The sequence below is a fragment of the Urocampus carinirostris genome, chromosome 6 (assembly GCF_059441175.1).
Source record: "Urocampus carinirostris isolate Australia breed hairy pipefish chromosome 6, RoL_Ucar_1.0, whole genome shotgun sequence".
Taxonomy (NCBI): Eukaryota; Metazoa; Chordata; class Actinopteri; order Syngnathiformes; family Syngnathidae; genus Urocampus; species Urocampus carinirostris.
In genome coordinates this window covers 19,263,491-19,314,309 of record NC_142354.1, presented here as the reverse complement: position 1 = coordinate 19,314,309, position 50,819 = coordinate 19,263,491, and the positions used below count along the sequence as shown (strand labels likewise).

Sequence of the window (50,819 nt, the reverse complement as noted above, 5' to 3'; positions counted from 1 at the left end):
AGAGTCTGCTTTTAGAGCCAGTTCGTTCACAAACAGCAAATCGCTAGAGGCTGTCAATAAAGGCCTAAGTGTGAAAGGCACGGCTCGACACTGAGTTTTACCAAAGTCTACCTGGGACGAGGCACCAAATACATGGACGTTTCCGAATCAATTTTTGCAAGATAGTGTTTCAAAATAAAAACAAAATAAAACATTGAACTGGCCAGGAAATGATTCTTTAAACATTTTTCACGGACGTTTGCATTAAAATTCTATTGAGAAAAACTCACGTGGCTCCAAGAAAGCTTGAGAACTCTGGTGTCGGGATTTTTCTAGCATTCATTTTGAAAATCGTTCCAAATATAACGATTTATTCTTTACTACAATCAGTAAACAAATTTGCCTCTAGGTGTTGCTCGTGCTCAACCATAAACTTTTTTTTTCTGAAGGATGCTAGAAATATGTACACTGATAAAAAAATATTAAATTACGTTATTACTTTGAGTACTTTGAGTTCTGATATGAACTACTAATCCCAAGAAAATGTATTCAATGAACCTGGCACATTGAAATAGGACACACAATTTATTACCACAGAGAATCGATGGGAAAAAAGGTGGAGGCAGAGAGTTTAGGAGTTTTTGACCGCTAAAAATTTTGAAGTTACGAGCAACAAAAAGAAAGTTTCGACTATAATGCTAGTCGATTTGGGTGGATTCCCTTTTACAGGAAAAAAACGCTCATTCCCAAAAATCAGCAAACATTGAGTTAAACCTGAATCCGTCACCTTTCTCGTTGCGGAGAGATTTGGTTTTGTGCTCAGGATGGTCGCACAGTATGGCCGACGTGCTGAACTTAAGGTCACAGTGCAGGCCTGCACGGTCGTGCCAAGCGGCCAAAGTGCGATGAGTCAGACAGGTAAGGAAAAAAGAGCAGCTATTGCTCAGACAATTCTTTTTACATGGACCTGTGACGCTTGACCAGATCATGCCTCTTTGGGCGTGGTCTCAGATATCTCATCTCACCAGTATCAGATGACGGTGTTTGAAATTGCCAAACATGTTGGAAAGCCCCAAAAAAGTGGCAAATTTGCGTAATGTTCTCTACTTGAGAATGTCCCTCCAATCGACATAATTACAGATGGTGAGAACATTATTTTATCAATAGATTGCTTTGGATGTTTTAAATACGTTCAAAACTTCATCAGATTAGCGAATTGGTACGTCCGGGAACTGTCCAAAAGGGGACGCAGTTGCTTCATCCATTCCAACGTTCTGAGTTATTTGAATTGGGTAACTGTGACTGTTTAGTTTTTGTCTGTGGAAAAGGAAGAAAACAATTACATTGGGGAAAAAGTGGAAGGTGGTAGTCATTTTTGTGCTAGGCTTCTTTGCTCTACACTGGTGAAGGTTTTAATTTAAAGGCAATGAATATTTATCGCTTGGAAAAAAAACAAGTAAGGCTGAGTACACCCAAGAGAGTCACACCCTCTAGCACTTTGACTAGAGGTGTTTAAACGTAATATATTCATTGGCTCCACTTCATTAACACTTCTTCTTTTTGATCGACACTAGTCCTGATATGTTCAATTATGTCTTTATGATTAAATAACTATTGGAACGTTTTATAGGGTTGGAACTTCCAAAATGTGTTTTGTGGGGATTATTATAAGGCAGGGGTGTTAAGCATGAGGCCCGCTGGCCAGGTCAGGCCGGCCAAGGGGTTGAAACCAGCTTGACAGATAACACCGAGGAGAAAAATGAGCTGCAGTTTGAAATATGTCCACTGGATGTCGCCAAAGTTAGGTGGCACTCACAAAGCATCTGGGGCTATACTTCTTTCTATCTCTTGCTCACTTTCCTCTCTTTTTTGTTTGTTTGTTTCTTTTTCCCCCTCTTTTCTCTTTTACTTCCTCTCTAACTCCCTCTCTGTCTTTATTTTTCTTTTGTTTGCTCTTTTTCTTTCCCTCTTTTACCTTTCTCTTATTTTTCCACTCTCTCACTCCCTCTTCCTTGTTCTTTCTTTCGCTGTCTATTTCTTTCTCTCTTCAATTTTTTTCTCTCTTTGTCTCTCTTTCTTCCCGCCCCATATGCTCTGTCCGTGTCCTTCACTATCTCCTTTACTTTCTATCTTCTTTGTTTTTCTCTTCTTCTTTCTATTTCTCTTTCATCATTTTGCTCTCTCTCTCTCTCTCTCTCTCTCTCTCTCTCTCTCTCTCTCTCTCTCTCTCTCTTGTGTTCTCTTTTTTCTCTCTAGTATTCTTGCTCTCTTTCTCTGTCTTTCAATTTTCCCTTCTCTCTTTCTTCCTCTTTAATCCACTAGTCTGGCACATGTGAGTTCACACCCCTGTTATAAGGCCTCTGCAGGGCTCACTGATGGCCTCCTCATTTGAATCAGGGGATGAAGGATGGGAACTTCTGAAACAGGCTACATTTGAACACCCCTGGTCTATTTTTTTTATCCATTAAATACATTTTGTTTTTGTTCATTGACTAGTTTCTATACACAGTTAAAATTGATTAGTTTGGAAGGTTCCATAGTTGGCCAGCAGAGAGCAGTATTTACACCTTTTTGGAAAAGCATTTCTATTCGGTGCATACCTTTAAAAGAGAACTTGTTATTCCATATCCAGGGTTGTAACTCAAAACACTTCAATTCAAAATCATATTTTTCAAATTCAAACCCATAAACACAAAAATATTGGTAGGACAACGCTTTGCTATCAATTACAATCAAATACACCGGGGGGCGGTGCTAAGTGGTGAGAAAATCATTTCATGCTTGCTCAGATTCGTTTTTATTGTGCTTGTTTTTAATAATTATTGTCGTTCTGTTTTGACTACGGGACACCTGTCGCTGTTCTTAAATATTATTTGATATTTAGATGTTTTTTTCCTGTTATCCTTGCTAGTTCTAAATTTATTGTTGACTTCTATCTTTATTTTGAGTGTCAGCGACTGTAACATTCGTCATTTTAATAGAGGTTTTACAGTACTGGAAGTTAGGGCCAGGCCGAGCCTTGATGGGGCCATAAGCAAAATTAGATTTGGGGCCCCGTGTTACGTAAAATTGGACTTTGTGAACTTACTATACTATTTATACTATCTTATAACTATTTCCATGTTCTAATCCAAGGATGGGCAACTTTTTGGAATCGGGGATCATTGGGTCCAAAATTTTGGGCCAAGGGGCCAAACTTGGGATTTTTTTAAAATCTGGGAACAAACATACACACATAAATTTATATAGTAAAGTCCTTTGAACTAGATTGGTCTCATTAAATTGGGTTTGTGTCACGAGGCGTGGTGGAGTGGAAGGGGTGACCGGACCAGAACGGAGGCAGGAGGCAGGAAGGGAGAACTCAATTGCGTGACGATCCATAAGTTTTATTTAACAAAATAAAAGTCGCCCAATACTCCGGGACAAAACAGAACAGTACAGAGTTCCTCCGGCACGAACTCAACAGGACAGGGCATAACAGACGGAAAATGTTTAAAACTAAAACAGGACAAGGCATAACAGACCGGGGAATGTGTAATGAGCCAGCGCCCGCCAAACCCACAACCCAGCCTTAAGTAGCAGCAATCAGCTGATCTGCTGCAGCTTGAGTTCGGGGGCGCGGCAGACTCGTCGCCACGGCGACCGTGACAGTTTGAAGTTATCACAATTAAAGTAAAGTCATATATAAGGTTCTTTTTCTAAGCAATTCATTTGATATTCAGTTTTCAAGCATTACAGTACTTTTTTAAAGTATTTTTTAGGATTTCTGTCTTTGGGTTTTTGTTGAAGTTCAGTTGTTTTTGTAGTATTACTCTAGTTTATTGGTTTTTACTATTTCTGCAGTAGTTATGGCTATTTTTCTACGGTAGTAAATTTTTTTTGTGTTTTTGTAGTATTCCTTGTTGTACTGCAATAGATTTTTTGTTGTATGTCTGTAGTATTTTTGTAGCATTACATTACTTTTATGATTAAATCTCCAATTATTATTTGTTGTTATTTTTGTACGATTTCTGTTGTATTTTGTAGTATTTCCGTAGTAAAGTTTTTGCTGTACATCTGCGATACTTCTGTTGTAAAGTTTTACTGTAGCTTTATTTTTGTAGTATTTTTGCCATATTTCCAAAGTAGAATTTTTGTAGTATCACTCTAGTTGTTTTAGTATCAGTATTTATGTAGTAATACTTCTGTGGTAGTATTTCTGTAGTAATATTTTCCTGATAGTGTTTTCTATTATAGTATTAGGAAGTGGTAAGTATTTTTGTAGTATTTCTATACTATTTTTCCTTTTCTGAATGAAAGCAAAATAATATATGAGGTCCTGGTTCTTAAGCACAATATTTAATATTTAGTTTTCAAGGTTACAGTAGTTGTACTTTTTCAAAAGTACATATACATATTTTTCAAATCTTGCATATTCAAGTTTTTCATGCAACAGAAACACACACACAATGCATAGACAAGGAAGATTTATTCCATTTTCTGCTCTCCAGCATCGTGTTCAATAACCCATGATGCATTGCATCCATACGTTTGTAGCTCAAAACAGCTTTACAAAAAAAGGATATACAATATATACGTATATATATATTTAGTCATAATATACAAGTGCTTCTTTTAATGCTTTTTGGACGTGGTAGGATGGGTTCCAACGAACGATGACGATTTGACACGAGATGAAGCCCTTCACACACGGTTTGCATATTTTCCACGAGTTGTAGGAATACATTGCTTTTATGGTTTTTTAATGTACAAATGGGTCAAAGTATTTTTTAAGAAGCCCACCCACAAAACAATAATAGGCCAAATTCGATGAGTTTTCTCAAAAGCTCACCCGTCCATTGCTTTTCTCACTCAAAGCATTTTTACTTTATGAGTATGGCTTTAGGACCACAGTCCAAGTGTTTTTCCCTTTTATCCTTTTTTATGATTTTATTTGTTATGTACTCCTTTCCAACCAGGATGTGTACTTTTTGTATGGTTACACAACTTAAAAATGGATAAGACTCGGACAAAAGTAAGGGGAAACACATGAAAGGGGATGTCAAGCCGAAGCATTTCCGCTTTTGATTAATAATTGAATCGTTTCACAAGCAAACGATTATCATCTTCTCCGTGATATGATAAACTCGGATGCCCTTGTAGAAGAATATTAAGGTTCCTTTTTCAGTAAGCTTCAGAAGGATTTTTTCTGCAGATATTGAACTTCTTTGGTGTAAGTCGGTTGTTCTAATGGCGCATAAAAAGGAATTGCAATCTATCTCTGTGATGTTTAAAGGGACACTGTAATGTTTGGCTGCGAGCTGTCGTTGTATCGTGTAGTGCAGGGGTGTCAAACGGGCGGCCCGCAGGCCACATCAGGCCCGCGAAGGGATTAAATCCGGCCCACGAGATAACGCTGAGTGAAGCGCAAAAGAAAAACGGGCTGCAGGTTGAAATGTGTCCACTTTATGTTGCCAAAGACAGGTGCCTCTCACAAAGACGCTGTACTAGTTTTTCTTTCTCTGTCCCTCTCTGTCTCTCTCTCTCTCTTACTCCTTTTTACTCTCACTCCTTATCTCTCTCTCTTTCACTCCTATTTTTTTCATTCTTTGTTCCTCTTTGTCTCTTTCTCTCTCTGTGTCTTTTTACCTTCTTTTACTCTCTCTTCCTTTTTACCTATTCTCTCTCTCTTGCTTTCCCCTTCTCTCTTTCTAACCTCTCTTTTCTCTCCTCTTTTTTTATTTCTCTCTGGATTTCTTTCTTTTTCTCCCTCTCTTTCACTATTTCTCTCTATCTATCTCTCTCTCTGTCCCTCTATCTCTTTCTCCCTTTCTTTGTCCCACCCTCTCTCTTTTTCTCTCCTTCTTTGTCTTACTAATTTCTCTCTTTTATTTTTCTTTGTCCTCAATCTACTAGTCCGGCGCCCGAGAGAATGTTTGTCCTATCGTGTGGCCCCAGAATTAAAATGAGTTTGACGCCCCGGATGCGGTGCCTGAACTGGTTGCCAGCCAGGTGCACACAGAGACGGACAACTCACTCGCGCATTTACACCTAGGGACAATTTGGACTGGCCAATTAACCTGACATGCATGTTTTTTTTTTTGTTTTTTTTGCCCAGAGAAAACTCACGCAGGCACGGGGAGAACATGCAAACTCCACACCGGGCGGCTGTGATAGACTTGAACCCTGGACTTCCGCAATGTGAGGCTGCGCGCTAACCACCCAGCCGCTGTGCTGTCTTAATCATCTAGTAATGCTGAATAATTTACCAGCTAATCCAAATTACTGGACCTTAACTATTGATGCCAGCATTGTGGAAACAGCAGCTAGCTGCTAACACAAGCATCTTAGAATTAATATCTGCTATCAAACAAGCCCTTTTGTATCATGTTTTTCGCGATTTAGATTAAATCCTGCCCAGAGAGTAGATCAATTTTCTAAAAGATTTTTTAGGATAAATCATTAATTAAAAATTGGCCAAAAATGTGCTACCAGTAGGAGGCGCTAAATAATAGACACAATGTCCCTTTAAACACAGGGTTATTCTTAAATTACTCTACAAAACGCATATTGATGTGTTAACATTAGTCAAGGACCATTTAACATCATATCCTTTGGTTGACTTCCACTTTTAAAGCCCCAGTGTGTAATATTTTACCACTAGATGGCACTGTATTGTCTAATGCGAACGAAAACCGGGGACACAGAGCACAGCAAAGCAGAAAGTTGCCAAAAAAACAGGTCAGCGACCTTAAAGTAAGGATTGCACTATCTAAAAGAAATGCAAATTTCTCGACCTGTGATTCTTTATAAAAATCTGAATCGGTATGACAAAATGTTTTTTGTACCACTAGGAGACCCTAAATATTACGCACTGTACCTTTAATTAAGAAGTATTTAATATGATGACTCATTTTTCATCATTTACTTAGAGCGTTAACCCAAAGTACAGTAAAGAAGATAAGTCTTTCAGGGTCAGAGTTGTAGATGATACACAGGTGTTCAAATACTTCTTTGCAGCTGTGTGACACAAATAAATTGTAACTAAATCATGCATTGTGATTTCTGTATTTTTTCTTTTTAGTTTAGCTCCCTCACAGTAGACATGCACCTCTTCAAATTCTACAAAATAATTTACTGGCCTTAAAGCTGGTTCTTAAAGCTGCAAAGTCGACCAGCGCCATAAATTCATTTTCTTCTATTTTCAACTTATTGTTAGCGTAAGATTCTCAGAGAAGCATATGACAAAAAATGAGCTGCTATGAGTCAAACAATGACCTGCAGCTTTTAATATGCCCACTGGATGTCGCCAAAGCATGCAATAAAACACTTATGAAGTAGCCCTATTGCATTGATTTTCTTCAATCGGAATAATCAAATTTAGTGCTTCAAAAAGGGAGATATTACTTTGCTGTGACTCGTAAACCCCTAGTGGGTAATATTTGACCACTAAATGGTACTGTATTGTCTAATGCGAACGAAAAACAGAGTAGCAGCAAGATGCCAGGCAAACACGGAGGCAACTTCTGGGTAGGGATTCCACCATGTAAAAGAAATACAAATTTCTTGACCTATGATTTTTTTTTTAATTAACAATGGTATACCAGTTCATGTACTTTTGCCTAGTATTCAAATCAATGTGTACTTTTTTTTCTGAATGAAAGTTTTTTTGTTACCGCTAGGAGGCACTCAATATTACCAACTGTCGCTTTATTTCAAGTTTTTATTAGTACAGACGCTCCCCTACTTACAACCATTAGATTTTGTGTCGTCTGCACCTTTTTTTCAAGTACAGGACATTACTGTAGGGCTTCTTTCCGCCGCTATCGGCGTGTGAAATCCACCCCGGAGAAGAAATCCACTTCCTCTTCCAAGTTCGTGTGTAAACATTCTATACTGTATCTTCAGCACGCTAAGAAGACGTTTTTATTGTTAAATATCTTGTGCATCTATTTAATATGATTGGCGTAAAGTATAACGAAGATGCGAGCCATTTCATTTGAAATGGAAGTGGAATAAGAAAGCTTGATGCGGTTGAGAAAATGGTTGGATCGCTTTTTTTTTGGGGCCACTTTCTACCACGAAGGAGGAAGTCGTCTAACTCTTGAAGCTCATCTTACAAGAGTAAGGTAAACTCAACTTTATTTATCTTTATAGAGCATATGATTTTATGAAATGTTTATTTTTTAGTACAAAACAATACAGGTTACTTTTACAAGCCTTAAACATATATAAACCTTGAACATACAAAATATGGCACTGAAGCAACTTACGAACAAATTCAACTTAGGAACGATCGGAACGTATCTCGTTCGTAAGTAGGGCAGCGTCTGTAAATGAATATACTTGTTTGTATATTATGGTTGTTTTAAAAGCAATTGGATAAAATGCAGAAAAAAAATGGATCGGCCAATGTTATCCGTTTCCCTCATGGATTGCCGAGGTATCAGATTTAAGCCTCGTCTCAAAAGGTTTGCTGACCCCTGGCGTAGTGCGTCCCGATACTTTTGCCCACAAAGTATTTCAAACACGAATTGACCCAAAAATGATGGAATGTGTTGAGTGTAAAACAAAACGTCCACTGTAGTGTGTTTTTGTACTTTTGTCAACATTACTTTTGGTGTCACTCACTTCACATTATATAGCTGCAAAAATTACAGAAGTACATCATTGGAAATACAACAGAGTAGTAATAATAATAATAATAACAATAATAATAAGAACCATGGTTATCATCATCATCGGTGTGTAATATTTGATCATCATTCATGTAAACATATTGAATTTGACCAGGTCATGCAAACGGTAGACCGACTTCCACTAGAGGATCCACAGAACAGAGCAGGCCGAGATCCCACACTGAGATCCCGGGTAGAAAGGATCGAGCGGAGGTTTTTGGTAATTTAGAGGATGAAACATCGGAAAGGTTGTCCCTTTCCCACCTGCATTGTTTCGGCTCAGTAGCGCTGCAAGATGATCTTGGAAGGGAATCTCAGTGTGCGTCTATAAACTGAACAAAACCCCCCCAAAATAATAATAGAAAAGAAGTTTTTATGTGCCTCGACACCTTATGTGCAGAGCGGTTATTGCCGACCCAGTCTGGGCACAAGCAACAAGAAGATTTTCACGGTAAACTTTCATGCATCCATTATCTGCACCGCTTATCGTTAGTAGGGTCGCGGGGGTGCTGGAGCCCATCTCAGCTGTTATCGGGCAGTGGGCAGGGCAGGACACCTTGAACTGGTTGCTAGCTAGTCGCAGGGCACACAGGGACAGACAACTCACTCGCTCATTCACACCTAGGGACAATTTGAACCGGCCATTTAACCTGCATGCATGTTTCTGGGATGTTGGAGGAAAACGGAGCGCCAAGAGGAAACTCACACAAGCACGAGGAGAACATGCAAACTCCACACATGAAGGAACGCGCTAACCACTCAGCCGCCGTGCCGCCCCAGTTTAACTTTTGTAGGTCACAACCTTGTAGCATACTCACCAACGCTATCGTTCCATGCATTAAACCCTGAAAAAATCGACTGTTTTTTTGTTGCTTTTGTTTTCAAATTTAAGCAAGAAAAATCTTGGAGACTAGTAATTTAGTCTACGCCTGCTATATTTTTCTGCTTATATAAACCTATCCAACAATCGCATTAAGTTTAAGTATTGGTAAAAGTTTGCTACTTCTGGGTTTTACAAAGTACATGTTTATTTTTCAACCCTTCTCTTGTGTTAGGATGGCCACCATCCGTTTTGGATTTTAAACGCAAACAATAACCACTTGTTTATTACATAAAGGCTTCTTCTTCCGGAATGTCTTATTTAATGGCAGTAGCTCAGGAGGTAGAGCACTCGTCTCGGGAACGAGAGGTCGCATGTTCGATTCCCGACTCCTCCGTGTTATATGTCGAAAACGGGCAAGACGCTGAACCCCTAATACTGCGGATATGCAGGTAGTTGCTTTGCATGGCTGACGATGCTGTCGGTGTGTGAGTGTGTGTTAATGGGTAAGTGTAAAGTGCTTTGGAAAGTCTTCTTGACTTGAAAAGCACTCGATGAATGCAGACGAGAACAAAATCTAGTGATACATTTATATTGTTAGGGCTGGTTTTAACTCTGGTATAAAAACTGGACTACAAAACACTTACTAGAGCTAAAACTGGAATAATAAGTGGACATATAGACGGTCTCCTACTTACGACCATTCGAATTACGAAAAATAAGAACATTTTTTTCGGGATGTCCAAAAATATCCGCACATTGCATTAAGGTTAGATTTTGTATTGTGTGCACCTTTTTCCGAGTATAGGACATTACTGTAGTGCTTCTTCCCGCCCCTACGGTGGCGCTGTGAGAGGTCACCCAGCATCCACCCTGAGGAAGAAATCCGCTTCCTCTTCCTAGTTAGTGTGTAAACATACGTGTACTGTATCTCTAGCACGCTAAGAACTTTGACATTTTTGTTGTTTAATATGTCATGCATCCATTCAATGTAGTTGGTGTAAGGTGGAAAGAAGAGGCGAGCCGTTTCTTTTGAAATGAAAGTGAAATAAGAAAGTTTGATGTGGTTGAGAAAATAGTTGGATTGGTTTATTTTCGGCAACTTTCTACCACGGAGGAGCAAGTACCTTAACTCGTAAAGCCCATCTTCCAAAAGTAAGTTAAACTTAACTTGATTTATCTTTATAGAGCATATTATTTTATTAAACGTTTATTTTTCAGTACAAAACAATAAAGGTTAGGTATACAAGTCTTAAACATACTTATATAAACCTTAAACATACAGAATACAGCAATGAAGCAACTTACGAACAATTCAACTTACGAACTATCATCCGGATCTTGTTCGTAAGTAGGGGCAGCGTCTGTATCTGCAAAAAAGACACTAACAGTGTCATTTTTTTGCAGCACATGCATCTTAACACATACTTGCATACAAGTGCAAGGTCCTGCACACAGACTTTTACTCTAATTCTGTTATTTGCTTTAGATCGGGTAATCAATCTTGGATGTTGGCTTTGCAAATTTATATTTTCAGTTTTGACTTATTGTGCTTTTCATTTTATATACGATTTCAAGCCTTGTTCTTGAAGTAAATATCTGTGGGTCGAAATAGGAATTTTTTTCAAATGAAAAAAAAAACGATAAGCAGATGTGTTGTAATATCCCCAATTAATAGTTGCAATTGTGATCAGCAATATATTGCGACTGATCGATTATTATTAGTGCAACCCTAGCCCTTACTGTAGTTTTAATTATATATGCTTTATAGTCCAAAGCGCCTTACATATGAAAAAAAAAAATCACAAAAAACACATTTTTGCCAGTGCGCCTTATAAACCCATGCACCTTACAGTACGGTAAATACGCTAGTTAAACTAATTAGATGTGATAACTAATATGTAAACAAATGTACTCTGCATTCCTGACCAGACTGGGTGGGCATCAACCCTCCATGCACTCCCGAAGGGTTTCTATTATCATTTAGGGAGAAATCAAAATACAAACGTGAGGTTGTGTTTAGATGCGGCTGGCCGGCCTGCAGCAGTAAGTGCAGCTTCTCAGGCTGTCTCGGTCCGTGCTGCCTTCGGCGCTGCCCCGCCGCTCGTCGCTGTAGTGAGACACTGAAAATAGACAAACGAACGCCTGTCAAATTATACGTTTTACCCGGATTTTACACGCTTTTGATCAGTTCAAATTTTGTAAGGGGAAAAGGTTTACACTATGTTACAAAAGTACATTGTATTTGCTAATTGGGTTAGCAGGTTAAGGGATGATTAGAAAACCCTTGTGCAATAAAAGTTAGATAGATAGATAGATAGATACTTTGTTCATCCCCGAAGGGAAATTCACATTTCCAGCAGCATCCCTGAGCTGAGAACAATCGAGAACAATCGAAAATAACACGGGAGCTGCTGGAGTGGCTGCCATTCGTGACGGCGCCGGAAGAAAAGATTCAATTTGAATCATGTACAAACAAACAAACAATTGAATCATGTACAAACAAACAAACAAACAAAATATTCATGTTTCAATAAGTGGAGTGTTAATAAAATGGGGGGAAAATAATTTCTGATACTGATATAACCAGGTAAAACTAATTTTAAGTTACCAGAGAAGCTATAAAACTGACCTTCTTTTGAGTTAGTTAAGTATCTGGAGAATTTCATTTGTGATTGTGAATAATCCATCGAAATGGCCAGCAAAAGAGAAGTTTTATGTAAAACTCAACATTCTGTTCTTGTTTTAAGAAAGGAAGTCTATTCAATGTGAGAAATTACGAAGAGAATGAAGATCTCCCACAAGGGTGTGTATTACTCCCAGAAGAGAACAGCACAACAGGCCTGCACAACCAAGCAAGAGGACAAGTAAATTATAGAGTGGTGTAGTTTCAGAAATTAATGGCTTAGAGGTCCTCAACTTGAAGCTTCATTAACTACAGGGTTCGGACACATTTTAAATGGCCAAATTCAAGCACTTTCAAGACTAATTTTTACATTTTTCTAGGACCTTCAAAGAAAAAAATCCAGCTACAATCAAATACTAGCATAAATAAATAATAACTAGCACACACTTTATGCCATTTTGCACTGTTTCCATCTATGATCTTTTAGTGTCAATCGGGTGCTATAAACTGACATGAATTCTGCAATTCTGCTTCAACAACGCACATGCAGCTCCAATGTGTCACACTTGTTTACAAACACAGAAAAGGCTCAATAGGGGTTGGGTAATAATGGAGTTCACTGCGGAAGAAGAAAATAAAGTATTGCGTGTATAAAAAAAGAAAAATGAGTCAAATTTGGACACATTTTAATGATATTGATTGCTCTGAAGCAGTGCACATCCAATCTTTCAATCCTAGAGACTGGTGATCCTTTGCTTTCTGTTTTCCTTTTTTAATTTACATTTTTTTGCGTATTTTTAAGAAAATCTGTGTCTAAATTGGTCAAAATAGAATTGTAAAGTGTTATTTTTTTTAGATTTGATCATTTATTTATCACTGAAGATTTAATATTTTTAGTTTGTATTTTATTGTTTTGTATTTTTAGGGATTTTGTGTTGCCGTTCGACTTTAAATCTGCTCAGTGTGTGAAAATATACTATTTTACTTTTTTGTAGATCTCTGAATATTTCAATTTATATTTCATGTGTATTTCCGGGATCCCCTGCCAAATACATAAAATTACTAATTGCTGGATTATTTGGTGCATTCTGTTCGCTTATTTTCTTATTAATTTATTATTATTATAATAACTTACTGCTAGGGTGAGGGAGTAGCTCAGGAGGTAGAGGGCTCGCTCGTCTTGGAACCGAGGCAAGAGTCCTTGGGGCAAGACACTAAGTCTCTAATGCCCCTGGTAGGCATGGCTGCCTCTGGCCATTAATGTGTGAGTGTGTGTGTGAATGAGTAAGAGTGAAGCACATTGTAAAGTGCTTTGGGTGTCGTGATTGCCTAAGTGGAGTCACCTGGGCAATCGTTTGGCACGCTGGAGCGCGCTTCCTGATTGGCTGACGTTCTCCACTTAAGCTGTCTGCGTCCAGAGATGGACGTTCGAGTGTACTCTTCGTATCCCTGAGTGTTTCTCCAGACTACAAGGTACCCACGACTCCTCTTGCCTGATTCATGCCTGCCTCTCGTTTTTTGATCTATTTCCGTTCCACGTTTTGCGACCTACTCTCCCGCCCCTGCCATCGACTAACCCGCTAAGCTGCACCTTCCGTCTCCCGTCACGGAGCTGCCATTCTGCCCGAAGAGGCTGACGACAAACAAGCGCCGACGTCCCAAGCCAGCTCCAACAACTCTTTCAAATAAAAACTCTGAAACTAACGCTATTGGATCCGAGAGTCTGTTCTGGTCCCTGACATTGGGAGGTCTTCAGTGACTTGAAAAGCACTATATACTGTAAATGCAGACCATTTAGCATTCATTATTATTGATAATATATCAGTGAAAAAAATTCTGAGAAGCCATCCTTTATCTGCACCACTTATCCTCAGTAGGATCGCGGGGGTGCTAGAGCCCATCCTAGCTATCTTCGGGCAATGGACAGGGGGACACGATGAATCTGTCCACATGACAACTCCATAATGAAGAAACCCTGAGAAGGGACCGCACATGAGGTAATCCTCCTTCCAGGACGACCAGGCTGCAATGGATTTTGCAATACACAGTGTAGGTCATTCCTAAGCTATAGAACAGTAATGTTCAACCACTGTGCCGCGACACACTAGAGATCGTCAGGTGCGTCGTGAGAAATTATCCAATGTCACTTTTTAAAATTTGAAATTTTATAAAACATTTATGAATCATTTTCAGCAAATATTATGTCATTGTCAAGTGTCTGTGCTGTAAAAACTGGGGGTATTATAAATTATATTGTAATTAAACATACGGTTCAGTGTCATTTTATAACACTTTTGGTTAGTGGTGTGCCGCAAAATTTTTCCAATGTAAAAAACATGCCCTGACTCAAAGAAGGTTAAAAAACACTGCTATAGAATATAAGTGTGTTTTAAGCCTAGACATTGTAACAGTTCCACTAAGAGATTTCATGTTGACATTAAAAAAATACTTTTCTGATTCAACAAACATGTTATAAACACTGTGAAAAATACTAATTGTTGCAAATCTGAAATTCTGAGGTTACACTTTAATATTTGACTGTCTCAAACAGTTTCCCATGCTTATCAAGCAAAAAAAAAACGTTTTTCCGTCTTAGGCGGTGGCCATCTTGCCACTTGTTGATTGGAAATGGTTCAAGGTTCAAATGACAACCAATCACAACTCTGCTTCAGAGCGGGTTAGTTGTGATTGGCTGCTGTTCAAGCCAACTGTCTACAATGAGTTGATTAAAATTTGAAAATTAAAAAATAATTACAAGAATATTTAATGTTGACTTTGAGGTTATGCCTTCTTTGACAGATAACATTGAAAAAAAATGTGTTTGTAAGGTTTGTAATCGCTTAAAGGGGATTTGCAATCATTAGGGGAGCAATCGGCTGACAGGTATGCAAAGGCCAGTAAGCAAATGTGCATGTTCCTACATAAAAGCTGTAGGTGGCAGTATAACGCTTCAAAATTTGACTTGCTTAAAGAAACTGGTAGCAGTGACTTACATTGCTCCTAAATAAATTACATTATTTATTCCATCAGGTTGGACTAAAATACTCCCAAGAGTTGATTTCCTTTAATTTATAGATGATCTACTGCATTCTCCATGAATGTGAAGCCTTTGTGTTGCCCTGTTAAACTAACCTGACATTTATAACCGATAAAACTAGTTGATGTCGCTTCAACATGAATCATGATTTGACTTTTTTGTCCAAATTGTATTAAATTTTATTATAAGTCACCTTGGAATGCACGAGAACAAATTTAAATCCTCTGTTTGTTTGGAGCAAACCAAAGTGATGATGGCGAGCCAGTTTAGGGAATTTACTTCATTCGTGAACATATATTGTATTTATTTGTTTAATTTGGGGGGGGGGCATAAACTTATACAAGTAAACATTGATGGGGAACAGGACGAGGATATGTAAATTGGGTACTTATATGATGAGTTTTATCATTACATAAAAGTGGCAGTATTATACTGCAAAAAATACAATAAAGGATCTTCTGTTGACTGATATATTTTATTATGTGAAGTGTTCTATTTATTTTTTTGTATATTAAAATATGTATATACATGTTTTACTGTGGTTTTTTTGCATGGTGGGGTTAAAGGATTTAAAGAATAGTAAAATGTGAACACGGATAATAAATAGGCATTAAAATAAGAAAAATAAAGTTTTTTGTATGAAATTAGAACAATAATTCTTTTTTTTATACCATCATCCGTTTTTAAATATTTTATTTATTTCTTAATTCTTTTTTTCCAGGTTTTTTTTCATGTAAAGGAAACATTCCCAAACACCTTAAAATAATATTTGATTTGAGAAAAAAAATATCTATTTTTTTGGTAAATACAGGTGGGTTTTTGTTTTTTTGATACTTTTTAACCTTTATTTGTTGTTTGTAATGTTCCTTTTACGCCACATTTTTGTATTCCCATAACGGCCACATGATAGCGACAAACATCATATACTGTAAATTAAAAAAGTGGATAGTATCCTGAAATCATTTTAAAATCTATTTCGAATCAATAGTGCGATGTAGCAGCAGGATTGTTTTTGAAATTATAATTTGACAGTACAGAAGTTAATTGTGAAAAATAAAACTTTTGTAAAAAACAGTACTCCTTTTAGTGCTTACACCTGTAAATATGGTTGGTTCTTTGGTTTTGATACTATATATGTGCGGCCCTTTGAGACTAAACATGACTTGACTATATCTGAAAATAAAGAAATCCTAAGACAAAGAGAGAAGGCTTTGGCAACATCAAGTGGCCATATTTCAACCTGCAGCTCGTTTTTCTTTTGCGCTTCCCTCAGAGTTGTCTTGCAGACCGGATTCCATCCCTTAGCGGGCCTGATATGGCCCCCGGACCGCCTGTTTGATAGCACTGATTTACCAGTTTACGTGTGTTTTAGCTCTCAATTGGTTACCGATTTAATAACATCGCTATTGTTTGAAAACATAAAACAGGCCCACACAGTTTTGGATTGTCGACAGCAGTTGTGTCAAACATACAGCATGCGGGCCAGATACCCGTTGGCTGATTTAATCTGGCCTTCCATAAATTTCTGAGCTTTTCTAAAAGAAGAAGCCAGTCTCTTGGTCATTTATATCAAAAGTTATGTTGTTTTTTTTCAATATATTCAAACCAAATGCTCTCTCCGGCCACAAGAAGGCACTGTTAAGTTTGTCAAGCCTGGTGAGTTGGTTCAGGTGTAAACCAGGTAGCACATTCCATGCCACCCCTGAAAATATTATGAGTAAATGTGTTGTGTTTAGAAATGATTTCTTGTCAGCTCTGATTCTGATATGTCTGGTAGTCATAAAATATGGGCATTGTTATAAAGTATAACACTGAAAAAAAACAAAGCTAAACATTTTGATATGACATTCTTTTACTGATCCCGCTTGAAAACAGAATTTCTGGATCCGGCCCCAGTACCAAACTGAGTTTGACATCCCTGGTCTAAAGTCAGACCAACTCAGAAGCCAACCAGGCTCACAGTACAGACCATTTTTTACTACGTAGCCCCTTCGGAATTGATGAATCCAGTGAGGACAATTGAGCAGGGTAAACATAATAAAGTCCGTAATTATAAAATAGATTAGCATGTTAATGACCCCTTGATCCGTCACATCCCATCAGCTTTGAATTATTGACTTGTTTCGGGTTGAGAGCGGAACCATTGTGAGCTGACATCTCGTCGCTGTGCGTTCATTAATTTTGCGTTTTACTGCAGCAAGCAATGTCTCCTCCGTCACATTTAATGGCGCGTTCCGTAATTACATAGAAGCAAGTCGCGCTTTTTTTCTTATTTAGTGCCACTTGAGAATCAATTTGTCTTGTTGGTTTTACGACACGAGTAAGGGATGCGAACTGTGTTGGGAGCAGAGGCTTGTAGAGTAGCCAAACCTTTTACTCAACTACTGTTACCTCAGAATAATATTACTCAAGTAGAAGTAAAAGTTGTCATCCGAATACTTACTTAAAAGTAAAAAAGTACATGGTGAAAAAGTACTGAGTAACTGTAGCAACGTCGTATTTATCTCCAAACGGAAAGGCAGCTTCAGCGACAGACTGCTGTCACAGTCTTGTTCCATGGACAGACTGAGATTATTTCTTTCTCATGCCATGAGGCTCTTTAACACCACCCGGGGGAGTAAAAGCCCACATTAAACCATACCCCCACATTGCATGTTACCCTATTTTTATTACAGTGTGTATTTTATGTAGCACTATTTAAATACTCTATATCAGCACGTTACATTAGGTATTTATATATTATATATATTGTTTTATTTGCAAAACAAGGATACTGCTGGAAGTGTGAATTTCCCTACGGGGATGAATAAAGTATCTATCTATCTATCTATCTATTTATCTATCTATCTATCTATCTATCTATCTATCTATCTATCTATCTATCTATCTACCTTTATTGATTTATTTTTAAAACAAATGTTTAAAGTCCATCCCATACACAAAAAAAATTAAAAAATTCATTTAAAAGTAGATTAAAATAATCAACGTAAATTTAAGTGCTTTATAAACCATTAGCAGTGTTTGAAATTACGTCTGCACGGACGCCCACGGCGTACATCTTTTACATCGGACGTAAAATTTACAGAGTCTCCACTCGGGTGGCCGCCAACTTTTTCAAGAAAAAAAAAAGGAAAGATTTTTTTTTTGTTTTTGTTTTTTTTTTTTCAAATCAAAAGTTTGCTTTATTCCGCTTTCAAAAAATTTCGGAATTTCGGTTTGTTTAGCAATTTGATACTCGGCAGCCGTTTAGAAACCCGCGGTGAATAACTTCGTGCTTCCGAACTTTCCCGAGCGTTATAAGGTCGCGCATTTGCATTACCTTTTCCAAAGTAGACGCACAGAGAACACAAGAAAAATTGATTAGTGGTTAGGAATCAAGCCAAAACTTCAGCCCCAGAAGAAAGATTCAAAAGAAGCTAACAAAATTGATGACGTACATTAAAAGCATCGTGACTTGTAGCAGACGCAAACATTGCATGAATGAAGATGTGAGGCCAGGGGTGCTCCTCCTCTTCTTTGTTTTTATAGTCGGTATTGCTAAGCGACATTTTCCATCTGTAACCACGTAATGAGGCTGCTACGTTTGATTGGTTAAACATGGCAGAGCCTACCGGAGGTCTTCATCAAAATAAATGGGCCTTAGCGGAGACAAACAGACGCCTACTTACGTGGAGGGGATTTATCACGTAACGACTTCAATGTTGCCAAATGTAAGAGAGTAAAACCGCTGTTTGTCCTTCACAAATTTACTCAAGTAAAAGTAAAAGTATAGGGACATAAAAATACTCCTAGAAGTACAAAATTTCCCAAAACTTACTCAAGTAAATGTAACGGGGTAAATGTACTCCATTACGCGTAACAAAGAAATTGAATGCAATTACTTTTCCCGGTTACGAGTACTATCCTGCATTATAATTATCATTTGTAACGCAACGCCCCAAAAATATTGCGTCCCTTTTCACTATGCAATCATAAAAATAATAGTGTCCTGTGTTCAAACAGCCCTGCCTTCGTTCACGAAGTAACATACAATGCTCAATTTTCCAGCAACACAACACGGTAAATCCTTCTCTGCTGGCCTAAAAAGTATCTGAATTATGTCCATCCATCCATTATCTGCACCACTAATCCTCAGTAGGGTCGCAGGGGTGCTGGAGCCCATTCCAGCTCTTTTCAGGGGACACCCTGAACTGGTTTCCAGCCAGTCGCAGGGCACACAGAGACAGACAATTTACTTGCTCATTTTCACCTAGGGACAATTTGGACCGGCCAATTAACCTGAAATGCATGTTTTTGGAATGTGGGAGGGAACCAGAGTGCCCGGAGGAAACCGGAGTGCCCGGAGGAAACCCACGCAAGCACGGGGAGAACATGCAGACTCCACTAAGGAAGGTTCAATCTTATGACCTCAGAACTGTGCCGCCCACGCGCTAACCGCTCCAGTACATTTTTAAAAATTCCAAATTGTCCGTAAACTTCCTTTCATTATTTCTCCCTGGTTGCGCTGCTCCTAGATGAGTGCTTTCATATTTAACCATTTAGCAATCACATTTCAACCATTAGTTGTTGCTAGGCTCAGAAATCTACCCGGAGGCCTCCACAAATAATCTTGAAGGCCGTGTCCTGTAACATTAGTCTTAAAGAAAGCTGTTTATTTAGCCAATCAGATTCTGAGTCGGCTTCTGAATACCAGCTAGAGAAACGTCGCTGATTTCACAAACTATGATTGGCAGGGGGGGCGGTAGTCCACCAAAGCGATCACGCAAACAGCTAAAATTGAAAATAAGAGCTGCACAACATTACAATCGACATTGTGTTGATTTAATAGCGAAAAGTCGGAACACTCCGAAGCGAGCGAGCATTACACAAGTGGCAGAAGGTTTAGCTCGGTTTATGGCAAAGTCGTCCGCCACTTTTAGCTTAGAGGTGAGATCTTACCCCGAGCCCGAAATTTGTATCGTTGGGGTCGGGCCAAGCTCTCTCGCTGCCCTTTTTATTTATTATTTACCCGTGATTGTTTTTCTTGTCTCTGTTTTATACAGTCTTGTTATACTTTGATTTTGTTACAAAAGACATGCTTTGCATGTTGCACTGCATGGGACCCTACGTTTTTGAAAACAAAATTAATATGGAGTGTCTCAGCTGTGCTATTTTGCAAAATCTCAGGATTGCACGATCCGAAAAAATGCAAAGGGTTCATCGCTTCCACTGGTTGGTGTACACCTATCTCTAAGCAGTTTGAGGGGGGCAGCTTCAATGTGAGTAAATACAGTAATATGTAATTAGATAGTTACTTTCAGAGTAACAAGCCATTACCTTTTAAATGAAGTAACTAATAACTGTAACTACTGTTTTTCATTAACGGTTTCTGAATATTCAATATTCAAACTCACAACTCTCGTTTTCGCCATTCCCCAACTCGTCGTCCTCTTCTTCCTCGGGCAGCAGGAGTCCGTGGCAGGGGCTGGTGGGGGTGATCTGGCTCGGCCCCTCCACGCTGGTGCCGAGCTGCAGCCTTCGCATGTGCCGCACTACCGCCGTGGCGTTGAACGCTTGCTAGAGAAGAAAATAATTTAAAGTGCACTTTGTTGACTTTTTCCATCAAAAAAATCACCAACCTTCCACTTGCTTTTAGCAAAGTTCTTCTTGATTTGTGCGCTAACAGACTCATGGATGTTCTTGTCGAGAGCCGTGTCTCCACAGATCCTGAAGAAGCAGACCATCACATTACTATTTTCTTCGTTCTTTATAGCAGACACACTCTAAGGCAGGGGTTTGGAACGCCAGGTATCTCTTTTCATCTGTTAATCTAAAATAAGGGCTGTGGTAATCTCTGTATCGTTCCAATGTTGGTGTACGCGAAGCCAAAGCGACAAAGTTGACTCTACTTTCGGCTCAGACTATATTTCAAGGCAAATTTCAACTACAGTTTACAGTCAAGGTTTTATATCAACAGACCCCATTTTTGTTGTACTGTTCTATGGAATCCTGTATCTGGATGCTCATTAAACAAGGTATGTTCATTGTTGAGACACTTAAAGATGAAAACCCACAGAACTAACTCTACACACCTGAAAAAGCCAGCCAGGTACCTAGAGTAATTTGATTGGGTGAGTGATAGAGATTGGTGGATCGCTGCACACATAGCGCATAGCTTAATAAATCCATATCCTTCTCATTTATAGTAGTTTGTGACACTTTTACAAGAAAACTTTGCTGATATCTTGTTTTGAAACCATAATTTATGACAAGTGACGGTCAAAAGCCTCAACTGTCTTAAGTAACTGCGAGAGAGAGATTCATTTTAGGTGGTATATTTGTTGAAATGGGACAGTTTGTGCTTTCAGTCTTTCTTTTTAAAGAAAAATGTACAGAATTCAAAAAGGCTTGAAAAGGTAATATCTAAAAACATGTATAGGATGCTTTTGTTTTGGATGCTGTTAGTTGTTAGTTTATGTTGATTAGGGGCAAATGTCACAGGTTATTTAACTTCTTTCTGTCCTCTTTTTCGGAAACTGAACTGAGAGTCAACTATTGATACCGATAATGTGATATGTAATGTAGTAATTGGTACCGATAATGCTAGTAAATGAAATTCCTATTCCTCTGCAAAAATTGGTGGATCATTTTAAACAATTTTATTGAAAAGTCAATATGACATTTTTCTTTATATTCAATTTAATTCATGGCAATGAATTATTACAGGAATTTCTGATTCCTGTCTGTTTAATGTCCACAACAAAAAAAGATAACGCCAGTTTTTGACACCCTTGCAAGTACTGATATTTTGAAAGGGCTGCAGTCTGCATTGATAGAATTATATAACTTAAAATATAGTTGAATAATTGTATTTTCATAGGCAGCTGAGTAGTTAGCGTGTCCGGGTCACAGTTCTGAGGTCAATGGACCAGCTTTCCTGTGCGGAGTTTGCATGTTCTTTCCGTGCTTGTTTGAGTTTCCTCCGGGAGCTCCGGTTTCCCCCCACATTTCCAAAAACATGCATGTCGGGTCGATTGGCCTGTCCAAAATGTCCCTAGGTATGAGTGTGCGTATGAATGGTTGTCTGCCCCTGTGTGCCCTGCGTCTGGCTGGCTACCAGTTCAGGGTTTCCCCTGCCCACTGCCCGAGGACAGCTGAGATGGGCTCCCGCAGTATTTGTCTTCCTACCATGGATGCTGGAGGGCATGTTCGCATGTGTATCTTTTGGAAGGATCTTTCTCCATCATGTGGCAAATGAAGTCTTTGGCTAAACAAAAATAAGTTGTGTTTATGATCTCACTTCATGTGCTACAAATAATAACACCGGCTAATACCTGAATCGGAAATGTCGTCCCAGTACGGGGAGTCAAATTCGTACTCCGCTTTCAGGATTTGCTCAAACAACTTTGCGTCGTTCTCGTCGTAGAATGGAGGATACCCACAAAGTCTAAAGGGGTGTTAAAAAAAATCATATACACCGTCATCAAGGGATCACATTTCATTCTTTACAGAGTTAATACTACTACTTTTGATAACTTTCTAAAAAGTATACACTTCATTCTGCTCCATTACACTGATTCCAATCATACACATGTTTATTCAGGGTTCTTACAGCTTAAGGCAGGTTAAATTCAAGACTTTTTAAGACTTTTTAATACCTTTTGAAATCAAATTCAAGAGCAGATTGACGAAAAAAGACAATGTATACAAATAAAACAAAAGCAATTCATAAGAAGGATGTTTACAGTACCTAATGGATCCTTAGTCAAAACTGGCAGATTCCAAAGAACTCTTCAGCAACATTCATGAAGCATTTTTATGATAATTTAAGAAAAAATACTTTTTGGTCCACTGTAAACTATTTTTAAAATGTAATACTGCGATATTCAAGAACAATTTTGAGTGTAGCATCATAAACACACATACTTGGAAAAATAATCTTGACTCTTGGATGAGGACAATTGATAAACATTACTATGTTTCCATTTTAAAGACCTTTGAAAATGGGATTTAAGACATTTTAATGCCAATTAAGGCCTTATTTTTAGACTAATGAATTCAATGCTTTTTAAAATTTTCAAAGATCAGCGGAAACCCTATTGTGAGCCCACGTTTTAATTGGAAAAAATTCTAGTTACCGAGACTGTTATAGTCTATATGTTAGCATGTTCTCAAATGTTAATTCTCATACAAGAAAAAACAGGAAAACGTTTCATATTTGGACATGTTTTCAGTTTATTTGTTATTGACAGATATTCCTCCGTCTTTTAGCATAACATATTTGCTAGCATCTTAGCATGCAGTCATTCTGTAATACAAAAATTACTTAATGGAGTTGATAACACGTGTATTATTAGCCATGTTTTTATGTGCACAATGATGTCTATTTCCACTATGATGTCTATGTTTGCACCAATGCATATGCTGACTATTTTTTTTTTTGCACTATGATGACTTTGCACCAAATGCAATATTGCACAACCCTTACGATACCAACGGTATCACGACAACACTGTTTGTAACATCCCACATGCCGACATTTATTGTGTAAATACCATGTAAATTATACTTATAGCCTTATCCCCCTTGTTTTATAACCTTATCTTCTCTGTTCCTTTATCTTCTTGGCTCATACCTCACTGTGAATGTGTAAAACTGGAGTGTCATGCCCAATTTCGTTGTCACAATATGTTAACCCATTTTGTAACGATGACAATAAAGGTATATTCTATCCTATTCTATTCTATGTTTTATTTGGTATTATAGTAAGTAAGTATGCGATAAGATTTGCAATTTAAATATCTTTTTTTCAATCAAAGCCTCAGCATGTCTTTAGTTCAGGTTGCTATTTTGCTTTTTTTAAGCTTAGCATAATGGTAGAAAGCTAACATTTAACCACATTTCATTACATTTAGTACCCCCACTTGGAACCAGTATGTTGTCAGAACAGGTAGGCATTTTGCCATTTGCTAGCTCACCATAAATTTTGTGGGTAGCAATTCTACAATTCTCCGCCGAATTAGTAGCCCAACGTGCACCATTACGTTGCCTATTCACCTTGCTGTTTTACAACTAATAGCTCGGTAATATTTAATCCTTTTTTTTTTCAGAACAAATAGCATACCTCTCTACCTCAGCAAATTTCTCCCCATGTTATGTTTGTGATTCCCCCCTTATTATGCAACAATAAACCGTACAAATACAACACAAAACCTATTTACTCACAACAAGACAGACTACGTAGTATAACGCGACAATACTGTATTAGCAATATATAATTTCACGATTACCGAATGGAATCACCCGCGCCCATTCATTTGGCTCCTTGTCCCTATTTAAATCCTGTCCTGTCACTCTCCTGGGGTCAGTCCGTCTGTGAACCTCAAGGAAAGTCTTTTTCGACCCTGACTCCTTCCTGTCCCGTTTTTGCTCCTGTTTTTCCACCTGTCCGTTCCTGATCTGCCCCGTCTGTCTCCGGCTACGACCTTTTGATCCTGACCACGTCTGCTCTCCCGTCCTGGCTTACGACCCGTTTTTGTTCCCGACCATGTCTGCTCTCCTGTCCCGGCTATCGACCTGTTTTTCCATCCCTGACACTGCCATCGTCCGCTATGGAAGATCCACTTCCGTAGTCGGATCAAAATCTGATTGCGAGAGCGACTTGCTTCCCGTGTCCAGCGAGCATCGGATCGCGGGCGCTGCCATTCCTCTTCCTATATTTTAATAAAATTGTGAGAATACGTTGCGCGATTGGGTCCACCCTGTGTAATGGTCTTGACAATAATGATGTTGTTGTTTGCTACAAGAGACCGAGACAACCCGGATTAGAGCCGAAATGAGAGATAGAGCGAACAAAACGAAACAAAAACAAAAAATACACAGTTCAAACACTGTTATACGTCGTACACAATTTAAAATGATCAAAATGATGTATAAAACAGGGGGAAGTGAAACAAGCTGACAGGTATGAAATAGTGCCCAAATTTGCTTTAATATGCTATTTATTCAGGTTGCAAATTGCCACGCTAGCTAACCATAGAGTTAACATGTTACCACTCAACTAACTTTTATGTTGTACCCAAATACATGTTGATACGTGAAATGGTGCTTATGTATAGTAATTTGCGCCAAAATGTGCACCCCCTAAATATAGTCTTTGTAACATATTTTTCATAGATAAGGCACCCCGGCACATTAAACCGAGACTACAGCGCTACCGTGATTCATCGTGTATAACTGTTGGGCTCTTTATAAACGTATCGCGTATCATAGTTAAATGATTAATCAGGAATAGAACCCGGATTGCAGTGGTGAGGGCGCCGACATTTTACCATTAGACCACCAGAGGTATAGATTACATTCGAAAAGGCTTTAGATCTTATCTCATGAACTGATTCTAATTCTTATAGGTGAAACCGTTTTTCTACCTTTTCACCAGTGTGTCAATAACCTCTCGGTTTATTGTGTATACCTATGTAAAAGAGCTTGTGTAGTTTGTAGATGACTTTCTGTTTTCTGTTTCTGTCTTTCTATAAATGCCGTTTGCATTTCCAATCTCATCCACTGTATTTTCTGCTATTTAAGGCACACCGGTTTATAAGGTTCACTTCTAAATTTCTGGTAAATTGGGGGATAGTCCAGAAAATACGGTACTCACGTTGCTCTCTCACCTAACGACAGCATTTAACATTAATCATAAAAATAATTTATACTGAAATAAGAAGTCTTGTGACAGACAACTGCACATAGTAGTGTGAATTATATGATATTCCACATTACCTAGACAGCTTAGCACATGCTATCTCTGTATTAGAACAATGTTCTACTTACAGAATATACGAAATGACTCCTATGGACCAGCAATCGACTGCCTTGCTGTACGGCTTCTGGGCAAGCACCTCGGGAGCTGTGCGACACACACAAACACACAGGAACAGTGAAGGTAGCATTTGAGTCATCTTGACCTTGGCGCGTTGCCCGGTCACGTTAAACAGAATGGAGAGTACTTATAGATTGCTTGCACTTGTCTCAGAAAGTAGACAAGAGCCTCTTATGAGGCAATGTGTACAAGTGGATGTCAGCTGAGCTAGCAGGTGCTCAGCACACAAAATCGAGGAGTGGCTCACCCGGGAAATAAATGCCTCACCCACATATCCGGGAGTCCCGCAAGCTGTGGACATAACGCTCCCCGCTCCCTCAATTTTGGACAGGCCAAAGTCACTGATCATGATCTTGGAGTCTTCATCCATGCTGTAATACAGCAAATTCTCTGGCTGCAAATACAGGTATTTTTAGGGCAAATACTCAGAGTGCAAGCCATATGTCTGAGTTCTCCCCCTACCTTCAGGTCTCTGTGCACAATCCCCATGTCGTGAAGATATTTGACCGCGTCCAAGATCTGGTGTATGAGTTGGCTGGCGTCTCTCTCTGTGTAGAAGCCCTTTTCCACGATCCTGTCAAACAGTTCGCCACCTGACACTCTGCGTGATTAAAAGGGAAGTTGATTTTAATCCCAACTGAGTGATGCAGCGGGCAAAGAAATAACAAGACAACATCTTGTACTGAACGTGAATGGCCTTGAGGAATTATACTTTGCTAGGGCATGAATTGGATTAAACATGCAGGGCATCAATGTGAAGCATCCAACGTTTCTCAGTTGGAAAAATGGACATTAGTGAGACAAAAACGACAATTCAGTGCTGTCCTCGAGCCACATTTACACGTTCGTTAAATTATGTTTGAGGATCACATTTGTAGAACTTTTTTTGGTGTGAACCTGGAGTAGAACTCTAAGGAACATTGCATTTTTGTCGAATATGAAGGACATGGAGGAACAAAAACATAGCAGTAAGGTCAAAGATCAGACTCATGCAAGCGCTGGTTACACTCATCTTCTTCTACGCTTGCGACATAACACAAAACTGGAAAAGGAGATCCAGGTCATAGAAATGCAAAAACGAAAAACGAAACGGTGCGCAACAGCATCAGACGGCACATTGAACCCTACGAAGAACTGTTGTCAACTGTGCGCAGAAGAAAATTTCATTGGTACGGTCATGTAACAAGATCCTCAGGACTGGTCAAGGTAATTATCGAGGGCACAGTCCAAACGGCAGGAGTATAGGAAGACTGAAAAACAATTGGGCCGACAACATTAACGAATGGACTGTTGCCATCTTTGCCACGACCCAAACCAGGCCAGAAAACTGTCAACAGTTGAGAAATCTGTTCAGAGTTGTGTCCTCAATTGTGCCCCAACGACCCAGGCGGTAAATGGATCCGTGAACCATGATGACGTATTTGGATAGAACACACAGTAATTTGTTTTCCTTTGCCGGATATTCCAATGAACGGGGAGGTGTGAGATCATCTGGGGCCGGTTGAGGACACTGTGGGCCCACCAGGCTTTGTCCCACAGGTTTACGCTGGTCTGGTAACCTCGGCGGTGTTTCGAGTCCAGTTCTCCGGCAGGTGCTACTGCCAATGGTGCAAATGGCATTCCTTTAGGCTGCCAGGGCCACGGTAGTTTGTCGGTTGGGGCCTAGAGGAGATGACGCCCCGTTAGCAGAACTGTCGCCCAGGGCCTAATTTTTAAAAAATGTTTTTCAAATGTATTTTTATCGTAAAATGTCACAAATACAATGAGGAAAATGGTTTTATATGGCTAGCCCTAAATAATATGAGGTCATTTTAGGCTTTCATTTTATGATCATAAAAAAATATCAGATTTTACAAATTTTTAAGATTTTTTCCAATTTTTCCTTGAGAAATAAGAAAAACGATATTGTAAAGCAAGTAAAAATGATACATAAAATGAGCAACAATTTCTGCCAATGGTTTACAGTTCACTGTTTACAGATCCCTTAACTGCCTGAGTTTTTGGGGCACCAATGAGGACGGAACTCTAGACAGGTCTCTCCATTGCTGACAGTTCCTGGCCTGGGTTTGGGTTGTGAAAAGGTAGCACCTGTCCATTTTTTGACGTTGTCGGCCAGGTTCTTTTTCTCTCTTCCTCATCATCTTGGAAAGTGATATTTGCCATCCTGATTATCTTATGATATGACCAAACAACTGCAGTTCTTCATAGTGTCCAATGTGCTTTCTGGTGGTGTTGCGCACTGACTGTTTCATCTGTCACATGGGCCATGTAGCTGATGCCTGCATGTTTCCTTTAGCATCACATCTCCATGGCCTGGATTTTCCTATCCAGCTTTGCAGTGAGAGTCCATGTCTCGCAAACGTAGGGAAAGATAGAAGTAGCCAGCGCATGCATGACAGTGATCTTTGATTTCACTGTAATGTTTTCGTTTCTCCAGATGGGTTTAAGTCTGGCAAGTACGACTGTGGTTTGTGCTCTTCTGGCCATGATTTCTGGTTCTGACGCCGCAAAGATTCACTGTAACGGTGGTTTGAAACCTGTCTCCAATGGTAATACTGATCAATACCATACTGTTGGCAGTGGTGTACATCTGTTCAATGGTCTAAACTTGTTTCTGGCTCATGTTGTACTTCCGCATGGTGCCGCGCAAGGCGGCTTGCCATGGTCTGTCAAACACCTTCTTGAAATCCACAGATAGGGGTTTCTCTGGTGTTGATGGAACTTCTCGGCTCGGATGCGCAGGTTAAAAATCTGTTCAGTGGTGCTCCTTCCCTCCAAAACCTGACTGTTCTTCGACTAGGATATTAGACCCCTGTGCTTTCAGTCTGTTCAGTTGAACCTGTTACCTAACTTTACCTGGATGGCAGATGAGACACGCCAATGAACAACAATGGATTAGTGTATTGATTTGGAAGTATTTTTCTGATGGTATTGAAAGTCTGGTTGGAACCTTAATGAGGAATGAAAAGAAAAAGCTACAATTACTTGTGAAAGGTTCGAGTGTTTATTTTGGACTATGCTGGAAACAATATGCTGAGTGCATGAAAGGAACCAAGAGCTGGATTTTAAAAGAATAGAAAGCCGTTCTGAAAAATGTAACCAAATGGCCCAAATACAATAAATTGTTGTGCATTTTGATTCATGCAAACCACCTACACACACTGTTCTAATTCCACATTTGCATATATGAAAGCTAACAGAGTACTTACAGCTGCATGACGAGGTACAGATGAGACGTGCTTTCGAATATGTCCTCCAGAGAGACAATGTTGGGGTGCTTGATTCTAAAAACGTGAAAGAGTAATTACCGCTCGAAAGAAAAACCCTCTCGCTCTGGCTATAAATTGGTCACCAGATGGCATTATTGTTGCGTCTGTCGCTATTGGAAGTGTAAGATGAATGCAGGGGTGCAGCAGCACCAGCTGATGAATAAGCTACTCAGACCAGATTTTGTAAATGACGGGAAGTGTCAAATATGTGGTGTGAAGCGCCCATCAGGGCATCACTTGTCAATATGTGATAAGAATATGTCACTTTGACACAGTGGCAGATGATGGAGAATGTTCTGAGGGTGAGCAACAGCGCTCTGTTCCGGATTGTTCTTTTTTCCGTTCTATGCTCTTTTATTGGTTTGAGTGTGACTCAGGTTTTCTGTCCATACTGCCCTGTCCTCCTTCCTTCTCTACATCTTATATCTTCTTCTCTTTAATACTTAGCTGCAGGGAATTCCACGCCATCTATGCCTCTGTGTGCTGTTGCCCTGGCAACAGGGACACTAAAAATAGGTCTATCTTCTTTACTCCTGACATTTCCGGTGCACAATCACACTGTTTCTACTGACACCGTGCATTTGGTTGCCCCGTTGGCTTGACCTCCCACATATAATCTGCCTGGGAATAAACGCTTGCGCCGGATGTTCATCTCACCTGTGCAGTACTGCGATTTCATTCTCAATATTGTTTTCTTTCCCTTCCAAGGCTTTCTTGGGGATGCACTTGACGGCCACCAACCGCTGGGTTCGCTTTTCCTCGGCGAGGAGCACCTCGGAAAAAGCTCCTCTGGGAAAGAACAAGTAGTTAACACATGAAAACCATAAATAAGAAAACCCAAAGATATTATTTCTCATATTACAAGCAAAATTCCCTTGTGTTGCTGGACCGGCAGAAGATTGAATTCAGCTGCGTCATACTGCCACCACCATGTTTTACCGTTGGCATCATGTTGTTTTTATCAAATGCTGTGCCAATTTTAGCCAAGATGTAACGGGCTGTGCACCATCCATACAGTTTCATTTTAGACTCATTAGTCCAGAGAATATTTCTTAAAAAGTATTGAGGATAATCAAGATGCTTTTTAACAAATGTGAGACGACTCTTTGTGTTCTTTTGTGACAGCAGTGGTCTTCGCCTAGGTACGCTGGATGCCATTTTTTGGCCAGTGGTTTTCTTATAGAATAGAATATACCTTTATTGTCATTGTTACAAAATGGGTTAACACATTGTGACAACGAAATTGGGCGTCATGAACACTGACCTTAACTGAGGCCATTCAGGCCTGCAGTTCCTTGAATGTTTTTTGAAATCGCACTCTTAGAGAGTAACCTTAGTTGGTCGATTACTCGGCAAACAGGGGGACGGTTTCCCACCGTTTGCAGTTTTCTCCATTTGTGCGTAATGGCTCTCACATCGGGTCGCTGGACCCCTACAGCCTTGGAAATGGCTTTGTAATATTTTCCGGACTGATAAATTTCTCTCACTTTTTTTAAATTTCTTCTTGAATTAATTGGATCGTGGCATGTCAATTGTGTTTTTGAGATTTTCCAACCTACCTCACTTTAGATTTAAGTCATATATGTTCAGGTGCTGACCTGAACATATATGACTTAAGTCTAAAGTGAGGTGGCTAGGTAGGTAGGTAGGTAGGTAGGTAGGTGGGTGGGTGGCTAGGTAGGTAGGTAGGTAGGTAGGGAGGTAGGTAGGTAGGTAGGTAGGTAGGTAGGTAGGTAGGTAGGTAGGTAGGTAGGTAGGTAGGTAGGTAGGTAGGTATGGAGGAAGGTAGGTATGGAGGTATGTAGGTAGGTAGGTAGCAAGGTAGGTAGGTGGGTGGGTGGCTAGGTAGGTAGGTAGATAAGTAGGTAGGTAGGTAGGTGGTGGGTTGCTCGGTAGGTAGGTAGGTAGGTAGGTAGGTTGGTAGGTAGGCATGGAGGGAGGGATGTAGGTTGGTGGGTAGGTATGGAGGTAGGTAGGTAGGTATGGAGGTAGGTTGGTAGGCATGGAGGGAGGGAGGTAGGTAGGTGGGTAGGTGGGTATGTCATTTGTACCTCCACCCAAAGAAAAGATACACACGTGGTTCTGCGATTCAGCAAGTTACCGTGGGCAGAATCCGATTAACATTGAGGCAACTGATGTGATGATTCAGCAAATACAGAGCGCTCTTTATGTACTTATTTTGTATGTGGAGTGTAATAATGATTAGATGAATAATTTAAAAGTGTGGAGGGGTAAGTGACAGCAGATTTTTTTTTTCCCTCTTCAAAAAAAAAGGATGCTATCTTTAACCTGCTCAATAATAGATCTTGCAAATGTAGCGTGGCGGTTTTCCAAAAGAGACTAGACTGCATTATAGATTATGACCAGAGAGAGAACGTGGTGTATTTATACCAGAACGTGGGGGTTGGTGGCACATGAGGAAGCCACGAACATTGTTAGTAACCGCAGGGATGCTTTGAGATGGAGGAGCAAGTGGCCGTCAGAGTGCTCTGAGGTAGCAGGGGCAACCCAAAAGCAATTATATTTTTATATTTCAGGGTGTTCCCATAAGCTCATCCCAAATCTAAAGGTCTCGCGCGCAGTCACAATATTTGACAGTCACTCTGGCAAATGGGAGCCTGGAGAGCATGTGCACAAGCTCACATTGCCACTGTTGCTGTGAGACACGTGTAATTAAGCATCCACTTGCTGTTTCCTCCTCAGAGACGTCGCTCTCTGCAGGTTTGCTGCTGTTACTTGGCGCGGCTGGGATTTACCTAAGAGCCTTCCATCGAGCTTTTCCACGCATGGCTAAAGGAAAGCATAAATAATGGTGATTGCCTAGCCGTGTATACGCAATCAATTTCCTGACCTGCACTTAACATCATTTCCAAACCGGCCTCATGAATATTTATGAATTACATATACAGGGAGTGCAGAATTATTAGGCAAATGAGTATTTTGACCACATCATCCTCTTTATGCATGTTGTCTTACTCCAAGCTGTATAGGCTCGAAAGCCTACTACCAATTAAGCATATCAGGTGATGTGCATCTCTGTAATGAGAAGGGGTGTGGTCTAATGACATCAACACCCTATATCAGGTGTGCATAATTATTAGGCAACTTCCTTTCCTTTGGCAAAATGGGTCAGAAGAGGGACTTGACAGGCTCTGAAAAGTCAAAAATAGTGAGATATCTTGCAGAGGGATGCAGCACTCTTAAAATTGCCAAGCTTCTGAAGCGTGATCATCGAACAATCAAGCGTTACATTCAAAATAGTCAACAGGGTCGCAAGAAGCGTGTAGAAAAACCAAGGCGCAAAATAACTGCCCGTGAACTGAGAAAAGTCAAGCGTACAGCTGCCAAGATGCCACTTGCCACCAGTTTTGCCATATTTCAGAGCTGCAACATCACTGGAGTGCCCAAAAGCACAAGGTGTGCAATACTCAGAGACATGGCCAAGGTAAGAAAGGCTGAAAAACGACCACCACTGAACAAGACACACAAGCTGAAACGTCAAGACTGGGCCAAGAAAAATCTCAAGACGGATTTTTCTAAGGTTTTATGGACTAATGAAATGAGAGTGAGTCTTGATGGGCCAGATGGATGGGCCCGTGGCTGGATCGGTAAAGGGCAGAGAGCTCCAGTCCGCCTCAGACGCCAGCAAGGTGGAGGTGGGGTACTGGTATGGGCTGGTATCATCAAAGATGAGCTTGTGGGGCCTTTTCGGGTTGAGGATGGACTCAAGCTCAACTCCCAGTCCTACTGCCAGTTTCTGGAATACACCTTCTTCAAGCAGTGGTACAGGAAGAAGTCCGCATCCTTCAAGAAAAACATGATTTTCATGCAGGACAACGCTCCATCACACGCATCCAAGTACTCCACAGCGTGGCTGACAAGAAAGGGTCTAAAAGAAGAAAAACTAATGACATGGCCTCCTTGTTCACCTGATCTGAACCCCATAGAGAACCTGTGGTCCCTCATCAAATGTGAGATTTACAAGGAGGGAAAACAGTACACCTCTCTGAACAGTGTCAGGGAGGCTGTGGTTGCTGCTGCACGCAATGTTGATCGTGAACAGATCAAAGCACTGACAGAATCCATGGATGGCAGGCTTTTGAGTGTCCTTGCAAAGAAAGGTGGCTATATTGGTCACTGATTTGTTTTTGTTTTGTTTTTGAATGTCAGAAATGTATATTTGTGAATGTTGAGCTGTTATATTGGTTTCCCTGATGAAAATAAATAATTGAAATGGGTATACATTTGTTTTTTGTTAAGTTGCCTAATAATTATGCACAGTAATAGTCACCTGCACACACAGATATCCTCCTAAAATAGATAAAACTAAAAAAGCCCCACTCCAACTTCCAAAATATTCAGCTTTGATATTAATGAGACTTTTGGGTTCATTAAGAACATGGTTGTTGTTCAATAATAAAATTAATCCTCAAAAATACAACTTGCCTAATAATTCTGCACTCCCTGTACAGTGGAACCTCGGTTTTCGAACGCCTCTCAGTTCGAACAAATCGGTTCTCGACCAAAAATTTCGAGAAATTCTTGCTTTGCTTTTCGTTCAAAAAAAAAACAAGTTCGGCTGAGTGGTAAGTGCATTCGTGGCACAGTTCTGAGGTCATGGGATCAAATCCAGCTACCAGCCTTCCTGTGCAGAGTTTGTATGTTCTCCCCGTGCTTAGTGGGTTTCCTCTGGGCACTACGGTTTCCTCCCACATTCCAAAAACATGCATGTCATGTTAATTGGTCGGTCCAAATTGTCCCTAGGTGTGAATGAGCGAGTGAATTGTCTATCTCTGTGTGCCCTGCGACTGGATGGCAACCAGTTCAGGGTGACTACTGCCGACTGCCCAAAGATGGCTGGGATGGGCTCCAGCACCCCCGTGAGGATAAGCGGTGCAGATAATAAATGGATGGATATATTGATATATTTTTTTATGTTTGATATGCAGTAATTGCTTGCTGTATCGCAGTTTACTTTTGGCGATTTCGCTACGTTGCGGATTTTTATCGTGCATTGTGTTCTTCCCTCTGATTGGATAAACTGTTGCCCCGCCTCCTTTCTGGCTGAGTCTGTCGATAACATTGCATTCTAAGTCAGAAAGAAAAAAAGAAAGAAGGAAGGAAGGAAAGAGGGAAAGAAGGAAAGATGGAAGGTAGGGAAGGGGAGAGGAAAGTAGGAAGGGGCGGAGGGAGGTAGAGAGAGAGAGAAAGAGAATGAAAGAAAGGAAGAAAAAAAGGAAGGGAGGTAGGAAGGAAGTAAAATAAATAAAGAAAGAACATGGGGACACCCTGAACTGGTTGCAAGCCAGTCAAAGAGAGACAAACTAATTCACTCATTCACACCTCGGGACCATTTGGACAGGCCAATCGACCAATGACATGCATGTGTTTGAGAATGTGGGAGGAAACCGGATTGCCTATAGGAAACCCACGCAGGCACGGGGAGAACATGCAAACTCCACACGGAGAGTTTGCGGTGGCTGGATTTGAACCCTGAACTTCTGCACGCGCTAACCACCGAGCCGCCGTAATACACACTGTTCCTTCAAAAAGAATCCATATAACAAAAGGTTTAGCTGTCATGAAATGTTTCCCAAATAAAAATGTTGCTGATTTTGTTAATATTTTTTAATTTCGACTCCCAAAATAAATGAATAAACCTAGTTCAAAACTGATCCTTACGTTTTGGGGTTTTTTTTTTTTATTTTTTTGGTTTCGTACATGGGAAGTAGGAAGACTGTCTCAACAAAATTGTAGGCGATAGCGCCATTACTGCATGTTAGTAAGGTCATTATTGCATGAAAAATCTGTAAGGCCACTATCGCTGAAAGAAATATTTCATTTGATTATTCGCTCTATTTCCTGTACGGTAATCCTATTTTCGCATAGTATTTAACTGATTTATATTCTTTAGGATAGAGAGTAACTCAGGAGGTAAAGCGCTCATCTTGGGATCAAGAAGTTGCACGTTCGATTCCTGGCTACTCCGTGCTATATGTCGAAGTGTCCTTGGGCAAGACACTGAATCCCTAATGCTCCCAAAAAGCAGGTAGTTGCCTTGCAAGGCTGACGCTGCTATCGGTGTGTGAGTGTGTGAGTGAATGGGTAAGTGTGAAGCCTATTGTAAAGTGCTTTGGGAGGTCTTAATTGACTTGAAAAGTGCTATATAAAATGCAGACCATTCCTTTAATCCTTATAGATCTATTTGTTTATGTTCTGATGTTGCCACATTTTGGTCCTCCATACAAAGCTCCCCAACTTCCCAAGGCCAAAGCAAGATACTCAGAGCGCGGGAAGGTTTCTGATGATGCATTATCGTGTATGACGTTTTAGTGGAAAAACACACGAGCGCCCTTCTGTTTCATCCGCTCCAACGATGACGTTTGGTCCTGACACCCGACTGAGTCTCAAACTGCCAGGATTTGCCAGAATTGAATATAATCTTTCAACATAAATCAATTAACCTCAGACTCTGAATTCTCTGCAAGAGCTTCTCTGTAATCGTCTCTCGGAGTCCGTAAGGAGCTTTTCATCGACGTCCGGCAACGCTGACTATTTGACAATGGGCACAATCTGTATTATATAACCAGAATAGCATTGCTTCATTTTTATATGGAACTGGAATGGATATACAACATCAAGGGCTTTTCAATACCAAAAAAAGCGTCAAGTCAAGTCACATTTATTTGTATAGCCCTTAATCACAAGATGTCTCAAAGGACTGCACAGGATTACAATGACACCATCGCCTGATCTCAAACTAACATGCGGGCAAGGAAAAACTCAAAAACTCAGCATGAGGAAAAAATAAACCTTGAAAAGGGGCCTCACAAGTGGTAATCCCCCTTCCAAGATGACCAGGGTGGAATAGATTTAGCATTGGGTAACGGTACACAAACATAGTGAACATCAATAAAAGAGAACAATAGGTAACACGTTGAAATTTGTCCAGAAAGTGCATGACAGCTATGATGCCTCAAGCCTGAGATATAGTCCAAAAAGTCCATAACAGCAACGACGTGTGGCATACTATCTTACTGTAGCATTGTTGTAAATTTATGAAAATGAGCTTTGATCAAAATAAGCCAACATGCTACCTAGGAAGTGACAAATGTAGCAATGGACAATTCAAGTAAATTATGTCAAGTCATGGGCTCAAATCCAGCTGCCAGCCTTCCCATGCGGAGTTTGCATGTTCTCTCCATGCTTGCATGAGTTTCCTCCGGGCATTCCGGTTTTCTCCCACGTTCCAAAAACATGCATTTCAGGTTAATCAGTTGGTCCAAATTGTCTAACTTGTTACTTGACTAACAATCTTAACTAACCAACTAAATTAATATTACTGTCATTAAGCTGAACAACTGATGGCCACCAGCTAGCTATGGTAAAGACTATCAGACCAATTGCTTAAGAACAGAATGGCTATTGAACTGCATTATTAGCTAAGTAAGACTACCAACAAAAGACCAACTAATAACTGACTAAATTCTCGTTAAAAGACCGGACATAGAATCATTTATTTTCTTTCATTTGGAGTTTTTTTTAAATCAAAAATGATTTGATTTAAATGTTCTTAAAGCATAGAATAAGTTCTACCCCAAAAATATGTCTGTTTAATTTGAGTGATTACCATACATTAGCAAACAAACTATTTAGCTTCAAAATCTGGTAAGTACCCGAATGGCTTTTCTACTCACAGTAGTTATGCTGATTGGCTAACTTATCAATTCACTGTGAAAGTAATACAAACAACCCAATCCCCTTTTGTCCTGACCAAATGACTGCTAATTAATGCTTTAGCTAACATAACAAACTGACTATGTTACCAATCTTAATTGCTCAATTAGCTGGCGATGCTAGCAGCATTGCATGAACAAACTGTCCATTCATGACCAGATGGCTAATTAACTAGTTACTTTATTTGTCTGCTTAGTTATTGACTATTTTACTTGTATAGTGCATCGATAGTAGTTTATGCCTAGGGAATTGATTCTCCATTTAAAAGAACATTCCTCAAATTTGAGCATGCCTGGTTATTTTTCATCAAAAGACTGGTTAGGTTAGCACTGGATCAGAAATGGTACCGTATCAATCATTTCATATGCAAAACAGCAGTTGTAAAAATTCCTTGTCTACCATTACAATGAATGAAAAACAATACATAACACACCCAAATTTTAAAAGCACAACTCTTCGCCCCAAGACGTTTGACTGATCGTCTTAGAGTCCTAATCGATATCATAACCAGTGTTGGGAATAATGTGTTACAAAGGAACACATTCCTGGAACACAGTTACTTTGATGTGTAACCAGTACTGTAACAACTTGCTAATAAGATTTTGTAACTCTAGTGTCATTACTACATGGTACTGCGTTATCACGCAACTAATTTAATGCAGTTTAAATATTACTTTGTCCTCTGACTGCTGAACACTACAGCATCTTTCATGTTGTCACATACAACCCTCGATCCGTTTGCAGCTTCACTTGAACAGAGTACGAGGACACAAAGTTCCTTGTAATGGAGATATTCTCCCTTCCTAATATATATATACTCACATCCACACTAAATGTAATACTACAAAATAAAATACTAAAAACGTCAGCTTAGCTACACATATTTGGTTGTGTGTCGCCAGTAACTAATGGTAGGCAGCACGTAGGGACGGGGTAAGGCTTATAAAGGAACAACCAACCTATGGAAAAATCAATGGCGCAACTGTAAGCACAGAATTTACGGTAAACGTGCTGGAAATTTTGGTCTTTTTAGTTCAAAAATTATTTTTGCAATGCACCGTGCCTGGAGCAAAAAAAATACATTTTTGAGCAGTTTGAAGCCCAGAGACAAAATGGATATGGAATGTCTCGGCTAAGTATTTGTTTGCAAGCTTTTCAAGATTGCACAAGCCAAGAAATATGAAGTGTTCACTGCTTTCACACATTTTCCTCTGTTTATTTTATTATGTGGTTATTTTGAGGCAGTCTTAGGGGGTTGGCTTCTATACGGGTATATACGGAAATTTGTAACTGGTTACTTTTAACGTACCTGGTTACTTTTTTGTGTCCATAATCTGATGGGTAACTAAGTTACTTTTTAAATGGAGTAAGTAGTAACCGTAACTAAATACTATTTTTCTGTATCGCGCCCAACATTGATTATAACCCAGTACAGTGCCAGTCTAGTTTCAAACAAGCCCACTTTGCAGCTTCCACGATTACACGGAAACTTACGTCCCCAGCACTTCTTTGAAGTCGTAATGCTCTTTAATTTCGGACGTCTTCTTCTTCCACCCGTTGCCGTCCTCTCCTAAGGGCATCCTGTCGCACTGATGGGATTAGCCACACTACAGCTGCACGTAAGAAAGAAAAGTCACACAAACAGTTCATTTGTTAGCCGTCAGCAAAAACAAAGCGTCTGCTGAATAGAATTATTTTTCCCCTCTCTTTTTTGGGGAAATAATACTTCCACAGTCTTGTGGCATACAACTGCCATGATTATATTCAGAGGGCAACTTGTTTGCTGCATGCACAGTCTGTAAAATTAGATCAATTACTTCACTAACATGATTAATGCTTAGCGCAGCTCTCTAACTCCACTGAATGACAATAAGGCAATAACATCAAAGTCTATCCCAGCAGGTCATGGGTAAGAAACAAAGGGTAAACACCCTTGACGGGTCGCCACAAGAGATGGGCGGATCGATTTTAATATTATTGGTATCAAGCAAATACTTGGATCAGATTTATACTATTGTACTGGAATGGATCCTTCCCTCCTCCACCAATTTCCTCAAAGCACCATTCCTCTATAATGCAGCCCTTCCCTCTCTCTCCCAGTGCCCTTGGCCACTATACGTTTATGCCTGAGTGTGTTACTGACAGGCACACCTTTAGCATCTCTCCGTTCCTGGCGAGCTGCGGCATCCTGCCTATTAAGGGGAAGAGAGGACCTACCCCTATCAGACGCTAATTATAATAGAGGCACGGTGCGGACATTTTTTTCAACTATAAATAAGGACAATGCCGGGTGGAATTTGTATGGTGAAGTGTTATGCTACTGTGGCAACACCCCAATTTTATATAAACACAAAAAAAGCTCACTCTACTGAGAGCAACGAGTTGCAACCAAAATGTAAACATGTCACTGTTCCTAAACAAAAAACTTGTAAATCCGTTGTCACTCTGGCAAAGGAGTCAATGGGAGACAATTGACACTTTATTTGCATCACTGACTTTATTTTTAAAATATTACGCAATGGAAGGTATTTTAGTTCTCTTGATTATATTGTTATATTGTGTTTCTATGTTTTGCATTGCTGTTTTTATGGTTTAACTCTTTTGGCTTTTGTTCAGAAACAGTTGCAATAGAAATGTTTATATTTACTTTTCATATTGTTAATAAAAAAACATGTTTAGTTCCTAAATCTCTGTGCTGTGTTTGTCATAGTTATAAACTAACACAAGGGGGAAGGGCTAATTATTTCAATGATAATAACACCTCCAAGCAAAAAGGATCACATCTGTATCGATCGATACTACCATGTATTTACTTGGATCGATACCAAAATACCCAGTTTCTCCGACTGCATGTCCTCAGCCACTTGCCACAAACATTCATACTATTGACAAGTCAATGAATCTAAACGTGATTCATGTTTTGGAAGGAGGAATTGCAAAGAATGCAAACATGTGAATAACATACATAGATAGAGCCTGAATTGAATTTGATTCTATGAGAATATTGGTAGGAACCAATAGGCGAAACGAATGTGCCAGTTCCTACTAATATTCCCAGAGAATCATATCTTTTGAACATAATTATTTATTATTTTCTACAGATGGGCAAGTACCAATATCTTCTTCACCATTATCTGTGCTGAAACGAGTCTTTTTGGAGTACTGTACTCGCTGCCTCACAGTGGCCATTTAACAATCAAGAATCTGACATTAAAGGAACAGTCAATCCCTTTTAAATAAAAGCAATATTAAGGGAAATCATTTGTTGACATTCAGATTTGTTTTTCTTTGCAGAGGGAAGGGAATTTGAGGACGTCATGGTCGTGTTTTGTGCTGTGGTATCGATGACCACTCAAGATTTGGGTATCGGTCTGAAAAGACTTGGCATCGAACATCCCTGTTTTATTAAGTTAAAACAGTCATCTTAACTATTAAATACATGTGTTTTTGTTTAAAGAAAATAATTTAACGATAAGCCAATGTCGTTTTACATTTAAATACTTTGTACCGTATTTTCCGCACTATAAGGCGCACCTAAAAGCCTTTATTTTTTTTCAAAAGCTGACCATGCGCCTTATAATACAGTGCGCCTTATTTATGGATCAATATTAAGTCGCAAAGTCTTGCAACTAATGCAGCAGCCGCCGACTAGATTTTCCCCAAAACGCAAAGTAGTCCGCGGTGTATGCTGGGATTTATTTACCGGCGTTTCATTGGCTAACCAATGTGTCAATCATCATTTGAATCGATCACTATTGGCTAAAGTTATTCGGAGGTAAATTGGGCGGATCCTTTTTAGCATTTACAGGCTTGCATAGGCTAAAGGCGCAAAACAAAGCCTGCAATTGGCCGAAAAAGATGAATGTGAATGTGAATAGTAAGTTGGGTTGACTGCATAGAGAAAACAGTATTTTACTATTCTGTACTGTATTTGTAAATATTTTACTCTCCTGGATTTACTACACTCACGGATAGAAAAGGATCATGGTTGCACATTATTATTGAACGCAACGACTTCGGTGAGCTACTCCGGCTATATATTTTCCCTGTATCTTGTTTCAGACTGAACTCGATGTTTCTGTGATGAGCGGTGCAGATAATGGATGGAATGGAGTGTCTATTTTTAAATTAAACTCAATTCCAAGTGTTTATTGTCATATGCATAGTAAAGTTGCGAGCGAAAAAGAAAATAGAAACTAAGGAATGGTTGGCATTCCTTGAATCCCAAGCCTTTAACCTTCCGAATGATATTTGGAACGATGCATTTGAGTGAATGGTGATATCGTACAGACACTGTTTCCATACATGTCTGAGACACGTATTTGCTTCTTTGCAAGCTTTCGGAATGTTAAGGGGGTAATAAGTTGGACTGAACTATCTGACTGTTTTGTCGACGTTCCTATTGTAGCGCCTTATAATCCGGTGCGTCTTATGTATGTCAAATATAGGACCAAAAACAATTTTTTCGGGGTGCGCCCTATAAGCCAGTGCGCCTTATAGTGCGGAAAATACGGTACTTGTTTTCTGGAAAGTTACTTTTCACGGGTGTGTTTTACATTTAGAGAAAACCTGAATCCCAATTTTTAAAAATATGTTTTCATACAACTGTTGAATTATGTTATTAATGAAATTGGTTTGGGTTTTACTTAGAGATTACAACACATTAGTTTAATTACAGATATCGACTTGTATCATTCATCTAGTTATTGCTTCCACACGGTTTATTTTCGAATTTGACATTGTATCATGCCCTTGATATTAAATGTTGATTTGCTTACCATAAATGCAAGCATGTGCTATGAACAGATTATGATTGAATTAACTTAACGTGGGAGGTGGAGCTTGGGATCTTAATTGAACTCAGTCGAACTTTTATGAATCTGAATGGATACAGGAAGTTGGCTTTTTATTTCCGCAGTGATTGTACAATTTTATTGACCAAATAATTAACTTATTGGTGATTATTTGTTGTTTTGGGGTTAGATTGAGGGTACCAAAGTGATATTTCAATGCAAAAATGCATGCAATCATCCAAGATAGCCCGGTCTTTTGAAGCAGTGGTCAGCAACCTTTTCTGTACTATGGACACATTTGATGTCTGACTATATTCTCATGGCCTGGCCCATTAATAATAATAATCATCATCATCATCATCACCATAATAAGTCGTGTTTATTTGAATAGCCCTAAATCACAAGGACTCTCAAAGGGCTGCACAGACAACTGAGTATTCCAAACTACAGACTATTATTATCTAAAACCTACATGGGCAAGGTAAAACACAAAAACCTCACTAACAGGTAAATGAAGAAACCTTGAGAAGTGACCACACATGAGGTAATGCTCCTTCCAGGGTGACCACAATGCTCCATGGAAATTCTGCAAAAGACTACAGTAATACTGCAAAACTAAATATCAAAAAGAGTGTTTCAAGCAGGGACCTATTATTTTATTGGAAAAACTACAGAAATATAGAAAGAAATACTACAGTAATACCACAGTTTAATACAAAATATGGTTCTAGAAAAATACCACAAGAATAATCATAAAAGTTGGATCCGTTACCCACTAGGCCCTAGTGACTAGGGTCATAGAAGCACCATTTGCTGTGGTGTGTCTTGGGCAAGTACAGCCTAGCAGCACCCATCCCTTTCCAGGCCAACATACTGTATGTTTCCATCTGGTCTTGAACTGGGGACCTGTAGCGTGTTAGGCAAAAGTGCTAACCACTGCACTACAAATATTATGTATGACAAACACCAGACCTCTACGGACTTATGACAGGAAAAGGAATTAGGTTTTAGCTCATCGTTTCACGGTTTTTACTCACGGTTCTACGTTGTACAACATTGCTTTGGCTGAACTAATTCCCATAATGTTCCATTGCAATGTCATACAACACCAGACTGTGATCAGAAAATAGTGTGATGGTGAGATAAATGAAAAAAATGAAAATGAGATAAAATCGAAATCTGATGTGTTCCGGGCTCAAATCCCGTTGCATCCAATGCTGAGCAAATTAGGTCAGAAATATATGTTGACGGACTAATCATTGCTGCATTACAGTGATATATTACAGGAAAACATCAATGTAATGCAACAAATGCACGTATAAAGGAATATGCAGTATAAGCAAAAAGCAATTTTCTTTTTATGTGCCCTGGTACCAAACGACAGACCTGGTAGAGGTTCGCGGCCTGGTGGTTGCCGACCACTGCTTTAAAGGACTCTTACCGATACTTGAAGCCCTCGAAATCACGTGCAACATAAATAATAGTATAAAAAAATCAATGCACACCCACTGATTGGCTGGGGACAAAAGGACCTAACATAAAAGCTCAGAAGTAGGGCAAACAAGGCCAGTCACTAAAAGCAAGCACTGAATAACGAGGCACACAAAAAGAATACAGCAAAACACATGCATTTTAGTGGCATTGATGAATGCATTAAGATCAACCCAAATAACTCAACACAAATTGTTGGAAAAATTACACTACAGTGCAATGTAAACACCTGCCGTAAAACAAAATTAATCGAGAGCTATTGTGGGTCTAATATACAAATTGAGCTTTCGAGCGCGTGCAGAAAGCACTGTGGGTGTAATGCACCACTCAAGGATGACACGCAAAGCAAAACCGCGGCGTTAGGTTCTTTTACACGGGTGTCATGCACGGACACTATGTATTTATTGTCCACAGAAAAACATGAAAATCCAAGTGCATGGGGCAACATACCTAAATGGCGATGTGTGCCCGGGGTGTGCGCTCCTCGCCTCCGGGAGAGATGAGCTGCTGCTGGCCGGGCTATGTGCGCAGCTCTGCCGCTTTGCTTTTGCTCCCCCTGACGTCAAAGACACGCGTAGTCTGTGGACCTAGCGCAGCATAAAATCCAGTTCGATGGGGTGGGACAGGAATACAATGCGCTGTCAATCAAAAATGAGCTACAGTATAGAAAATAAGGTACTGCTGTATATGTGTTTTGCATTTACGTAATAGGATATGTTAAATGTTGCACTAAATTAAAATAAGTTCGCATTTTCATGTTACAGAAAGTATGTTTACTTGAGTCTTTAAAGCAGGGGTGAGCAAACTACAAATTTAATCCAGCCCGTGAGACAAAGCTAAGAGAAGCAAAAGAGAAAAATAAAATTGTCGAACAATGACCTGCAGTGATAAGTATGTCCACAGGATGTTGCCAAAGCTGAGCCCTATTCCCAAAACAGGTATTTGCTGACTAAAAAACAACCCAATGTTATTCAATCTTACCTATAATTAAAGATGATGTCCATAATTTCAAAATATTCTACTTGCTGATTCTATCATCTGGACAAAATAAGAATTGCAGCCTCTGTCAACCTGCTTGTACGGTGCTTGCACAAGTGTCTCTCCAGTGTCACTTCTATACTAAATTATATCCTGGGTGAGACGTCCTCCAAATAAACTCTTCTTCTTTATCTTTTTGGGGGTTCGGGTTGGCATTTTCACTGTAATTGGAACATTGCTTTTCCTACTTTCACCAGTTATATCCCAGAAAACAGGAAAGCCTCATGCACGCGTTTAATACCACTCACTTTTAAACTTTTTTAAGGACACCTTTGGTGGGGTGAGGAGTTTGAGATGTCCATAAAAAGTTTAAAATTAAATATTTTATTTTTTACATTCGTGTTAACATTGCCCAACTGAGTTTAAAGAGACTTTTTCCCATTCCACCCGTTTGCTTTTATCTTACTTTTTTCATCAGTGTTCTGGCCACAGAGCGCAATAGGCTTCATGAAAGGAGGCAGGGGGGATGGCGTGATGGAGAGCGATTTCCCATGTGTGCTGGTTGATTTCATTTTTTTCTAGGATGAAAGTGGTGAAAGTAAAAAAAGGACTATTTTAAATACACTCCAAATACGAACCCACACCCCCAAAAATATGAAAAAAGAAGCGTTCATTCGAGCACGAGAGAGAAGAAACACGTACGTGCATGCAGCACAGAAGCAGCTTGACAGAGGCTGCTGCAATAACGATTTCAGCCAGAAGATGGCATCAACGAGTAAACCATTTTAAGCTTACGGACACCACGTTTAAATAGAAGTCAAGAATGAGCTGTTTGAGGCAACACGATTGAAAAACTGGTGGAGTGGAAAAATATATCTTCCAGATTGATGTGGGTGAGGTTGAAGTGGGGTGTAAAAGTATGGATGTAGTTCACCTGGACTAAAAAATACACCTGGGTGCATCTGCAGAAGTTTAAAGAAGCTTTAGCTCAGGCATGTCCAACATACGGTCCGCTGGCAAACCAAATACTCCCTCTGGCCTCTAGAGAGAAGTAAAGGAAATACTCTTTGTTTTAGTAGGCCCAGCCGAGTAGTCTAATCCTATTGCCCATGCACTGCTCAAACTTTTATTTTGTATTTTTTTTTAAACATTTCAACCATTATGACGATTTAGTTAAAAATTGTGCATATGGCGTGGTGAATTGGTTCAGGTGTAAAACTGTATTTACATTTAAAATACACCAGTTAACACATTAAATGCCAATAATGAAAATAATTTTCCCCGTTGTTTATGAATAAATGAGTTGTTTAAAAAAAGATCCCCTGCCATCATGATTAGGATATGTAGGGTAGGCTACTAAAACAAACTGAATGATAAAGCATACTGAAAAACTACGGTAAGCTAAAAAAATATGTACCAGTAAGTTGAAATTCAGTTCCTGACCTGGCCCACCTGAGATCAGAAAGTCTGGACCTGGCACCAGAGCCAAACTGAGTTTGACATCCTTGTTTTAATTCACTTTTATAATGGAAATAATCTCACAGCAAAGTTCTCAAATTCTGGTAAACATTTTCACCTATATGTACATGGTCTGCATTTATATAGCACTTTTCAAGTCAATGAAGACCTCCCAAAGTGCTTTACAACGTGCTTCACACTTTCCCTAAGACACACACTAACTAACCGAAAGGGTTAGGGATATAAGCTATCAATAGCTGCTATCGGTTAGTTAGCCATGCAGGGCATTAGGTATTTAGTGTCTTGCCCTTGGACACTTCGACATATCTTACCTCTTGATCCCAAAATAACTGCTTTACCTCCTGAGCTACTGCAGCCTCAAATGTCAGAACAAAAAACAGATGGTAGACCCAAACGCGTAACGTTTCACAACAATTTTTATTGCGGAATCTGAGAAGTCTGGTATGGGAAAGCAAGTGCCAGCAATCTGGCGATCGCTGGGCCGGAGAAGCAGTGAGCTCATGGGATCGGAGCGTGGTCGGAAGGCGGGAACGAGTTGAGTAGCTGGGATGTGCGATCGAGTGTGGTCAATGGGTGGAAACGAGTCGAGTGGGGTTTGGGGTTTTTAAGGGTTATTGATCTATCTTCGTTATTCATTATCCATTATCCGTTATCAGTCAGTTAGCCGGGACAGGAGATCGGAGCGAGGTCGAAAGAAGGAAAAGTCAGGGAGCCAGAAAAGATTATGAAGCCAGGGGCAGATGAGTAGGATACAGGTAAGGACGGGACAGACGGGAGCCAGAGTCAAATAGTGCTTGCCTTGCATGTGTGGAGGTTTGCTGACAGACTGACAAGCAGTGAATGGAAGCGTTGAGTTTAAATAGGAGGGGATACAATCAGGCAACGAGCAGCAGCTGGCGCCAAACAAGCGGGCACAGGTGAGGGCAACGGGCAATCATGACATGAACTGGGAAATGAACAAATAGAAAACATAAAAAGACTTCATTGAAAAGAATCACTGAATCGATCATTTAATATATATGTGTAAAAATACTACTGACAAAAATGGATTTATCTAATGATGCCTTTCTTATCTTTTGTCCCTTCGCCTGTCCCCCTCCATGTATCCATTATCTGATCGACTTATCCTTAGTAGGGTCGCAGGTGTGCTGGAGCCCATCCCGGGTATCTCCGGGCAGTGGGCAGGGGACACCCTGAACTGGTTGCCAGCCAGTCGCAGGGCAAACAGAGACAAACTATTTTTCTCATTCACACCTAGGGACAATTTGGACCAGCCAATTAACCTGACATGCATGTTTTTGGAATGTGGGAGGAAACCGGAGTGCCCGGAGGAAACCCACTAAGCACGGGGAGAACATGCAAACTCTGCACAGGAAGGCTGGTAGCTGGATTTGATCCCATGACCTCAGAACTGTGTCACGAACGCACTTGCCACTCAGCCGCCGTGCCACTCTTCGCGTGTCCCCATTTAACTATATTTTTCATTATGCTCATGGCCAAAATTCAAATAGCTGGCTACATTTTCCCGTACTTGCATTTTTATTCAATTCTTTTTACCAATATATTACATTTCATGCAGTAAAAGACTGATGAAGTAGCCCTATTGCTCTTGGGAACTTCGATTCAAATGGTCGAAATTAGTGCTTAAAAAGGGGAGAGATTCATTTGCTATTACGTTGAATTGAAATTTGCATTTGCAGGGAATACCTTTATGTGTACACCATATTTTAAGTGTTTCAATAACAATTGGATGAAAGTCCCTTCATAATGAAGGAGAAGGAAATTCCTAAGTTTCGCAGTGTGTTCTTCCCGGTACCAGAAAAAGTAATCAGACTTTGATAAAATAGAGCTGAGGGCGTTTATTACAAAGGTTCAAAACAGAGGTAAAATCCGAGTGCACTCCGGACCAATTGATGGAAAAGCGTTCTCCCACCAAAAGGCATGCAAGAATATTTCAGCCCCACTCTTATGCTGAAAAAGCTGTACATGCAGCGTTACAGAAACTCAGAATTCAGACCACACAGTACAAAGCATAACACAGGAACTTCCTGTTCAAGATGAGGAGAGCACATTACTGAGTCTTCAAGGTAAGAAGACCGTTGCTTGAAGGTACACTGATTAGCAAGTAAATACTTCACTAAAATATGTGGAGAATTATGATTTTCATTTATAAAAAAATAAAATGAATAATGTGATTATTTATTTAATCATGTAATAATTAAATAATAAGGTTAATTTAGCTATAAAACTCATGTGATAGTAACAACATTCTCAGTGGCCTATTTTCATAATGTAACGATAAACAGGTTGGCAATGAAACATTAGGTAGGTAAATAAAAAAATATATGAATTTCTTCTTTTCAAATCATTGGTTTCCTGCTACTCAAAATGTGCCCACCCCCGTTTTAAAAAAATATTTTTGGGGGATTTATTCATTGTTTTCCTCAGTTTGAGCGAGGTTGCAGTATCTTTCCAAGTCTCTGGGTGGAGACACCGAGTATTTTTGGCCGTTTTCTTCACACCATACAAACACCACAAGCCCCACTTCCGGTCTAGAGTTTTTAAACACACTGGCGAGCTAGCCGCTATATCTTTGCTCAGGGAACTGCGGCTGTCTTCTCTCCATTTTCAGTACGTATAGTTTATGATAACGAGCTTTGTCCTTCTTTAAATGTGGTCCGTTTATCGGTGAAATGAAGCATAGTCAGTGTTTGCCATTGAAGAGTAGCTGGAGTGAACGTGCTAGCAAGCTCACTGCTTTGTTCCATCCGTCCAAGTGATGCTAATGCTAAGCGACTTAGTTTGGACTCCAATCACTATTGCTTTCCACCCGATATTAAACAATCAATTTGGTGCGTTCTCCTTAAAGTGCGTATGTCTTCTCTGTTTTCATAGTCAGCCGCGAAGCATCGCATCAATGTCGAGTGCGAAGAGGAGACGAGCCACTTCTCCCTCCAGCAGCGTGAGCGGAGGCGGGGACCTCGATGAAGTTTCCACTCCTGGAAGCGGTCGCAAAAGAAAATGGGCTTCCAGTGTTCCACCTGTAGATACGGTAAGAAGTCCAGTTTGGTTTGGGGTGATGGTTTAGATCATCTGTAAAACGCTCACGTCCCTTTTTGTAGATTGCTGTATGCCATGAGCTGTTCAACGCTGTCAGGGACTACAAGGATGACCAGGGGAGAAACCTCGGTGAACTTTTTCTAAGGGTGCCAAAGCGAAGGTAACGTTTTAACGGATATTAAACCTTACTGGAAAGACTCATTGCAAGCCTATATGGACCAATATTGTACCTACACAAATAGAGTAGTACTTGCTCTCTTTTAGTTAAAGGGACACTGTTAGTCAAGCAAATGTTGGACTCGGATATTATGCATATTGCGAGAGAACTTCTTTCGTTTCTATTGTTGGGGCGGCAGTAGCTCAGGAGGTAGAGCAATCGTTTTAGGATTAAGGGATCCCAGTTCGAATCCCGGCTTGTCCGTGTTACATGTCGAAGTGTCCTTGGGTAAGACATTGAACCCCCAATTACCCCCAATAAGCAGGTTAGCGCCTTACATGGCTGCACAGATCACGGCCGCTATTGGGAAATGTGAAGCACAATGTAAAGCGCTTTGGGAAGTCATTGACTTGAAAAGCGCTATATAAATGCAGATCATTTCATTTCATTGCAGTGACATCTGTTATCTATTAAATATAAATAGTTCTGTATTTACTAATGTGTAACACGCATTATTTTATCTACCTTAGAAATAACTCCGTTCGGGCGTGTGTTTTACATCAGTTTTTACGGTAGTATATTTTTGCAATGAATGATCAGTCGAAAGCTATCGCTTACAAAAATCGGAATACATTGGACGCTGCAGTAATCAAACCTGGGTCACGGCAGCAAGAGAGCCAAATGCTAACCACTAGAACAACATACTTTCTCCCATTATCAGTGTACTTTTGTTCACGGTGCGCGAGACGAATAGAGAAATCAGAAAGTCGTCCTGAAAGCTATAGATAAATTCGTAAAAGCACAACAATGTAAATAACTCTGCTGTATCTGGTGAGAAATTTGACCTTTGAACGATACTGAATAAATATATTGCTAATTTTATGTTGGTGTTGTGTTCATGGTTGATAAGGAATTAATCATTCCATTGACTGGAGGAAAAATGCTCACACAAAAATAAAAAACAGTCCGTGTATTATTATTTACTATTGTTATTATTATAATTATTATTAATATGTCACTTTTGGACACCATCAATGCCTGATAGGCTTTGGGTGTTGCTCAGAGAAAAGAGGAATTCTTTACAACTTGTACTATTATTGAAAATCACTGAGTAATGACAGCAGCACATTTGATTGATGTTTTATTTTTCCCACCGTTTATCCGAATACACTGCTGAATTTAAAATCAGCAACTGTATGAAACAACCGAGAAAAGGGGCTATCGAAAAAAATTCCGAGCCTGGTACCGTCCCTTTGAAAGTCTAAATACTTTTCACCATACAGTCAGTTCCACAAAATACCTGCAGATTAATGTACAATGAATGAATGAATACATTGCCTTAAATGTCATTATCGAATAATTATTAATAAATTGGTGGGTTTCTCCTTTCAGGGCAATTAAATTAAACTTAAAGTATAGTATGTGCAAATGATAAAGAAAAACTAAATATATCATATATATTTAAATAAAAGTGTGTGCTTTCACAGTGGCAGTTGTGATGAAAGATTAATAACCATTTTGATTATTGTGCTTATTCTATTCACTGCATTCAACAGAAACTCACCGGATTACTATGAAGTGGTGTCCCAGCCGATAGACATGACAAAAATTCAGCATAAGCTGAAGGCAGAAGATTATCAAGCGGTAGAGCAGCTCACCGCAGACTTCCAGCTCATGTTCAACAATACCAAATCCTATTACAAGGTACTCTGTTGCTCTCTGGGTATGCCTACTGGTAATTTCATTAAATGTGACTCATTGGCATTGTTAAGTTTTTTCAAATTGTACTCTGATTCCCGTCATCAATTTAGAGAGACAGCGAGGAGTATCAAGCTGCCAGCAAGCTGTGGGTCGTTTATTTGCAAACCAGGAATGACT

The 50,819-nt window shown here is 39.6% G+C and overlaps 2 protein-coding genes across 2 annotated transcripts in view; one reads left to right on the top strand and one right to left on the bottom strand.

The window, feature by feature from the left end:
• Positions 1 to 4,428: 4,428 nt before the first annotated feature.
• camk1a (calcium/calmodulin-dependent protein kinase Ia) lies at positions 4,429 to 43,867 on the bottom strand. Its single transcript, XM_088338147.1, has 12 exons — positions 43,718 to 43,867; positions 38,478 to 38,596; positions 29,904 to 30,035; positions 29,187 to 29,261; positions 26,440 to 26,578; positions 26,245 to 26,371; positions 25,929 to 26,004; positions 22,433 to 22,545; positions 22,287 to 22,365; positions 20,738 to 20,825; positions 20,513 to 20,675; positions 4,429 to 11,579 (listed from the first exon to the last, which is right to left on the bottom strand). The coding sequence occupies exons 2-12, from the start codon at positions 38,561 to 38,563 to the stop codon at positions 11,476 to 11,478; spliced, it is 1,182 nt and encodes a 393-aa protein (XP_088194273.1). The 5' UTR covers positions 38,564 to 38,596; positions 43,718 to 43,867; the 3' UTR covers positions 4,429 to 11,475.
• A 4,362-nt stretch (positions 43,868 to 48,229) lies between these two features.
• pbrm1l (polybromo 1, like) overlaps positions 48,230 to 50,819 on the top strand; it is a 19,318-nt gene continuing 16,728 nt past the window's right edge. The window contains exons 1-5 of the mRNA XM_088338145.1: positions 48,230 to 48,355; positions 48,620 to 48,776; positions 48,847 to 48,944; positions 50,498 to 50,645; positions 50,753 to 50,819. The exon at positions 50,753 to 50,819 is cut by the window's right edge and continues 80 nt beyond it. Of these exons, the coding sequence (XP_088194271.1) occupies positions 48,642 to 48,776; positions 48,847 to 48,944; positions 50,498 to 50,645; positions 50,753 to 50,819 (448 nt within the window). The 5' untranslated portion in view covers positions 48,230 to 48,355; positions 48,620 to 48,641. The remainder of the gene's footprint in view (positions 48,356 to 48,619; positions 48,777 to 48,846; positions 48,945 to 50,497; positions 50,646 to 50,752) is intronic.

Bases quoted from the DNA above. Each gene is read 5' to 3' on its own strand.
- camk1a (XM_088338147.1), bottom strand. From the start codon at position 38,563: ATGCCCTTAGGAGAGGACGGCAACGGGTGGAAGAAGAAGACGTCCGAA. The intron at 22,546-25,928 runs GTAAGTAGAACA...ACACCCCTTTAG, and splicing joins GGAGTCATTTCGTATATTCT to ACTTTGTGGGTATCCTCCAT. The intron at 20,826-22,286 runs GTAGGAAGACAA...CTGCTTCTTCAG, and splicing joins CATGCCCTCCAGCATCCATG to GATCTGTGGAGACACGGCTC.